Source organism: Puntigrus tetrazona, unplaced genomic scaffold, assembly GCF_018831695.1.
Source record: "Puntigrus tetrazona isolate hp1 unplaced genomic scaffold, ASM1883169v1 S000000655, whole genome shotgun sequence".
Taxonomy (NCBI): Eukaryota; Metazoa; Chordata; class Actinopteri; order Cypriniformes; family Cyprinidae; genus Puntigrus; species Puntigrus tetrazona.
The window spans coordinates 35,070-107,158 of record NW_025048276.1 but is presented as its reverse complement, the minus strand read 5'-3'; the positions used below and the strand labels follow the sequence as shown (position 1 = coordinate 107,158).

General features: G+C 36.8%; 1 protein-coding gene across 1 annotated transcript; it reads right to left on the bottom strand.

Moving 5' to 3' along the window:
• Positions 1 to 29,514: 29,514 nt before the first annotated feature.
• On the bottom strand, positions 29,515 to 61,885 carry LOC122334856 (ALK tyrosine kinase receptor-like). Its single transcript, XM_043232740.1, has 8 exons — positions 61,407 to 61,885; positions 45,249 to 45,374; positions 42,584 to 42,591; positions 42,382 to 42,542; positions 42,046 to 42,145; positions 38,052 to 38,218; positions 37,055 to 37,149; positions 29,515 to 29,582 (listed from the first exon to the last, which is right to left on the bottom strand). The coding sequence occupies exons 1-8, from the start codon at positions 61,762 to 61,764 to the stop codon at positions 29,515 to 29,517; spliced, it is 1,083 nt and encodes a 360-aa protein (XP_043088675.1). The 5' UTR covers positions 61,765 to 61,885.
• Positions 61,886 to 72,089: the final 10,204 nt, after the last annotated feature.

Genomic DNA, 72,089 nt, shown 5'->3' with positions numbered 1-72,089 from the left:
CTGCGACACAACAAAATATTCCTTTACTTTTTGTATTTTAGTTTTATTTGTTTTACACTGGCAAATTTTGCTCAGCCTGTTCTTTATCTGCACCGGACAGAGAAACTGTTCTGCATTGGTTCAGCAACTAACTAATCATGGTTTTGCTGGTTGTGAAAGTTTTGATGCAAGCTTGTCCCTCAGCCGTTGACATTTTTCTCTTTTTCATGGGTGTAGAGTCAATTTTACTAGATTGAAAATCCATAAATGTAATTAATAGCACTGACTGATTTGGTTAGACTGCAATCTATCATAACAAGTTAGAAAAACAAAATTAGACGTATGTTGACTTTTTAAAGAAGATTTATCTGACATCCAAAATAACAATGTTCCTATAGCATAGGTCTTTCTCAATGCAAAAAAATGTAATACTTGGAACCTCTTGCTTTGTATTTGCATATTACTAATACAACCTTGGAAAAAGCTGTAATAATAGACTGTAGAACTGCCGTGACATTTATTGTAGGCATATCAGACAGACTGGACATTCACAGTTCAGGTAATATGCTTTTAAAATTTCATTAATGTTCTTTTATTATACTAAAGTTAATATAACAATAAAAGGCATTGTAAGAGATGGCTTGGCTTTTTTTTTTTTTTTAAATTGAACATGAGTAGCAGAACTTGAAACATCATTTTGACAATTATAACATCATAAATTCATGGTTTGTAGAGTTGCATATTACAGTGTATAATTTTCAAAATTTCATAATTTTCAATTACACTATGTATTTAAAATATATGGAACAACAAGTGGATTTGCATCCTGGATCTATTTGTCTGATAATATTCTGTTTCTAAATTCTTTGTTTTTTAGATTATAAGATTTAAGTCTTATAATAATTTCTACATTTTGATAGGACTAGGCATGACTGGTTGAGTTAGGCATGACTGGTCAAATTAAGTGTGATCTGCTGCACTTTAATGTTCAAAAAACAAGTATGTCATGGCAGGAAAATATAAGCAGAGGGAAAGCTAATGATTTTTGTATCCACAGAAGAAATACAGTGAAAGGTTTTAGAAATCAAAACTAGAGCAGCTCAGCTATTTTTAATACAAATAATACACAAAGATTGCCATCTTTTAGAACCAAATTGTTTATTATATTTTCATATTATAGGACAACTATGAACCTATTCACAAATTCCCTAGTAGCAGCTCAAGTCAGTCTACAAAACACATCAAAAAGAGATTTCTACACATCCAGAAAGATTGGAGACACTTTCTTCAGGTAAAGAAATAATTTTTTTTTAAATATTTTGGACTTTGCAGTGTGAAAAACATTAATTAATAAAATGTTAACACATGTATAACTGCTTGCAGCTACTTTTCCAACCTATACTCTGAGAAGATAGACAAAGAAAAAATAGATTCCACAATGGAAGAATCTACAAACCTCACATCAATGCCACATTCTCTTTTGCCTGTGAGCAAAATAGACATGTTTGTGTATATCATCAATACCCTGTTCGGTTTTCCTTTGCACTCATACATTATATGGCTCATCGTCACAGGAACAGGAAGTGGAGTTGCATCAGAGTTCTTCAACATCAATCTTTCTGTTTGTGAATTATGTTTTTCATTCAATTGTTTGATAATAGTACTGTCAAATGTTGTTCACGGTCTCAATGCATTAAAGTATTTTTAATTGGTATTACTGTCACCGGTGCGTCCTCTGTTTCAGTGTCTGATCTGTGTAGAAGCGTTACCTGGCGGTGGTTCATCCTGTAACCTTTCTGAAGTACAAACCTCTCAGATACAGAGTGATCTGCTGCTCTGCGGTTTGGACAATCAGTTTGGCTCCTGCTTTGGCTGCATGTTTACTATAGCCTATAGCATTCATGCATTTTATGGTTCTTCTCACTACAGTTCCTTCTCTTTCTCCCAGTCCAGTTGTTTTTTGTCTTATGGCTGTTCTCAGAGCTCTGAAGCAATCAGGACCAGGAGAGAGAGGAGGAGAGAGAAAAGAAGAAAACCACATGAAGAGAAGGGCGTTTTATATCATTCTAATAATTACTGTATGCATGGTCATCATATTTGTGCCGATGACTTTTGCAGGATTCTTCACTATTTTCACTAATCTGGGACGCTGCTCGTTACAGGAGTTTGGGTTTTGTTTGTTTTATTTTGGGTGGCTTTGTGCATCCTCTTCTTTTTCTTCACCGGGCCGGGAAACTCTCCTGTGCCTGTTCCTCATGAAACAAAACTGTAATTAAACATTGTTACTAAACAACCTATTATTAAAGTAAACCCTGATTTTGCATATATGCCTATTATTGTATTTATTACATTTTCTTTATTCTTGGTTATAAGCAAATGCACCGAAAAAAACAATATATTTATGCATTTACATATATACATATTCTGTAGTGTGACAATATGGCTTTATTATGAAGATTTAGAGCTGCACCAATCAATTTTTACATGTTCCTTACCACCGTGTCTGACCATGTCCCAAAACACACTTGTAGCCAATCAGCCATGAGGGCGTGTCTTGTTGAATATAGAGAGAAGAGGCGCTCAATTTCAGTACATAATTGATTAAAGAAAAAGAGGAAAATATCGGGGAACAAAACATTTAAAAGAAGGTTATGATCAGAGCAGTTTTCCAGTGGTAAAGACAACTCAAGCACCAGGAATTCAGAACTTGAGTCGGATGGTTGTATTTGTTTCTTTTTGATAGGTGAGTAACATTGATATGGCTTTGTTTCGCACAACTTATCAGTGTTGGCTTTTGTCTGAATATGCTTGTGTGTCATCTTTGTTTGTTTCCGCAATAAATCGTTGCCATGGTTGTGTAGGCCTTTTTAGAGCTGGTATTGGTGTTGTTGGGGTATGGGTTTGTATTGTATTTTAAATATAAGCATTGTCATATTGCCCAAGCGACAATCTGTCTTTTAAACCACATGTTAAATATTTGCATATTCTGTGTTTTAAAAGAAAAACAATCTATGAAGCCACATGTACATAAAGTCACGCCACAAAACACGGAGGAACGAAGGAACAGTACTTTTATTCTTCAAGTGGCAAAAGGTTTTTAGTCATTTTAGACATTTCTGTTTAAAGGGGTGATTAGAAGTTAGAGTATAAATGGAGGATAAATCTATGCTGGCTTTGAAAAAGATCAGATTAGTTTTTACCGCATTGTAAAATGCACGGCAATTAATATAAAAACATTTATACTCCTCCATTCTTATGGGTTGCAATTGTAACTTTTTTTTTAGGTTGTTTTGGCATGCTGGAAATAGAGATGGAAGAAATGAACTCCACTACATCCGAAGCATCCGCAAACTCCACAGCCCTTGAACATCACTTTTGGCTAACGATTGATGCAGACATTTGGCAGTATAGCATACATTTTGTGTGTGCTTTTCCTACACAAGTCTATATTATATGGCTCATCATCACAGGGACAGGAAGCGGAGTTGCATTGGAGTTCTTCAATATCAATCTCTCTTTGAATTATGCTTTGCTTTTAATAGTTTGATGTCCGTGCACTGTCAAAATTTATTCAGTTGAAAAGGTTGATTGCTTTACCAGCGTTCTTTTTGGAGTAACCATCACCGGTCGTCCTCTGTTTTATTGTGTGATCTGTGTAGAGCGTTACCTGGCGGTGGTTCATCCTGTAACCTTTCTGAAGTACAAACCTCTCAGATACAGAGTGATCTGCTCCACACTGGTCTGGATAATCACTCTTGTCTCCTGTTTAGGATGTATGTTTTCTTCAGTCTTCTATAACTTTAACGGATATATGTGGATCTTCTCCATTGAATTCTTGCTCTTCCTCTCCATCCAGATGTTCTGCTGTTTGGCTGTTCTCAGAGCTCTGAAGCAGTCAGGACCAGAGAGAGAGGAAGAGAGAGAGAAGAAGAAAACCATATGAAGAGAAAAGCATTTCATGTCATTCTAATATACACTGTAAGCATGGGTATCATATTTGTGCCAAACATTTTTTTGCAGGTTTCTTCTGCAATTTTGAGAAAACTTCGTACTGATCCTGTCATAAGTTTTGCATTTGCTTGTTTTATTCTCAGTGGTTTTGTGCATCCTGTTCTTTTCTGCAAAGAACTGGGAAACTCCCTTAATGTCTGTACCTCTTAAAAGCTGAAACTGAAACCAAATGTGGTTACTCAACCATATATAAATGTATCTCTTATTATATTATAAACACTCTGGGTTACTTGTGCAATCTGACCTTAGTAAATATTGTTAGTGAATTATAGATCATGTGTAGTCTTTGTGCTTGATCTGTTAAAGATGGGATTAGTGGTAAGTGCACATGTTATGGTTTTGTTTTGTTTGGCAAAATAAAAATTATTGATTACCTGTTTTCATGTAATGTGTTTAATATCAAACAAATATTTCAGGACAAAAGCTTATGAAATCAGTTTAAACCGTATTCCTGAACCACAAAACTTATTTTAAAGGAACTGAAAAGTCTGTAAAATATAAAACATTTGCTAACACAGTATGTGACAGCAGGGATGTCTATCTTTTTGAACTGTATTTTTAACATTTGCATGTTTGGTGTTTTAAATCACATACAAACCAAGAACTTTCATGCATTGATTTCAGTCACAGCGTTTAGCTATAAGCTACACATTCAGAAGCTTTGGAGATCCTCTTCAGGTGAAAATCTTTTTAGTCATTTCTTATATATATATATACACTGAATACAGTACAGTATATATATACTATATATATATATATATATATATATATATATATATATACACAGTATATACACACACTGAATATATAATGTACTGAATATATATGTACTGAATTCATATATATATAGAGAAAGAGAGAGAGAAATTTAGAATTATAGAAATGGAATTATCAGGAATAGGCCTATTAACTTCATATTTTATTTAAGATGTTTTTGACTGCAGTCTGAATTGCATGTCACACTAACACATAGATCACAAATGCAAAGAAAGGAGAGAAAATTAAATAGTATTATGCATTACTACGACTGAACATATGTGTGAATTAAAAAAACATGTTCAAGTTGCTAAATATTAATGTGTTGTACATTTAGTGATGGAAACTTAGAGCTGTACAGTGCAGAATAACAGATCATCACAATCTAAAATGCATTTTAATTAATAGCCTATGTATTCTTATATTGCATTTGTATCTTTTGCCGCTATTTTAGAAACAGAAGAAATGAACAGACTCCACTGAAGCATCCGCAAACTCAACAAACTTGGATCATTTGCTTTGGCCAATGAGCATTATAAACATGTTCATTGTGCAGCATTAATTTCTTCTTTGGGTTTCCTTTGCACTCATACATTTATATGGCTCATCGTCACAGGAACAAAAAGTGATGTAGCATCAGAGTCCTTCAACATCAGTCTCTCTGTTTGTGATTTATGGATTTCTCTCAGTTGTTTGTTAACTGTACTGTCAATTTCCATTCTGAAGATTTGAAATGGTCATCATTTTTATATGGAGTAATCGCGTGAGTCGTCCTCTGTTTCAGTGTCTGATCTGTGTGGAGCGTTACCTGGCGGTGGTTCATCCTGTAACCTTTCTGAAGTACAAACCTCTCAGTTACAGAGTGATCTGCTGCTCTGTTACGTGGATAATCACTCTTGCCACTTGTTTGTGCTGCATATTTATTTCGGATCTAAATAAATATATGTAGTTCCTGTGGTTGTTCCCGATTCAGTTCCTTCTCTTCTCCTCTCCATCCAGTTGTTTTGTCTCGTGACTGTTCTCAGAGCTCTGAAGCAGTCAGGACCAGGAGAGAAGAGAGAGAGAGGAGAAGTGAAGAAAATCACTTGAAGAAAAGAGCATTTTATCTTATTCTAATAATTACTGTATGCATGTTTATTTCATTTGTCCCATACATTCTGGCAAGCGTCTTCGTCATTTTCTCACAACAGAATGCTCAAATGTTCGACACTTCTGCATTGTTGTGTTTTATTTTGGGTGGTCTTGTGCAACCTTTTCTTTTTCTTCACCGAACGGAAACTTCCCTGTGTCTGTTCCTCATAAAACCTGCAACTTTGCTCAAATGCTTATCTAAGTGTGCCTTTTATTGTCATATAAACATTCTATGTAAACTGAATTTGGTGAATAACTTTGTATATAATTTTATTCCTTGTAAAGATAGTAGATCATGCTTGTGCAGTTTACACATCTGTTAAAGACAAGGATTGGTGCGGAGTGCATATGGTATAGTTTTATGTTAGAAAAATTGTTTAGACAAAAAGTGTATATAAAATAATTTCATGAATGTGTGTATATAAAGAAATCTGTGTATAAAAACTGAAAACTTGTGGTATAGATATGAAAAAATGGACTTTTGGCATGTTTATACTCGGCTTGGTTGTCTTTAAGTGAATAAATAAAAATAAGCAATCCTTAATCCCTGAAATAACTTATATTAAAGACATTATGTGAAAAATCTTTCATAAAGAGGCTATATTTAGCAATTTAGAGCAATAAAAGGGAGGGGGCTGTTGCTTTTAAATTTTCCGAATTGCATTATTTTTGCAAATGATACAAAATAGGACTATCTGTCTTTTTCAGCATAATTTTAAATATTTTGCATATTTGTTGTTTTAAATAACAAACAACATAAAAAGCTTTCCATATAGTGCACTTGATGCCATTCAGAGCACAGAGATTATTACACAGCCAGAGGCTCTGGACATCCACTCTTCAGGTGATACTCTTTAGTGTCATATGCAATACTAGTCAAAAAAGGAGTTTTTGAGCGTTTTCACATTTTTAATGTTTTTTAAAGAATTTCTCTTCTGCTTACCAAGCCTGCATTTAATTCCAATACAGCAAATGCATTTTATATTGTCAGAAATATGTATACTATTCAAAATAACTGTGTTGTATGTTGAATATATTCAACTATTCTTTAAATTATATATCTTTCAGACTTTGTGACACTTATAAATAAGTAAGCATGCATTACCTGTATATAATTTTAAAACCTGCACAAAAAGTCTCAGATATGGCGCTAACGGCGTTTGGATGAAATAATAGACCTAAAGTCGAAGAATGCAGAGGAAACATTTAGAGGCCTATCACCTGAACAAAAAGCTTTGCAAGTCATTTGCAAGTGTTATAATATTACAAAATGTAATAAAATGTAGAACTTTACAGAAGTCGAAAAATGCATTTATGCTTTTTGTAGGCTATATTATTCAGCCCAGTGTCAAAAGCATGTTGATTTGTATTAACACTTTATACTAGACTGAAATGTTACCGCTTTCAGCTTTAAGATGTTTACACAGAGGTAATGAACTCCACTGAAGAATCCGCAGAGACCCATGTGCAGGTGCACCACTGGCCCAGTGACCATTGTGAGACATAATGTGTGTCGCCATACATCAATTCCTGTTTGCTTTTCCTGTACACTCCTATCTTATAGTATGGCTCATCCTCACAGAGGCAGAGAGTGGAGAGTTATATCAGAGTTCTTTAATATCAATCTCTCTATTTGTGAATTGTGCTTTTCTGTCAATTGTTTGTTTAATTCTACTGTCAAATTGTGTGATGTCATTTGCACTATCAGCATTTTTGACTGGAGTAATTATCACCCCGGTAAATCCTCTGTTTCCAGTGTCTGATCTGTGTAGGGCGTTACCTGGCGGTGGTTCATCCTGTAACCTTTCTGATCTGTTACCTCTCAGATGCAGAGTGATCTGCTGCTCTGGGAGTCTGGATAATCACTGTCGGCTCTTGTTTGTGCAGCATGCTTACTGTAATTTTACATAACGTCATTTTTGGTTTATGTGGTTCTTCCGATTCAGTTCTTTCTCTTCCTCATTGTTTCAGTTTTCTCTGTCTCGTGTGGCTGTTCTCAGAGGCTCTGGAAACCCAGTCAGGACCAGGAGAGAGAGAGAGAGAGAAAGGAAAAACCACATGAAAGAGAAAAACATTTATCTTAATATAATAATTACGTAAGCACGTTTATCATATTTGCCACATTGCATTTCTCGCTGGCTTTTCAGCATTTTTCCACAACATAATGGCCAAGTATATTTATAAAACATTTAGTTTAGTTTGCTTTGTTTTGGGTGGATTTTGTGCAACCTGTTCTTTTTACCGGACTGAAACTAACCTGTAACTGTAACAAAGCATTGTTATTATAAAGGTTTGTTACAAAACTACACTTTATTCTGCATAATGGGCATTCAGCATCTTGTATGTAAATTTCTTTGCCTTGCTGAATTTTCTGGGAAAAATATAGCATGTTTAGAAGGCATCCATCCATCACAGATGAGATAGATGGTAAGCACATGATGTAGTGTTGTATTATGTAAATGTGTGTGTTTCAAATAAAAGCAATGAATCTCTGACAAAGGGTCACCTGTTTTCCATGTCAAATTGTTACAAATAATACTTTCAACAAGTGCATTTAACTTCAGGTAAACCAAACATTCAAAAGGATTTCACACCAAAGAGGCAAAAGAGAGCGCAAATGCATCAAAACTATACATAAAGCTGGTGCTGAGAAATATCACCACATCTAAACTAAGTGATAGTAACTATATAATGATTATAATGATCTCTAGAAAAGTTTCTAGTGCCATTAAATGATTCATTTGCATCCAAAACATGCACATATGTATATATATATATATATATATATATATATATATATATGCTGTAATGTGTGTGTGTGTGTGTGTGTGTGTGTGTATATATACACATAATAACTATACACAATACACACACATGTGTGTGTGTGTGTGTGTGTGTGTGTGTGTGTGTGTGTGTGTGTGTGTGTAATTTGCCTTTTTTAGATTCAGAGCTCAGAATAAATGAATAGTTCTGCAATGAACTCCATCACCCCTGAAGGACCCACAAACTCAACAGAACTTTTCTTCTGGCACGGCTGGACATCGTAGGAAAGAGTCGTTCATCCTCAATGTCCTGCTTGGTTTTCCTGCCCCTCTCCCTACGATGTTATGGCTCATTGTCTGAGGAAACAGAAGTGGAGCTGCATCAGAAGTTCTTCAACCTCAATCTCTCCATTTGTGAAATATTTTATTGTTTGAACTGTATGTTAACTCTACTGTCATTTCTCTTTCAGAGTCTGATAAGTATAACACAGTTTTTAGTTGGATTAGGAATCACCGGTCGTCCTCTGTTTCAGTGTCACGATCTGTGTAGAAGCGTTACCTGGCGGTGGTTCATCCTGTGTAACTTTACCTTCTGAAGTACAAACCGCTCAGATGCAGAGTGATCTGTTGCACTTTGGCCTGGATAATCATTAATGGTTTCTGTTCGTTCTGTATGTTTACTTTAGGTTCAGACAGATATTTAGCATTTACCTGGTTCTTCTCGAGAATTGCAGTTCCTGAGTGTTCCTCTCCATCCAGTTGTTTTGTCTATTATGGCTGTTCTCTCAGAGCTCTGAAGCAGTCAGGACCAGGAGAGAAACTGAGAAAATGAGAGAGAAAAACCACATGAGAAAAGAGCATTTTTATCTTATTCTAATAAATACTGTGAGCATGACAATCATGTTTTTCCATTAATCCTATCTGGTTTCTTAAGTGTTTCTACCCTTCATAATATTGAAATACACAGCAACATTGGTGTAAGTAGTTTTATTCTGGCTGGTTTTGTTCAGCCCTGTTCTTTATCTGCACCGGGCTGGAAAATTCACCTGCCTCTGTTTTATATATAGATATGCTGTTGTGAGATTTTACTGTAGACTATTTGAAAAAAAAATTTTTACAATTATCTAATATTTCAGTAATTGTAATTGGACATTTATACATTATTTTAGAATTTTAAAATTAATTGTTAAACTATAGCTTTGTTTATTTGTTGTTGTTTTGTTTTGTGGCATGTTACTTACAAGAAAATGCAGTGGAGAGTGCAAAGTGAAATCACTAGTCTAGATACATTACTAAATAACTCTAAACCACATTTCCAAGCCCAGAACTATTTGTATACTATTTGTAAATACATTTTCAAAAATGAACCACTCATTAAAACATCCGAGATCACAAACTGAGTGTCGACCCTGATTTTATTTGTATGTATCATATCCTGTAAGATTTGCATTGATGTAAAAGCTTTCCAAATATAAATTGTCCACATTTTCTCTGTTAAAAGTTCTGATGTTACTTACGTTTTTCCACATTAAATATTTAAATGCTGGGTATTTTATGTAATGTGCGGTATTATACAAGCACATATATCCTTATGACAGTGTAGCATATCAGTCGAGAGATTTATATTTAATCCCATAAAGTATTCAGTCTTTAATGTTTTAATTCACTTCTATCTAGATTATATAATAACAACATCTTTGTAGATTTGTGTTGATGTCAGCAAGTCTGAGATACTGAAAAATAATATCTGGAAACTACAATTAAGTGGAGATATCATTGTGATGGTATGACAAAATGTTAGATTTTCATTCTGATGTTTTCAGCATGTATTTGTGTGTGTGTGTGTGTGTGTGTGTGTGTGTGTATTTTTCAGTACTCAGCATGTATTTTATTCTATTTTTATAGATAGTGGTTAATGAACTCTGATTTGTAAACTACAAAAAATCTTGCATTTTACCATAAAATTGCAATTCTACAAATGCATGAATGTATTTAATATGAGTTTTTGTGATCTTGTAGACAGATGATTAGCTCCATTGAGAACATCTCTTCTCTTGAAGTCCATCTTTCTACCAACCTCACAACTCATTGAGAGTGTCATCTCTGGGCAGTTTCAGGATTATTTATCCTATGCTTTAATCTACTGTCTGGTGTTCCTGCATGCACTCCTTTGTCATATGGCTTGTGTGTCTGGGAAAAAATGGAGTTGCGTTGGAGTTCTTCAACTTGAATCTCAATGTTTGTAGAGATCATTTTCTCTCCTATCTGCTTTGAACTTTTCTACTGTCACAGATGTTTCCAAGTCTCGTTTCAGTGCAGAAATTTTCATACTCGGCCTTGCCATCACCGTCAAGTCCTCTGTTTTCAGTGTCTGATCTGTATTTGAGCGTTACCTGGCGGTGGATTCATCCTGTAACCTTTCTGGAGAGTACAAACCTCTCAGACCTACAGAGAGTGAGTCTGGCTGTGTTTGTGTAGCCAGTGGGACTTGAGTTCCATTTTGTTTTGCATGATCAGTTTTCTAACACACAATATTTATGCATTTACATGGTTCTCCTACTGCAGTTTCTGGTCTTTCCTATCCATTCCAGTTATTCTACTGTGTAGCTGTTCTCAGAACTCTGAGGCAGTTAAGGACCTGGAAGAGAGAAGAGAGAAAGAAGAGGGGAAAATCACACTTTGCTGAAGAAGCGTTTTCTCTTATTCTCATAACTTCTGCTTAACCAGCTGGGTGTCATATCGCACCTTTGTTATCACGAGAATCCTCTGTATCTTAACACAACAAAGAAGTTTCAGTTGTGTCTATCCAGTTAGTTTTATTTGTTTTTTTATTTTGGGTGGCTTTTGTGCGACCTGCTCTCTGTATGCACAGTGCTAACAGAGCTTTCTTCCCCATTTCTATTCTGCACATGAATCTTTACTACTAATACTGACAGTTATTGCACCTCTCTTGCTTTTTTCTCTTGACATGATTGTAGTTTTATTTTTAACACTTGAAAACAATAGTTATACTGAATAATGGATAAAAAGGTTAAATTGTTGCATAAACAATTGCAGATTCATATCAGATTATTTTGCAATAGATTAGTGGTATCTATCATTAAGAGTTTTTCAGAAATTTTTATTTGTGCTTGCATTCAAATTATTATCAGGTACAATCCAGAAATGATTACTGTAACATGCATTCGGAATTGCCTATGCTTAAACCTTTTTTGAAAATATAAAAACTCTACTTCATTTTTAGCTACTACCACTGTTATTATTAATATTATTATTATTATTACACTTCATTCCACCTATCATGTAAATGATTATTAGTTCAATAATTCCACAGTTTTCCACCTCAAATATTCCTGTAAGGTTAAAAGTCATTACTGTTATTAAAATTAAATTAATACACTGACCGGAAATATACACCTTTGACATCTTTTTGGCGGGAACTGTTGCCATAAGAGAATAAGTAATTTCCAACTCTGCTGAGTCATGGTCGTGGAACTGCTTTGCTAGCTCAGCGTCAAGCCTACTCAGAATTGAACAAAAACTTTCCTCTAGAGTCAGCTCAGAGATCAAGTTTTTTGAACCTCCTTTGAAACAGGCCTGATCAATCTCTGAAAGGTTTTGGTTGGTTTAAACAGGACTGAACATGAAGAATCTGCATTATACAGAGACTGCATTCTGCTCTGTTACATTAGCTTGTTCTGTTCCACATGCGTGTCTGTATTTATTTTCCCACACAACCGCCAAACCACGCCGGCACCTGTGTTGTTGACACACACTGCTTTTATTGTGGTTGTGGGCTGGGGTTCAGACAGCCCGATGCATTTGTCAGTAGGCGGCTGGATTGCTTTGAAGTTCACGTGTCGCACCTGTCAGGTGATATTATGCATTTGCTTGCTGCTTATCTTGGTAACCAAACTTCACCAGCTGTCAGATGCTATCAGACTTATGCTTTCATGTCTCACTCACTTTGAGTACATTTGTACAGTTCTACCTTCTCATAGTAGCACTCCTCAGAATTTGATTGCCCGGTCATTAGGATATGTTATATCAGTTTATTTGCATGTCATTTTGCAATACTCAGACCTATCTGGTGAAGAAGAACAAGCTGCATCATACCCATCCAGCATGTGTCAGTTTGGAAGGCAGACAGTACAGATTTGAAAGTGACTGTAGATATATAGAACTTATATGAACTTTTGTTTGTTTTTTTGTGGACAACACAAGACCAAGGTAATATAGCTAAATATTCAAAACATAGCACAATTGTTCTGGTTTACTAACAATTCTATCTATTTCTATTCTGTTTTTGCCTGCACAGTGAAGAGATGAACATCTACAGTAGAGATCTTCACCACTGATGCATCAAACTCCTCCAGTTACTTATTTTACAATAGGACTGCAGGCAATTGGTTCTAAAACCAATCTCAGTCATGGATTTTGTCAACATTATGTGAGGTTACCTATTAACTCATTTGTAATTTGGCTTATAACATGAGGAACAGGAATGGACTTGCTGCAGAGAAATGAAGAGTCTAAAAGAAGTTGTGTATAGTTATAGTTCTACATCAAGTCTACCAAGACTATTTACTTGTTTTTCCCTTTGAAGAGTCATGTCCTTGGAACTCATGTTTCCAATTACTCGCACTATTTGAGAGCATTTGGTGTTTAGTTGACAGCAATGGATTACACTATTTTATGCAAAAAAAAAAAAAATGAAAAAAATCACAGAAAGGCAAAATGATCCAATCCCTCTGGGTTTTGACCAAAAATTGAAACTTTGAACACGAGAGAGCCCCAGATACATTTAACTCGGCTGTGTGAGGAACTTCAGTAGAAGCTGCAGATGGGTAAGTGTCTCAGCGTCCCTGTTCTATGCAAGGGTTGATGGCCGGACTGCTCATGTAGCATAAATGAGCTCCCTAGAAGTGGACTCATTTTTCATGCCATTCTGGATTAGAAGTGTCAAAGAAATAGAACTCCACCGCAGGTATGAAAGCACAACTCCTGAAGCGGAGTCAGGAGGCGTGATTTGTGCTGACTTCAGAAAAAGCAGATCATCCATCTGTTGTTAATCGATCTGTGATGTGTGAAGGTGTGTTGGAGTTTATCGGTAATTATACCTGTGGATGAACCAGTTCTCTTCTAAGTACACACTGGCATCATGAGCGATATCTCTAGCAATGTTGAGAAGATCTACCATGGATTAGACTTGAAGGATGCTCCTGGAAAGCATTACAAAAGTCAGAATGCTGAGTATTCCATGTCCAAAATAATTATTAACTTTAGCAAAATAATAGTTTTAACATATTTCAATAATATATTTGAGGAATTTACGTAAGTGCAAATATAATATATGACATCTTTAGAACCAGGACTGCATGATATTTGCATTTAAATATACATTTATTATGGTTAATAAATATTAAAATGCCATTAGTTGAACTTAAAGTCCTAGTGCTTTTGATCCATGTATTTGTACTTTCATGTAAATCTATAGTCCTTGAAATACCAATAAACATGCTATTGAATCTTCTTGTGCACTTTTTTAAGTTTGTTAAGTACCCCATTATGGATTTTTGAAAATAGCCTTTGTGTTTAACACAAATTTAAATGAGCAAAAAACATCCTGCAAAGATTTTAAATGTAAAAATGAGCAGTATATAAAGTTATTGGTAACACTTCATTTACGGTAACAACATAAGTTGCTTATTACCATGTGTATTACTAGATTATTAGCCATTTAATTAGAACATCAATAATAATCAATAGAGCATCAATAATCAATAAGAAATAATTGATGATGGGCTGTTGAATTATTGAAAAATAATGCTATCTGAGAGACTAATCTAAAGAAAAGTGTTTACAGCTAATAGTGAAACTTTAAGTTAATTGTCTTTAGTAACACAGCCATTATTACCTCTTGTAAAAAGTCAAGCTGTTTTTTTAAGTTGATGGGTGAAGTACTCAGGGTAGTGCTAACAATGTGAGTGTGTATGTTAATGTGTGTGCGTCTATAAAGGGAGAGAGTACGGCAGACATCGAATATGTATTTCCATGCATATCAGAAACAATTTATGGCAAAAACCTGGATATAAAGTCTGTCCTTTTTAGGTTTGGGTTAGAAGGCTAAATCGTTTTTATCTAGTTATTGATATTACTATTTGGAGCATTGTTATATGATATACGTTTATAGAGTTTAAATTAATTTGTGAAATCTGTGATATTCATTAATTCCTCCATTAACTAAGAAGGAGTTAAAATGGGTTATTGGTTATTAGGACTTAAATAACATTGCCCCAAAGGCAATTCCTCTTTCTCACACCTTTTGGACTCAGCTCACGATTATATTTGTTGCGGTACTGAGATATATTGGACTCTGTGCAGTTATTGAGTGAACTTCTACTCCACATGAATGGCTTTGAGACCTCACTTTGTCCACCCAACAAAGATGTCTGTGCTGTTCTCACAGCAGCAAGAACAAATTATAGTCAACCACTGGAATCCTTCTCACACAATGGACAGATGAACCCGAACTGTGTATTTGTTGGACATTCTCTCGAGAAGAACTCTCAACTTCTTGTATACATGGATCTAATAAAAATTGTCAATTTATGGCATTTTGTGTCATTTTTATCTTTGCAAAAACAGTTTTGTGATCTCTCTCTCTCTCTCTCTCTCTCTCTCTCTCTCTCTCTATATATATATATATATATATATATATATATATATATATATATATATATATATATATATTACTCCGAAAATTACACAAGGCAGGAGTTTGGAAGTATCACAAAGTGAACCATTGAGCAAATAAATTTACAAATAAATGCATATTATGTAAAAATGAATGTTTTTTTAAATTTACATGCATGCAGACCTGTTGTTGAGGACTCCCAAAACAAAAATGCGAAAACTTTTATAATTTGACATTATTACAGTATAAAAAATCAAGCACACTGCTTTTGGGCATTTATTTCATCGGAAACTATCTACCAAATAGTAATATACACAGACAAAACACAACCATCAAATAAATAATCTAAAGCAAATCACAAACTATTCATTCAATAAACTAATGAAAAACATAGCAATGGGGTTTGCACTTATTACAAGACACTGTACACTCATAACGACATGTGTGTTCTTACTAGTCTTTAGTCTAGTTTCCCTCAGGAAGCTCTTGAGATCCCTCCGGTATCAATTCCAGCAGAGATAGGGCAGGCTGCAGACTCACCCCAATGCACGCCTGATGTTTTGGTGACTAAACTTGCTGTCAGAGGAATAGAAGAAATATGGTATTTTGCTGTGCCAACCATAAATTAGCCCATTGGATGATGGATCTTGCATTTTCATTTGTTTACCTGATTATGAGAACTTCCCATGAAGTCTAGCTCATCCTGTCAGAGCACACCTCAGGAAGGGTCTAATAAAGAAGAGATTTAATAATGCGCATGTGCTAAATTCATATATAGCAGTAATATTAGTAGAGCATAGAAACACACAGAGACACAAATCAATGTATTCATGGTTACAATCATATATATATATATATATATATATATATATATATATATATATATATATATATATATATATATATATATACAGATCTTACCTTTACAGCCACCTGCATTGGACTAGGCTCTAATCCCAATGGCTAGTCCTTCATAGACCACTCTCCAAATGCGCCATGACCTAAGCATCTACAAACAAAACATTAAGAGTATGCTTACTAATAATTTGGTCAACAATATCCTCCCATTCACATACTGCATTTAGGAGTTTCAGACTTCACTTATTAGGAGATTAATGGACCATGTGGTCAAACAGCATGCTAGCACAGTAGAAACTATGCAGCCTAACTGAACTATAAGGGGTGTGATGCTCCCCAACCTGGTGAGAGGGGATGTTACGCCGTGGCACCTCCTTTAGATCGTTGATGGGCGGTCTTTCCACAAAGCAGTAGTTGGGGATTGTAGTGATCATTATGGTGAAACTCTCAGTTTACTCAGCTTACAATCCGGACTCTGTAGCTCAAGTTGAATAGACTGGGCTCGGGGGTGTGACTACGTCTGTACACTTTGGACAACAATCAGCACAAGCGTGATATATTTTTCAGTTTGCTACATAACTAATAGCATAATGGGATTGTTGCCATTGTCAAATACATTCAGATTGTATTCATCTGAAATAAACCATCCAACTACGCAATAACTAGTGTTATAATGTTTGAGCACCTTTGGAAGCTAAATTGGACTTGAATCACGGGTTTAACATAAAATCGGTTTTAGCTTCTTTGTCTATCATTTTAATCATTTTAGTTAACTACAACAACCTTAGTAGTGACATTTTCTTGCAAATTTGGATGCCATGAAAACACTGGACACTTCAAAACAGTTTTTCCACGAACAGGCATATTAGTCCAAGTTTGGTGGGCTTGGCCCACACAGTAAACACATCGGTGCAGCATGTAGAGTGGTTATTCATAAGTGGTATTGTCAGGCAAGCGCATCGAGCTCAGTTAACAGCCCATTTATCACACATCTACTCTATTTATCACTCAGAGACTGCTACTACAGTGTAGGTGGACAGATGATGTGTTGATGCCATGACTCTGTGTGTATTATTAGCCAGCCAATGTCTCAGAGGCAGCAAAGGCATAGATCCTCATTTTGAATTCTGAAAGCTTGTGTGGCATGTGCAGCTGGACAGATTATACTGTTTCTTTAAAGTGCATTCAAATGCAGGTTTTTTCTTCAAAAAGCAAAATAACAAAAACAAAACATATAAATATACCAAGCGTATATATAATTTTAATAAATTTGACATTTTGCTACAGTGGCATCGAGATGAAGCTACAGTACACTTATAGAGTGTCCATGTACTGCCTAAGACCATAGTCATGTGGCCAGTAAAAGTGCAGGTTTATCCGCTCTGTTTCTAATACTAAAAAATGTAAAACATTCCCCAAATGACTTGCTCCAAGTATTGTGTTTGTTTAATCTCTGAGACTCCATGAAACTACACGCTTATAAAAGGATTTGACAAGGTCTGCCACTGATCACTTAACGCAGAGCGACCAGCATGGTAGCGATGAGTGCAAGTCCCCACTGACAGACCCACTGGCAGATGAGGCGGCTGAATTGGGCAACACTGCTACACAAACACACAGCAACAAATATACAAAAACAAATTGAAACAGAAATTAATGTCAATTATTCAGAAGTAGAGCTTTCATTTAAAATAGAATTAAAATCTGCATTATATTATTAATAATTGTTAAGCACCAAAAAATAAAAACAAAGTGTGTTCATGTCAGGCATCAAATCTACCAAACCAAAGTTTCATTAAAGGTTTGGATAAAATTTTGTCTTAAAACATATTCACAGATGAAACCAGTTTGCTTTTATTATGGAATACTTGGGAAAAATTTAGGAGTTCTAAATGTGTGCCAAACTAAGCCCATTATTTATAAGATTTTCTACTAAATAGAGACTCTAACCTACCCCAGGCAGAAAGTTGAAAAGTTTTTATCTGATACAATTAATTCTTCTTTTCTCCTTTATTTCTTAAAAACCTGTCAAGTGTTTACACTTTGGGCTTTTAGAGCTTCGAAGTGTTGATATTAGCATATAATTAGCATGAACCCATGGGCACCAGCTCACTTATTAACTAAACACTTGTGAAGTTGAAAACAGTGCTGGAAAGTACAGGAATTTCTTGTCGATTTGCATATGTGAGCAGATGTGTAAAACATTCTGAATTAATGGAGCAAAAAGAGGTGTGTAACAGTGGAGATGTTTTATCTCTTTCTTTGCAGCAAGCAGACTACAATGACAGTTATGACCTCTGCCAGAGAGACTGCTCGTGTGAAATTGAACTTGGCTTTCGCAGTGGGTACCACTCTTGAGAAGAACTGTCGTGTAGAGAACCTCTTGAACATTCATTTTACCATTTTATGGGATGGCATCATCTAATGGTGGTGAAGTGTGTTATGGATAAGACTAACCAGTTGAGTTGATGCAGGACCTCCATCTGAGACCAGCGAGGCACTTCATCACAGTAGCACACACACGTGCCTCAGAGGTCTCGTGGCAATCTCCTAAACTCCTGATGACTGCCCAGTTCTGCACTGGGTTGAAATATACTTCACCGTCGCCTTCCATCCCTGGAAATGACATTACCATACTTATGGGATGGTGAAGCACAGTAGGAAAGCTTGAGGCATATAATCAGAGGATTGTTAAACGATCACAACAGGGAGTAAGTTTTGGCCAGCAAGCAGACACCATAATCCCAGGTGGTTCAGGGGATTGACCACTATAATATGGATCCTGCACTTTTCTGTTTTAGAACTCACATTGATCTAAGGTTTTGGCTTCATTTAATCAACTCAAAATCTGAGGGGATAAGCAGATCAGTGAGGCTTACGATCAACTAGCATCCAAAATGGGAAATACAAAACACCTAATTGAAGAAAACAAGGATTCAATCAATGTTGGAAACACTGTATTAAGAGTCATTTTTGCGCCAGTCTTAGAAACAACACAAGTGTTAAAAAAAAAAAGCCTCACGTAAAGCAAAGTCAGTAAGTTTAATTACCAACGCAATGACATTAACAACATTTCCTGTGAAAAAGAATTCTGCCCAGGTGAAATGAACGAAAACAACACTTGGGGTTAAGGTTGTCATATCAATAGAAGTCTCAGTCTCACTGTAGACAGGTTTTTGTTGCTGGGGTCTACAGCTTCTGAATCATGCCATTAATATGTAGAATTTCTTATTTGTTCACCAGTGATGCTTTGGGAAGTAGTTTTATAGTTCTGCGACTTTTACATCATAATTTCATAGTACACAGTATACTTTCGCATTACATCAAACTGTTTTATCTTCCTTATAATTTGGTTACCTCAAGAAGGAGAAAAATTGCCTATTATTTACAGAACTCCAAGCTAAAGATAAAACTTCTTGGTAGTCAATCCTATTTCCAAAGTAGAAGTTCTTTCATCACTCCCAGTCCTGGAAGCATGGCACCTTCTCTAAGGCAAATTGCTGCCTGAGAGGAACTGTGAAACGATGTTTGTGTCACGCAGTAACTTTAGGTACAAACTTTGACTAACTAACAGTATACCACCAATAGCCCTCTATCATCAGACATCTGTTTTCCAAGATGCTTGCTATTGGCACTTTAATATTTCACTGCAAATTAAATTAAATGTCCTAATAAAACTTTCCACAAAAATGTGAAATTGATTCTTGCAGAATTAATTTAAGACCTTAATTGACTGCTAAAGAGTGTTTGGCCCCTGTTGTCTTGACTGCATCCCCTAGGTGCGTGTGCTTCTGCTATGTTCTAAAAGTACTTTATCTACCTCATTAGTGCAGAAAAAAAGAACATGTCACTGAGTACACTGGTAGACAGTATGCGTATTTAAATGTCACCACATATAAGTATGAATGCTAGCAGCAAATTCAATGTGTACCTTTAATTCAATAATAGTTAACCGTTCATATTTTTAAAAACTAAAGTTGGCTCAATGTTTTTTGTTATTCTTTTCAATAGAAAATAACCTCTTCTTTGCAGGGATTAGGGAGATTGTGTGCAATGCCAGCACAAAAACGCCACAAGCGTGCTGAAAATGAAATACAAACAGTAACCTATGCCATCTGGCCCTTTTGTTATCATTATTAATGTACTATGAGTTAAAACGCACTTCATGATCTTAATCTTGATTGATCTTAGTTACAATCCATATATGTCTATGAGACTTTGCAGGATTTATGTCAGCTTTATTCTACTAACCTAAACCTACACCAACAGTCTAATTTGAGAAACAGTAGACATGTAGCTGCAAATTGTTGAGAAGTTGACATGTAGTTACAGTTACTTACAGTTAGTAGAATGTATAAAGTGTAACGAAATGTAATCCACCAAACTTTTGCAAGTGAGATGGAAATATAAAATTCATGAAATACATAATATAGGACATGAAGTATAAATGCATAGTGTATAGTGCATCATTTGAAGGACACAACTAAAGAATGTTGTAATTACCTTTAGGTGGCTCCAGGTACATTTCCCCATCACAAGACTTATGAGCGATGTTCCATCATCTCCATCCTTTCTTGGATCATTATAAATTGCCAGATACCCCTATAGTCATGGGGTTGGCTGATAATAAATGAAACAAAACTAAAAAAGTGAAAGAAGATATATAAAATAAACAAGGTTAAACCTAACCTCTGTATCCTCAGCTCCTCCACCAGCTATGCAGGCCCCTCCACCACCTCCAAACCTCCTCGGGTTTCCAACCCATGGCGACCAGGGATCTCACTGACCTCCTGAATGAGTGGTCTCCGCGCCCGAGAACAGGGCAGTGTCATTTCAGCCTCCACCACCATACACAAATCCACAGAGCCAGACAGATCATAGAAAATGACACTAAAGACACTGATGCTCCATTTCAGTTTCTCTCTGTGGCTAACTGGTTTCACAGTGACAATATAACTTTTATATATATATATATATATATATATATATATATATATATATATATAACCATGCTCAAACAGATCTATGAATGAGTGATTTCAACAATTTCTCCAGAGAAAAATAGACTCTATGAACATCCCTGTTCTATTCCTAAAAGCAGGTCAGTGCTGTTGTAGCATGAAAATGTTAAAAATAAAATGTGGCAAATTATTTCAGGCGTCAAGCTGTCTGCATTTTCATCTCTAAACAGTTTCTGCATTTATAGCATGTGGAAGGGCGTAGCTGATTGACAATGAAAGTTTGAGATGGCGGGATGGATATGTTGCCGTGATCATTGCTAATAGCTGCTAAGGTGTTCTGAGTGTTTTAAGTTGATACTAAGTCTTGCATTGACTTTATGCCAATACATTTCTGTACATTTCCTAATGGGAATGATTAAAAAACATGAAAAGCATTGAAATTCTAGGAATTAAGAAAGGTTTGTAGTATATAGAGCAAAATAGAGCTGGCCTTTAAAAGAGTGCGATAGAAGCCACATAATGAATGATTGTCGAAACAACCAGAACACCCAGAGAATTGATGCATGGGCAGATGTGGCTAATTTACTTAGACTTATGAGCACACACTATTATTACTGTTATTTACCACCTTCCTATATGTGTATCAAAGAATATCAAAATCAATATTCTAATATAATTTTCTGCCTCAGTCTTATTCAGGCACTACTATAAGAAATTTGAAGAGCACCTCAAAAAAAAAAAAAATCTTAATCAATCTCAGACTAGATAAGAGACTATTTTGAAGCCTAGCAGAAAAAGAAAATTATCATGGCCACCACCGCATCACATTAGGATAAAAGCCTGGGGAACAGCATTTTCCTTGTCAATCAAACTTTCCTATTCTGGTAAACAAGCATGGTTCCAACATCTACACCCAAGTAAAAAAATAAATAAAATAAGAATCTCTATATGCTTTTACTGTTCTATGAGCTCCTGTTTGCCAGAAGCAGTAATACACACTAGTTCAGTATTGTAAAAGTTTCTAATTAGTTTACAATACAGGGAAATCTACTGGGGTTACCTGCAGCACAGATTTCCATTGCGACCAGGAATGCTGGGATCCCTGTCAACCATACTTCCTCTGGGTTTCCCGATTGGCTGCTGTAGCCGTCCACCTCCAGCAGCAATGAGTAGTGGAATGTAAACTCCATTTACCTTTTAATCCCAACAGAAACAGGAAGTGTGAGACTATGTTTGTATAAGGAAAACTTGAAAATGTTTCCAGAGTGTTGCTATGCTAGATTTTAGAATGGTTTTGCTCTGCTCAGTGATTTGCTGGTCATCCCAATCTGTATATATGAGAAAGCATACTTTACTATTTTTGTAGGAACACCATGCATAAAAAAATGTATGCCATAAAATGACATGACATACATATTGTAGTAAATTTACCATTATATTAGACAATATATATATATATATATATATATATATATATATATATATATATATATATATATATATATATATATATATTATTTATTCATTGTTATTTATTTATTTATTTTTATAGTGTCTGCTTGAAAACATAAGTACCCACCTCCTCCTCCACCACCTCTCCTTGAGTTGGGTCCTGTTGATGGATGGTCCTTGCTGTTTCACTTTGCAGATCCGGGCCATTGTGAAAGCTCCATCTAATAGCTAATAATAATAATAATAATAATAATAATAATAATAATAATAATAATAATAATAATAACCGTAATAAATAATTAAAGATTATAAAATATATAATCATATGCAATACTTTCATTTTAGAAAGCAAATAACATAGGATGTTTTGGTAGAAGAACACTCACATTTGGGCAACGTCCTCTCCTTTCTGTCCCACCAGAATATCTAAAGCAGCTCATCCTTCTGTAACAGGAAGTCTCCAGTCATGTACACCCCATGACTTGTGAACAGCCTGGACACTCACGTCCTCAGCTGCTCCATACGCCGTGATCCTAAGCCCAAGACAAGTAAATGAGCAGTCATTTAGCTGCTTTTCATCAAAGTGACTTATGGTGCACTTATTGCAGGACAATTCTCCATTGAGTGACCAGGGGTTAAGTGCTTTGCTCAAGTTCACAATGGCGATAGTTTCTTCACACACACTTCACAGGGGATCAAACCGACAATCTTTAATTACAATCCTGACACCCAGAAACTGCACCACCATTGGCACCAGGGATGGCATGAATGCTCTGTTCCTAAACCTAGCAGGCTACCTGCATTATACTGTCTACAGCTGCCTCTAACTGAGATGGAGACATCATAAGTGGATGAAACACAACTTTTAGTAATGATCTCACTACTGCAGTTCCAGCTGATTTTGACCTATTAACATGTTGCTAAGCAATCAATGCTTTACTGTATTTATTCCTTTAAAATTACACAGCACGTTAATATTATGAAAACAGTCATTTTAGTACTTCTTTTCAGAAAATAAGTCAGACAACTGTAATTTTGCTAAATTTGTGAAAAACACAGATAAATTGCACTGTCAGAAAAAGAGAAAAAAAACTTTCCTATAGGCTGTCATTCTAAACAACAAGTGTTTCTCACGATTACTGCATCAACCATATTGGATGGATTATTTGAAGCTGAACTGGTTGTTATTTATTTACTCCCACAGGAGCTACTTACAATGCCATCTCGGTATCACGGCCGATGAGATATTCAGCAGACAGCATAATATTACCTTCTGAGGAAACAGCATTTGCATCAGGGCATGTCTTAGAATATAGTCTAGATAGGCAGCTCACTTTGAACAGAGCTGGAAAAAAACACCAGAGCTGTTTTCTTTACAGACTTTGCTAAGTGAATGTCATTATCAGTCTGGATGCTACTGAAGCAGTGCAGCCCGATGAAATGTGTTTCCCATTCCTCCTGCTCCACAGGACAATTACCTGAATGGCCTGACGGGCTTGATAGCTTAGGCAGCAATTGTGCCGAAGAGAATGTTTCATTTCATGGTTGAAAAACTAACTACTAAATTCCTAGAGAGCTCCAACGGTATGACATTTTGGCTTGGTGGTCAGGACATAGTAATATTAATGTATGTACTGTACCTGTATTTCACTTGTCTCTGGAACCCTCCATCTGGATGCCCTTGAATGGTCCCCCTTAGTGCCTACAGTAGCAGTGACATTGGTGTTTCGGTGTGAGTTACTGCACTGGGTGGCGTAGAGACGTCTTGTCCTGTTGCTCACAGGTATGGAACATCCGCCAGCTGAAAACACACACAAATGTCCACAGCAAATGTATTAGCTTTGTAAATAAAAATACTTCTTGTTGGAGAAGAAAAAAAAAAATCAACACTATGGCAAGACAAAACAAATTAGTAGCGAAAATAGAAAAGAGATGCTATGTGATGTGTTTGGCAGACCTCAGGCTGTTCAAAAAAGCCACAGACAATTTATAGTTTCCTCTCTTCTTAGCTGGAAACCTGTAGAATGCTTTCACAGACACAAAACAGCACTGCATAGAAAAGTTCATTCATTTGCTAAATGTCAAATGCCCTTATTCATGAGAGAATGAGGATTCTGATTAGGGTTCACTTCGCTAATACTGACAACATTCTGATAAGATATATAGTAGGCTCACATCCAATAGATTCAAAGGTTAAGTGTATTGCAGGTATGTTGCACCACATATCATTTTTTTTCTTTTCTGAGATCTTTATCAGCTCAGTAGCTATACAGACTGAGGCTGACTTACGTCATCTTCATGTGCCATTTATTATCTTTATTTGGCAATTGTCCTATAACAGTGCTTAGATTAACACAAATATGGCATTTGGATCTTTTAAATTTAGGTTACTTGGGTTCCAGTGAGGACAGGTTTCATTAAAAGATATTGTAATTGGTGTTTTGAAATTGAATCTTTTCGGGTTTAAATTAAGGTAGCAAATCACGGTTGAATTTTTCATCTATTCATTATCAACGTTAAGTGCAAACTTTTACTTGTATTTATATTTAGTTTCTTTTTGTCAATTTGTCAGCGTTAACACACATCAGAGACATGTTAATTGCAGTTAAAATTGATGGGTAGGAAAGTTTATTATTGATCTACTGGGCAATGTGTAAATTAAATAATATAGATGCAGCTGCTCATTTATTTAATGATCATGCAATTTACTAGAACAGTGCAAATTAGCGCTGGGCTGCAAACAGAAAGCAGAGACAATGATAATCAGGTGCGGGTAATCTACTAACAACACAGAGTGTATAATAGGTTAAGACCTGTAAATCACCTTGCATGATGCATTTCAATACTCTCCTCTTTGAAAATCTTCAGGTCTGAAACGGAAACTCCAACAAATATATGTGCAATAAGTCACAAAATAAGGATTTTTCATTGAAATAAATTGTGTACTTTTTTTGTACTGAATTGCAGACTGTTCTAAATTTTATATCAATAACAAAATTACAAACAAGTAATTTTTATATGTTAGTCAAACACATCAAAATGAGGGGTATTTTAACACTGTATTTTAAGGTGTACTGAATGTACTTACTATTATAATTGCAATAAATTAAAGCATAATTACATGCAAGCTAAAACCAAACTTTAACCATAACCATATAGTAAGTAATATCATGAGTAAATTTAATATTACTCAGTATTTAAATGTATAATTACACTGTAACAATGGTAACATTAAAATAAAGTGATATGTGATAACAATTGATTTAAATAACTTTTATTCAATTAATGTATGTCTTTCAAGATATATATATATATATATATATATATATATATGATTGAAGATTTGAAGTATAGACTTGAAGTGCACATTCAATAAGCTTTTTTTCACCTATCTGTCACAAAGGGCGGTAGATTGGGGCTGGAACTAATCGAATAGCAATCCAATCCAGTTTTGAAATGAATCACCAGAGCTGACTGGGAGACCAAGGTGAGAAATACAAAGTCTCTAAGTTATAAAACATCCCCTGAAAAAAAATAGACTTTTCATGCAGTGATGTTGTTCTAGTCTGCAAATCAAAGTATCCAAATAAAAGTTTATTTGCTTTGCCAGTGAACCTACAGAGATCTGTAATTAGATCTGAAGATAAAGGAAGGTTTATGCTTTAAAGAGAGGTTTGTGGTAGACAAATATCACCAATTATGGTCTTATACAGCTTCCTTTTATTAGAGTTCTTGAAGGTTTGATTGGGTAGAAGTGAACGAGTCATCGAAGCCAGAGCGTTAAGTGCGCCAGTGCATCAAGTGAGGTTAGCGGCCCGCTCTCTTTCTCATCTGAAGAAGCAATCACGCAGACAAAGCCAGAGGAAGTAATCAATGAGACAAAAGGCCGAGTGAGCTGATCTGACAGAAGAACATGCTGCCCCTCTCCTCAGCACTTCAAGATTTGAGTCAGCGTTAAGGCATACTCCCACATCCAACTGGGCTTACTCGCCCAGTGAGATGCCTTGGGTGGCAAAGGAGAAATTACTAGTGGAAGACGGAGAGGAGGGCAAGGAACAGAGAAGAGAAGGTAAAATTAGAGATAGAAAAGAGGGTGAGTGGAGGCAGGGGCACAAAATATCAATAGTTGCACAATTTATCAAACGCGTCAAAACATTTTTAAAGTTTTATCAATTATACATGACTGAATCAAGCGGAGAGACTGGTGTGCAGCTTCTGATTTCTTTGAGTTTCAAAAGAAAACAACTGCTGAAATAGAGAACTTCAAAGCTTTTACCACTGAGTGTGCCTGGAAAGAAAGTGTCTGTGTTTAATTTATTAATTGTCTTGAGCAGTTGTGGTTTTGAACAGCCTCAGAAATTATAGGTTAAAACTAGGAGGTATGACCAAAATACTTTTTAATAAAGCACATTAATTTAAACTAGGGATGACTTCATATTGGTTCTATTACTAATTATACATACAAATTAACAATGTCTCTTTTAGGTTCTTTTTCTCTCTCTCTCTCTCTATATTTTTACTACAGCGTAAAAACATTGCAAAATTTTCATCTGTTTATACGTTGAGACTCAAACACTTCAGAGATTAAATTATTATATACCTTATATAAAAGAAAACAGTCTTTTGTGCAATGCAAATTTGATTCAAATTGCATGCAGATTCTAAATCCAAAAAATTTCAAGTAATAAATAGATAAATTGCAAAAAGTAAAATTAAATTAAATTAACATCAATGGGCATGACATCTATCCTAAGTTGTAATGACTCATATACTCACTATCACATGCAATGGTTTACAGGGCTGAAAATTGTAAAGTGCGCAAAAAAGGAGGTGTATAGAAAGAAGTGAAACAATTAATTTCATAGAACATTCAGTACCAGATAGTTATCCTTTTGACTTTTCAGACACTGCAGAGACGGTGGAAGGTGTTTTTTTGACCATTCACAGCTGAACTACACCACAGAATGGCCTGTGTGAGGAGTCTTGATAATGAGTCTTAATGAATAGCAGATTAGCTGCTCATTCAGATTTATTAAGGCTGAAATGGCGTGGGAGGCATTTCACAAACACTCAAGCTCACCATATTGATAAATGGCTATGCTACAATGAGCATGAACATAAAAGGAACACCTGTATATGCTATGAGCAAGCAGATCAGTCTTCCCACTGTTGATGGCATTTGCAGGACATTTTCAAAGGTCATGCGCTAGATGGCTGATTTTATAAACGATTTATGCATGTTCACTAGAAATCATTCTAATATGAAGCAATGTTATACAATACAGGCTTCATGAGCAATTCTAACAATTGAAAGCATTAATGTGAAATACTCTATAGTATTTTGACAAAAATATGTTTTAGGCCAGTTTACAGAATGGATCTTGTATTTGTCACAATTAAGAGTCTGGAGGAATGAGAGCTGTTTTGAGAGAAGCAGATATGAGACATTTATTTTTCTATAATATATGTGAACAGGACCAGGCAAAGATGCAAATCCTTTATCATCAATATCACTTCACCTCCACAATTTAGTACAGATTATGACATTACTTATGTTCTGGGGCGATTAGTATGTTTCCCTGGTTTTAATAGCCACATACTGGCTCAGATGTGCACTAAAATCTTTAGTGTGAAAGCACACTTAGATATTATTCACCTTTCAACAGTGTCTGAATGGAAGACAATGGTGCAGCAATAGTCCAGTAGATGGCACACTTTCTTTTTTTCTGCAGTGCGCTTCCATGACAGAGAGAGAGGAAGAGAGACAGTATCTGAGCCCCTGTTCATAAGCATTCATCTTTTATATCCATTAGAAGTCCAACATATTTGGTGTACTCAAGCATTTCAACAATTTCAATGTGCTCAGAAGGAATTACGTGGTCTGGACTTTGAATTAGGTGCTCTGATGTTTGCAGCGCATAACTCATAACTTTCTGTGAAAACAAAGATCTTTACAGAGTCTTTATAAAGCATGGTGCTAATATTGTTGGAGCTGGGAGAGTTGATTAGATATGGCATCTGTTTTATCAAAATATGCATTGGCTATCATGTGAGAAACAATTTGTGTGTTTCAATTAGCATTACCCCCCTCCAAAAAAACACTTGGTTGACACTTGGTTTTTATATTTTGGATGTGTTTTCTATTTTTATTTTGCTTTGTATGTTGACATAACTGCTGCTTAACAGTACACAGTAGTGTGATCATATCACGGTAGTGTGATCATATCTGCTGCACACAGTAGTGTGATCATATCATTAGAGAAATTATCTAGTTAGTCATGGTTTTCCCAAAACCGTAGTAGCATGGTTGTGTTTAAACCACACAGGACCCTCGTTAATGACATTGCATGCAGGTGGAGGAGCATTAACTTCTGCTGTTTAATCAATTTGATAATTCAATTTAAATGTCCAATTATTGCAGTGCATTTGCACAAACAACAAAACAGCATTTATTTTTTTTATTATAATCACATTAAAATGCAGTATGTAATTGATGTACACTTCATTCTCCTATAGGGTTGCTATGAGGTGCTGTTGTAACAAACATGGACTACTTCATTATTTTTATTCCACAGTTGTTTTGCTTTATTTGATGTATTATATTTCAATCAGACAGATGCTTCTTGCCTTCAATATACCAGCATAATGACTAACCATTAAACAATGACCGTGTTTGTTTTAGTGCTCATGCACTCTACAGTTTCAGTACAACAACACGAATAACTGTGTTCTGCACCAAACTTCAGACTTGTAATCACATTGGGGCAAATTTCAGACAGAACAAGCCAGATAAAAGTTAGAAACAACTCAAAAAAGACAAACAGCTCAAGCACATGAAAGTAGCTAAAACTCACATTCTGTAGACGCTCCAGGCCCTCCATAGAGTGCTGTAGTGGTCTTGATGTTCTCATTGCTCGGTGTGAACAGCACTTGTGTGTAGGGCTTGTGGGAGCCACCGAGGAAATTCTCCATTGGCTGAAGATGAGAGAAAAGACACAATACATTGTTGTGGTCCAATACTCCTGCAGCAAGAGAAAACGTTGCAGGCATTGTTAAAGCGCAGTTTCTGTAAGCCTATAGATAATAGCTGTATTTTGGCTCAATAAACATACTTTTAGATAATACATATCACGACAATACCCATTCTCGGAAGCTGGTAATGATATCCACATTCTTGTCTTGAACTGTTTGAATATACGAGACATGCAGTGAATAAATGGCTCAACTGTTTGCATATCTTTCAAATGTTAATGATATGCTAATAAGGTTGCTTGCTGATGATGTAGGAGTCTTAAATGGGTGAACACTTGACCTCAAAATCTTGATATGCATTACTCGACAGGAACATTCCATGTCACTTAGTGACTACTTAAAAATGCAGATCACAAATGGGCTATTATTTTATACACAAATAAAACATAACCTTTAGTGATAATTGCTAATACATCAAGCATTTATGGCTATCTGTCATTTTTACTTTCGTTGGTAAAAGCTGTTACTGGGGTCATGTAATATCTAAGCTAGATGCCTTTGCATTTCATGAGATTTTTTTTAAGATTTTTTCTCTCTTTGACTGGAATTGACATTTCCATCACCTCCCCTCATGCGATTTTCATGGGGTAATATTTTATGGACCACTCAATGCTAAAACATAGAACAGTGAGCACTGGGGATCTGTATAATTTTACACCAATTGCGTTGTCCATTTCTTGATTCTGATTTGCTGATATGTTGATTGCACGACTACGAGGTAGCACTTGTTGGCAGCCTAACATTGGCAAGTCAAGTTTCTGTTTTTGGCCATTTCTAGGAAGATATTTTATGTGTGAAGGTCAGAATATGTGAAGAAAGAAAAAAAAGGAATAACTATGATTCCTTTATTGTCATGGGTAAGGGTAATGGGTAATTTTCAAAGAATTCTTCAAAACCTTAGTGGGGTAAAATATCTGACAGAAACAAATATTTAAGCATTTGTCTTCAAAGAGTTTCTAGACAGTTCTAGTTTAATTATAAAGTATGTAACACTTGTACTCCTTGGACATAAACAAAACTAGACAACCACCACCAATGGTGTCAAGAGTTTAGTTCATATTTCTTAATTATTATGACAACAAGCCACATTGTTCCAATTGACAATTCCCTGTGAAGACAAATCATCCTAATCCCCCAAACGTAGCTGTTCAGACAATACTGGGACTCGGTGAAAAATGCTACCTCTCATCTCCATCCCTTAATCATCTCTTTAAAAATGCTCATCTACTCCCACGAAACTCCTGCACCACTCTGACTGGAGTTGGTATCATTCATCTCAATCTGGACTTCCTGTTGCAAGTGCTTTCCCATGAAGCACCATTTCATGAGGCTTATTATCTGTCGTCCCATTTCAGGAATCAAGAAGGAAGTTTATCTGATAAATTCCTATCTCTGAGACACCCTGCCTTGAGTCTCGTCACATCTGCTTTGTGTTTCGTCTTCGCGATGAACAGACTAAATCAAAGAAATGAGTAGATAGCAGTTACTAAAGAAAATTACTAAAGACAATATGTTTAAAAAGACACACAAAAAAGCATTACTTTAAAAAAGTACCTTACTAGTACTGGGTTGGAACCCACTTTGCCCTCATAAATGCCTTAATTGATCATAGCATAGATTCAACAAGGTCCTGGAAATATTCCTCATGGACTTTAGTCTATATTGACATGACAAGCATCATGTAGTTTCTGTTGACCTCACATCTATTATTCTCACATCTATTATTCCACATCTCAAAGACGCTCTTTTGGATTGAGCTCTAGTGAATATGGAGGCCATTTCAATGCAGTGTACTCAATGTCATGTTCAAGAAACCGGTTTTAGATAATTTGAGCTTTGTGACATGGTTCATTATCCTGCTGGAAGTAGCCATTATAAGATCGGCACACTGTGGTGATAAAGGGATGGACACGCACGGTCAGTAATAATACTCAGGTAGGCCGTGACATTTAGACAATGCTCAAGTAGTCCAAAGTGTAAAAAAAAAAATGTAAAATACTTCCCACACCATTACACCACCACCGAATGGTTGATACAGGGCAACATGGATCTATGCTTTTATGTTAGTTCTGACCTTACTATCTGAATGTTGCAGCAGAATTCAAGACTTATCAGACCAGGCAGTCTTTTCCAGTTTTCCATTGTCCAATTTTGGTGAACTGTAGCCTCAGTTTCCTGTTCTTAGCTGACAGGAGTGCTATCTGGTGTAGTGTTCTGCTGCTGTAGTCCATCTACTTCATGCTTCAAGCTTCAACATATTGTGCATTCAGAGATGCTCTTCTGCAGATCTCAGTTTGTAACAAGTTTGAGTTGCTGTCTTTCTATCAGCTCAAAGCAGTCTGGCCAGTCTCCTCTGACCTCTGGCATCAACAAAGCATTTTCGCCCACAGAACTGCCACTCACTGCATATTTTCTCTTTTTTGTACCATTCTCTGTTAACTCCAGAGATAGTTGCACGTGTAAATCCCAGCAGATAAGCAGTTTCTGAAATACTCAGACCAGTACCAACACGTAAGATTGTCTTGACTACATGCCTAAATGCATCAAGTTGTTACCATGTGATTGGCTGATTAGAAGTTACATCATGTTACATTATTACTTTGTATGAAATAAACTCTTCCAGATAGCAGTGCTATACTTGGCAGACGGTCACCCTATATAGAAACTGAAACACTTGCAATGCAGTTCATTGATTTTTGTTGATCATAACATCATTCTTTTGTTTTGCACTGCTCATTTGCAGTCTAGACACGGTGTCATATGCAATGTGCCTATCTTAGGGAAGGGCAGGGTTTTTCAATTGGATTTGTCAATGCATAAATGAGATAAATAGAATAATGCATGCTTCTTATCTGATTTCAACTGAAGCATGTAAATGTAAATTTAAAAAGTGACATTCTATATTCTACTTCCAAAAAATGACACAATAGGCTACTTGTAATGCATTACCTATAATATAGTAACCACTAGGCCATGGCTCTGACTATTCATGTAGTTTTAATTTCACTATGTATGACAAGTTATGTATAGATTGACTGCAGCAGCACACACTGCAGCAGACAACTTTGGCTGGTGGTCAAAGACAAGATTTCTTGAACTATGGAAGAATGTAATCCTTTGCTCCAGGGAGAACTGTCACTCAGCAGTTTTTTTTTTTTAAATCTGCCAGGACAATCAGAAAACAGCTTAGTCATCACTCTTCAAATACTTCAATATGTCTCCATATCCAACTGGCTAGTTGTGATAGTAACATGGTAGGTCAATGATAATCCAAATCCTAAAGCCTAGAATGACCTCAAGACCTTACAATAATAATAAAAAGTGTTCCCTGATCATTTAAGTCACTTAATTGTTCAAAAGTAATGTTTACGGAATTGTCCAAAAATGTCTCCATGTTTGCTGCTGTCTTTTAATTTTACTCACATAAATTGACAACACACACAATGCTGTGCCAATTTGAAATACTGCGTTGATCAGATTGATGCCACTTTTACTGATAATGACAAATATGGTTAATGCGATTTGGAAATGATGCAAGTCAGGCTCAAACTTGTGTTTCTCAAATCAGAACCAAGGCTCAATGTGCTGAGAGGCTGTGTTAGGGCATGGCTCGATTTTGTGTTAGTATTCTAATCTCACATATACCCTGAAGGTCTGAATGAATTCAGATGAAGCTGGAAGTCAGAGCGGTTTCCTGCCCACTGTCAGTTTCTCTTAAGGGGGATGTCAGATGAGGACTTTTATATGCATGCTTTGTAGTCTAGATAGCAGTACTTATTGGAGAGCTGCAGGGAGAACGATAAATCAAACATGTGCAAACTTGTAAAATTCTCTTGACACAATAGTAGAAAAGAATGGGAATTGCACCTACATATCTTTAAGCTTTAAAACTTAAGCCACACTTTAAAATATATGGATTAAATTGCATCACAACAAAGCATATTGAACAACAAAGCATCACCTGTAAATATTAATGTCTATCTATCTATCTATCTATCTATCTATCTATCTATCTATCTATCTATCTATCTATCTATCTATCTATCTATCTATCTAAGCATGTATTTATTTATTTCTATTTAATGGCAAAAATATATAGTCCAAACTATTATTGTTTTAAAGGGTATGTGTGTAGCTGTCAGTCATACACGAATGTTTACTATAGTCTTTAATTTAATTTTAATTTAGTTTCATAAACAGATAATCCTTTCTGGATTACAATCCAGAATAAAAAAGTTAATTTCAAAGACTGGTTGGTTATGTACTTAATCAAACATTGATTTTCAAACATTTTGAATTTTTTCCCAAAAAGTTACAGACTGCAGCTTTAACTTTGGACAGTCTTTATCTCCCTTTGTCAACAATTCAGTATTCCAATGTCTCCATCCAAACAGCATCCCTGGCCCACATAATCCCTGTGAGATACATTGGAGAGCTCCACTCATGCTGCTGAGAAAGCAAAGCATTCCATGTCACTCGTTAGGGAAACACCAAACCATCGCTGAGCAGCTGGCATTGTCATAAAAGCAGCACTGGATGATTTTACGAGGTTTTGGGCACCACAGGTATTGCCACACAATGAGTGTCTGGGCATAAAATCCTAAAAAAACCTAGTATGACTTTCCTGACAGCTTTTTTTTTTTTTTTTTTTTTTTTTACTGTTCCATCACAGGCTGCTGCTCTGGTTAGGCTATGCTAATTTTCTTATTGATATGACTCCCTGTTCCAAAGAGGAAACTAATAAAAACAGGATAAGAGAGACTGCCGCCATGCCAAAGCCAGGAAATAGAGGTAAACACCCACACAGTGAATCCAATGCCATCTGTTTCAATCGGAGAACAGTGAGATTTGTTGTGGCCCTTACAGGAAACACACACAACAACAGAATTGATGAATGCATTTATCACCATTTGACAGAGGCCACGCCCAGAGCAAAAATTTTTCATGCATTTTTTCACTATTGAATGTTACCACAACCTCATCACAGGGGTAGACCTACTAGAGCCATCTGCGGTTAAGAGCTTTGCACCATGAAACAATTTCGATACATCATGCATCATAACGTGATTTGTGAGAATAAAAGCAGCCTTCTGGTTACCAGCTCTGAGTTTAACCTCTAAACCATGGCTTTTAAGCTCCAGGCTTCAAGGCCACTGTCCTCCAGATTTAACTTTTAAAATTCAAACATGTTGAGAATTTTTGCATCAGTTACTGAATTTTAATAAATTATCATGATGTTTTAGATATTTTAATGCAGTAGTTGCATTTTATTACTTATGTTAAAGTCTTACCAAAACCACTTTTATTCTCCAGTTTGATATCTTTTCCATTTTGAGCACAGTTTGTGACACTGAGATTAGATTTCTCCTGGAAAGGAACCTGATGTCAGATAACTACAGCATTTTTTTCCTCTGGAGAAGACTCTAGATTCATCCATTCTATCTCTTTGCTGTCTAGAGGAAACAACTGATCTTGTGTGATTTTTCTATCCTAAGGGCCCTGTCCCCGTATTATGTAGCTGGTACCAAATTTTAAACAATTACATTTTAAACAAATCAGTCATGTCAATGATACACAACACTCAACCTTGAAACAATGCTAGATGCTTAGACAGCAAACCCTAGTGTGATGATGTATAACTATAATATTTCATTTAGGCGGGGAATGAGGGCATAATGTATAACTCTACACATTCCAAAGTGTCATCGGAAAGGGAAATGGCAGAGAGGATGGAATAAATGGCAGCCGCAGTGCTGCCGTGGCGAATCGATGTGTGTCAGAAAATGGCGTCAAATATAAATTGCTGGGCAAATATTTCATGGAGCAAGTGAGCCATTCAACATCAGTGGCACTCTCTCTCTCATGCCAACCGAGAGAGATTAGGATGCTTTGTGAAGCGCTCAGATCTTATAAAGATATATATCTCATCGTGTCTAATGATGCTTTAAAATCATCACACTGTGAGGATCAAAGTGCCAGCCATCAAGACGGAATATTCCCTGCACATATTATTTATGTATGTTCAGGTTAAGCTGTCTGCTTTGCTGTGTATTAGTTGTCTTTAATGCAAGGATACATTATTGAAAGCTAAAACAAACTGGAATTATAAATTAATGTGTTTTAAACAGCACAGCAAACAACTGTAAAGCCCAATACACTCCTTCTGGGAAGTAAACCACTTTTTTCCTCTCACTGTTGCCAGGGTCTAGAAGGGCAAATGTATGATGGAGTCAGTGCCAAGTTGATTCTATCTGCCAAAAGCTGAAGTGCATTGGTTCTTTCAGAGAGAGAGGAAAAAGCTAGATACCATAAGGCACACAAATAAATGATCTTATCCTGTTTAATCCTAGAGGTTTGCATTAATGATTCCCATTCCTGTTCTTTTCCCAGCTGTGCAATATCCTGTGCTGATCTCCTTCAAATCCCTCTAAAGAGCCCCCTCAGACAGCTCACAATTCCATTCACAATCAAAATGTGGAACTCAAGAGGATGCTTTACTTGTCAATGTCCTCTTAGCACTGGCTAAAAGGTCTTGTCATTCTTGTGTCATCACTGACCTGGCATTTCATTGAATGTGTCACTGTTTGAAGAGTTGATTACAGCCTCAGCAGAGAGCGATTTGTATGAAATATTCAGAAAGACCTGAATCTACATTGTGATCTGTTTTTGCAGCTTCATATTTGGATTCATACATTCCAAAAATATTTAATAAATAAAAAAGTGTACTCTACTCACTATGAACTATAAGGCAAAAATGTTAAGTCATATTTTTTGAATATCAGTTAATTTGGTAACACTAGAATCAATAACACTTGTTAACTATTAACTACGACGTTTTGCATGCTAATAAAATGTTACATATATTTTTATATATATATATATATATATATATATATATATATATATATATATATATATATATATATATATGTGTGTGTTTGTGTGTGTGTAAATACATCTGCAAATGTTTTCATTTTGTAATGGTAAGCATAAAAACTACTTTCTTGATTTCAAGTTAAAACAGCTATTTGCTCACAGCAAATAAATCCTGTCAATTCGCCAGCTCTAGAACCCTCATTATGAACAAAAAAAGTTGATGTCAACCAGTGAAAGTCAGCCAGTCAATAAATACTTATGATACGCCCACAGAGGATCAATTTCAGGTACCCTAGCGCTATAATCATAAAAAGAAAAAAAAAGACTACTGCTAATTAAGGGTAGTTTCATAGCGTTCTTTTTAGGCAAAGTCAGTTCTCTAAAAATTATATTTCAGCTTGAATAGAGTGGTGGTATCAGCCACTAAAAAAGCAATTAGTGGGTGGAAAATGCTAACGCGAATAATTTTTTATTAAAATAGCTACTTCTCTCATCTCAAAAATGGCAGAGAATGAAAACAGTTAAGCTGCGATACTTACTTTCAAGGAAGCACTCCATGCTCAGAGTGAAGTTATCCACAGCAAATGCAATTCCTGCACTCGAGGAAATATCAGCACTGAACTGCAGGTAGAATCTGAAAGTGAGACACAGAAAAACAGAGTAATATTAAAAGAGAGACAAAAAAACACAAGGTGGTAATGCAGTTTATAAAGGCTTACGTAATATGTATATAGTGTTAACTAATGTAGTACAGCAGACGTATAATGTATACAGTAAAACCCATCATATTCCTCATGCTACATTGTTTTGAATAAATCCCTGGGATTTAAAACCCCTTACCCTCTATAAATTAATATGTCTTATACCAATAAATGGGTCAGAATTGGTTCTTTGGGTCACAGAGCATAAGGCTTTGCAGAAGTGTTGAATAAATCAAAAAAAATTGGACTACAACAAGAAAAGGAAGGAGGCCAGAAATGAAATTTTAATCGTTCTCTGTGGACTGGAATTAGCGAGGCTCCGGATAACAAGAGCAGAGGTTGGGGTTTGGGGAATTGTGGGGGTTTTGGGAGGGTTAGATGAGATTCCAATCAAACATGTAGAGATGTAACAGTCTTCTATTTTCCTCTGCCCTCCTTACTCTTACAAGTCAAGAGCAGCTGCTAATTGGAGTGAAAGTGTGGATGAATGGTGAGTCTCTTCATTGATTTTTTTTTTTTTTTTTTTACTTCTGGGTAGAGTGATATGTTGAGCATGGGATGTGCAGGGCTGTGCTGGGACCACAGGGATTCATTAGGATTTTAGAGTAAATGTGTGGGTTTTGTGCAAACCAAAGGTGTTCAGTCTTCAGAAGGCTGTAGACTTCTCACTACAATGTGCACAATGGTGGGTGAACCTATTGCTTTGGACCTAAAACTTGACTTTGCATTAAATCATTCTTGCAATTGTTTAAAGCAAGAATGATTATTCTTGATTGTGCCATCGTAGGGTTTTAAATCAAGTGCATACTCATACACAGGTTGTGACTAGACTTACAGATCCACCAAACCGAAAAGTGGTAGGGTAATGAGTTTCCACCCTTTCCCCATATTAGCTTCACTTGTTGAGTTCCAGAGACTCCTCTGACCCTCAGGACCCGTGCTGTTCTCTACAATCCAGAGCGATAGCATTCCATTCGAAGATCCACACACCCAGAACTTCACCTATAGAAGAAATCACAAAATCAGATTTAAACATTAAATAAACTATTCCTTTCCAAAGTTGGCAGACATTTCGCGAATGAATATGCATAATCGATTCTCAGCCCACAGTTCTTTTCGCTGATCGTTTGATGCATATTGCACAAAAAGCCAAACATTGGCTGAAAACCAGCAGTAACAATATGCCATGTAAATTTAGTTTATTACAGAAAGTGCCTTATTCACAGAGGTTTTCGCCAGGAGCCTTGCCAGCCACCTTTTGAGTGCCACTATTAACGTTTGTATACATTTGCTACTAAGCATTTTTGCAGTAATTCATCAAATGATTGAGACAGGCACATATTCAGATGCGCAGTGCAGTCAAGCACACTTAAGGCCTTTTAAAAAGAGCAGTCAGGTGCTTGGTTTGCAGTGGTGAAGTGATATTGCATAGTCCCAGCAAGTATACCAGACAGTGATAGTCTGCTGGATTCTTCACAATGTAGCACTCGTATTTGCATAATACATTTAAGGTAACAGGTGCAAAAACAATGCAGACAGTTCATGCAAATTAATATACCAGGAGGTGACATTTTAACAACTGGGCATTATATATCCATAAGCAGAACAGGTTTTTTTGAAGTCATATATTTTAAAGGAATATTCAGAACTCAACAAAAGTTGAAGACAGTGGTCTAAGATTACCATAAAAGTGTTTTTTTTTTTATTGTGTATGTGGGTTAAATTAAAGTACTTACAAAGGAAGAGGGCCAATCGATAAATATAAAAAAAGTAAAAAAAAATCTATCTCTCTCATTTTTAACCAAATGCTTAAATTTGCTCCTAAATCCTTCAGAAATTCTCTCAGCTGAACTTTGCATACTTGATTAGTTAGTTTCAGAAGAACATAAACTATGATGATAAAGTTTACATGCAATTCCACAAACATATTTGTCATTTACAAACCAGGACTGCCGCACCATTATTTTTTTTTTTTTTTTTACATTACGCAATCATAGAGTTCATATTCAACCACTATACAACAAAATGTGGTCAGTCACTTTTCCATGTTAATTAGAGGTCCTTGGTCAAATAAAGCTTTGCAGCTTGGACAAGGCTTTATATCAATGTCAAAAGTCTGGCTCTGTAAAACAACGCATGATCTAGTGCAGGTTGTAATGCTTATATCACATCTGCTCTGAGGTTCATCTATTTAAAAGGACCTTTATGTCGGGCGTCTTGCAGCGGGTTGTGAAAACGGCAGCTGTTGAAAGGAGCAAGGCTTCTCCTATTACAGAAGTCACGCTGAGAACAGTGGCTGGGGAGAGATCACAGTCGTAATCTACAGTCTTGGTTCGTGTCTGGATCTAGTCCAATATGCTGTCATGGCCTGCTGTGCCTCCACACCACTCTGGGCACCATTCATACAAGAGTAAGCCTTCACCTCACATCTATCCAAAACTGTCAGTCAAGACTTCTCATAAAGCCCAAACCAACATTCACTTCTCCACCTGTGTTTCTATTTATCTACACTCCATAATCACCTTGACATTTTCTCTGTCTTTTTTTTTTTTACTTTCATTTCTTTATCCCACTGTTTCTCTCTCTTCTCCATCTCTGTCAGTCTGCGTACCCTCCGTTCCCTCTGAAACTGGCTGTTTGAGTGTTTTTCTTCTTCAGGAAGTCTTTTGCCGTTGTGTAATTCACCCTTCCCAGCAGGCTTGTGTGTGTGTGAGCCACAGACTGATGGGGTCAAGGTCTATGAATTCTGAATTTAAAACGGAGACAGTGTTTCAAAAGCTTTCCATCTAGGCGAGAGCCAGACATTTTTCCATTCTTCAAAACGGACATTAACATTTCACATTTGGTTGCCAAATTTCCATGTAATTACATTCAAATGACATTGAAATGTGGGTACAACAATAACCTTCTGACACTGGGCTACATTCTGTCGGTAGCTATTACAGAAGCAACTCATTAAAGCTATTGTGCATCCTAAAAATGTCACATATAGCCTTAAACACTGGAAAAGTACTAGGTCAAACTAAACCAACATTTTGAAATGTTTCATCATGGCTCTGCAAGCTAACAATGCAACCATTTGAAAAATGACTAAAATGTAAGAGCTATTATAATCACACATGACATTTTAGCAAAATATAACTCCACCCCACAAAAAACTGAATTTACATGCAAAACTGCACACGTTATACAAAGATAACCAATGTATATAGCAGCACTGTAGTCACAATTCAGATGGGTTTCTTGAAAAATAAAAATGTAAACATATGTAATTGTGTAAATGTAAATATGTATTATTATTCTAAATATGAATTAGTCAAAAAAAATTGTTTGATAAACTATTGCAATCAGTGTTAAATATATTCAATGATTTAATTTACTGAGATGCTATTTATATATTTTTACACTGTTTTCTGCTGCTTGATAATGTTTTTTTAGACCAATGTCAAATTGTTAAGTTTAGGTATTGGGTAGGATTAGGGCAACCTGTTCTCCTACCAATATGCCCAAATAGGTTGTTTGTCCAAATCCCTGAAATACCACCCATCAGAGTGTATGCTACAATTGCGCCCCAATCAGCAACAGAACATTTTTATATTAGTTTTGGATTAATGGCTCTCATAACATTTCAGGCACATACTATAGCAGTGTCAGTGCAAGAATATTTCATGGATTATTGCATTCTTTTGTGTGGTCGAAGTGTGGTAAGTTATTTACTTTGACAGTCTTGCAGTATTTAAAGGAAATGTAGTGTAATTGTCATTTTTGTCTGTTAAATTAGTCCTAAAAAGGTCATGTCTTATTCTGAAGGTGTAGGTCTGCTAACAATACCAATGCCAATAACAACTGGGTACCTGTTACATCATAAGAAGTAAGGCATTTATATTGATATTAGTTTAATTCTTATTCTGAAGTCACAGTAGCCACCCGGATTCAGTCTGTATGTAGATCAGATGATTGAGACAACTCTACATTACTAAATGTCAGTAGAGACCATGTCAATTAGATGAGGCCTTCACGGAGGCCTTCACCTTTGGGACTCATCATCTTAAATTATGAAATTATTCAGTTCCTTTATTTAATAATTTCAAGGCAATGGCTTTCCTCAATTTTGAAGTCAACTGATCACTTTTTACAGTGTAAATGTAATAACTACCTTACTAACTATTAATTTACTGAGGAAAAAAGTATTAGTTAACTAGTATACTAACATATTCTAAAGTGTTCTTTAGAATAGTATTCTTTTTTTTTTCTAGTTATTACCATATATGTGGCTACTGGATCATTGCATATATAAAATAGCTTACTTTTGTGCAAGATAAGGTGGATGCATGATAATGAATAGCTGATCATTAGAATTTTAAAGAACTGGGTCCCCTACAAGGATATCATAATTTTCCAGAGTCTTTGGTGGTTTGAAAATACCTGTTATAAAAATATATCACAGAGTGAGCTAACACACAACAGAGCTACCACCAATCTCCTCTAAACAGAGAAAGGAACAAAATCTTAATGTCCCACTTAACCTGTATTCAGTCTACAATGCAAACTGCATGTGGAGATACATCAATCATAAGTACAATGTTATTTTTTGGAACATAGTCTCTCCTTCTGCTTATCTGTGGCCATTACCTCCTGCTACATTATCCTAACAGCCATATAACTCGTATCAGTATTCAGAGCATTTCTAAAGGTGTAGCATCGATCGCTGCATGCATAGCGTAGAATACATTTGCAAATAAGGCTTGATGGAAACTTCATTTCCTCAGAGATCCAAAGACAGCATGCATTACGGTCACTTGCGGAATGCAGAAACGTCGTCTTCTTACCATGCAAGGGGCGTTCCAGTAGGGGTAGAAGAAAAGCGGGCTTCGCACCTGGGCTGATCCTCGCTGACCTTTGGGCTGACTATCAATGGCCAACAAGGCCCTGAAAAACATGAAACAAACATGACACAACATATCGTCTCCCGGATGAAAAGATGAAAGATAAAATACAGACTAAAGCCAGTCAGAAGCGTATTGTCAATCTTTAATAAAGATTATTTATTAACCATGTCTGCTTAAATTATTTCACTTTCTTTTTAATTTATGAAGGTAAGAACTCAACTTGAGTCCAAACAACAAAAAGCTCTGTTTTATTTAGATAAATAGTTAATCAAGCACAAGGTTAAGAAGTTTAGGTGGAGGACCTGGGGATGGACAGCTGCTTCTGAGGCTTTGAGGAATGGATGGATGGGCCCTCCATTGTGGTCCTCTTCCTGGAACCAGCTGCCAGCCATAATCCTCTCTTCCAAACGAGCAATAGCTGCCATTGAGGAACTGACCTGGTTGAGTAAAAGAAGACAATGAGACATTTTGAGAGTACTGTGAGACCTGAGAAAAAAGAATTGAGAGGGATGAAAATAAAAAGAAAAATATGGGCTAGCAATTGTATCCTTTAGCTAAAGAGCTTAGAAGCTTTGATAAGCAATAGTCTCTCACTGCTTTTAAAATGTCTGAAGAGGCATAAGAGAACAGATGAGTGTTGATGAGTGCAAGTCAGGATATGGTTTTGAGGTAAAGGAACAGAAAGGCAGGAAAGAATGTGTGTAGGAAGGCCATATTAGAAGTGGCCTCAAAGCCCTTCCATCAACAGACAATTCATTCAACCCCGTGCTGCAGGGATGGCTCTGACCTTCATTAAGAAACATGGGGGGAAGAAACATGGTTGCCCTCCAGCGATCCACTGCATTACAGAGGATAAATTGCCTGCTGGCGTGCAACTTACAAGCTTTGCTTGAGGTCTGTACAATCCAGAATTATGCATAGAAAAGACATGCTTCTGAGCAGTGGCTACATTCAATGGGAACAAAGTGATTACGGTAAATGGCTCATTGATAAATAAAGAAGAATTAGAGAAAATATATACAGTTTTCTTTCTTTCATTCTTACAACCTTGCCCAAAACCTTTCTCTCAAACAAATAAAAATAACTGTAAAAAAAGACCATACATGTCTATATCATGCCTGTTTTATCTTAATAAGTGCCATATAGGCCTTGGCAGGATTCTAATAATAATAAGAATAAAAAAATGGGGTTTCACAGTATCATTATGGTCTGGTTAAAAATCATAATGACACTTGTATTTTCCATTAATTCAAAATGTTAATAAAAATAAATGAATAAAACAAAATAATAAAATAAAATAAAGGGGTGAGAATAGAATGTAGGTGTATAGAATTGGTGACATAGTTTGGTTGTTGCATTATTTTCTGAGTTTTCCTTCAAATGATACATAGGCATTTGCACAAAATCGCAACTGCAGTGACCTGTGCATTATTTCTTCACGTGGTCTTCACAAGTCAATTGTCAACAAGCTTATTAAAGAGACAATCAAATCTTGTTGTGCAAAATAAATGAGCTGAATGGGTTTGAAAGAGACTGATTAATGGGTTGCTAATCAATATTAATATCTGCGGTGGCATATCGAACATGAACAGTGACATTTAGCATTGTTCTAACAATAAACAAAGCCTGGAATCCTGTTAAATCTCAAAATGTTGCCTTTCTCTTTGCACTGCAGGTGGACCCACTGAAATTTGATTACAGCTGCTGCACTGTATTGATCTGAGAGGTGTGAGGCAGGATCAGCTAATCATCCGCTGAGGGGAGATGCTACAGCTCTGGACTCACTGCTATTAACCAGGAGAGAGTAAACACATCGACCAGCATGACCACACTCGTGAGGATTAGCATGAAGAGCAATAACAGGGAATGAGAGAGAAAGATTACAAAGAAAAAAAGAAATGCTCTGCGCGATTTGAATGACACAGGATGAGATTGCAGCTTTCCATTTTGCACCAAAATGCTGCTGGCAGTATCTGTGCTGTGCTTGCGAACCTGAAGGAATGGATCACTAATGAATCCTCTATGATGGAATGAAATTGCATCGTACAGGATAGATTATGGCAGGTATGAAATAAAGGATCAGTACAGTGTGAGCATCTGATCTTTAAGGTAAGGGAGTTTAGCAAAGAAATGAAGAAGAATGGAATGATGGGAAAAGGTAGGGCCTTCAGACAAAATTACAGGAAAATAGGCTAAATGTGGGAGATATGTCATCAGAACTGAAATTGTTTGGTGGGAAAAAGTTTAAAAGTGCAATGCGGCATTGAAAGCGTCTGAAATATACTCTCAGAAATTCAGTGAAAACAATAGACGTTTCAACTAAAGTGACTAAATGGCGTATGGATTTACCTGATCCTGCTAATTTGTATATCTAGAATCAGTTCACTCTGCTACTGTTATTGGGACTCAAAGCTAACTCAAATTTTATATGATGTTATCTTTCAAAAGGTCCTATACTATTGCTTTATTTTAAAACACGTCTTATGTGTTTTATTAGGCATAAATGAATGAATGAATGAATTGATATAATTATTCAGAAAGCATGCATTCAATTAGTAGACATTTAAATAGCAAACAAACAAACAAACATGAGTAAATAAATAATTACATAAAGTTTCTTTTGATTTGTTTAGGAATTAAAGATTCCTTAGGAAGTCAGTATATCACAGTTTATACAAATATACTGAATAGCAAAAAGCTAATTATAATAATAAGAACCATTATTAATAAATTACTCTATTTTCAACAAATATGATCAAATATACTGTATATTATCCAACCCCCACCACACACAGACACACACACACACACCAATTTATTTGTCTTACAGCAAATTACTTTTATAAAAATGAACTTTTACAGCAATTTATTAAAAGTTATTTACAGTATCTTTTATTTCACTTTAAGAATCTGTGTTTGGTGTGTGTGTGTGTTTGTGTTATCCTTTTTTTTTCATTTCGAGAGAAACAGTATGTCTGGGATGACAGTGACTACTGAACCACAACAACTCCCGAAATGTCCAATAAACACAACCTCTGTTATATAATGGGCAAATACACAATGGCTTCATTAAAGAGCTGCTGTTGCCCTCCTGAGCCCCCGTCTGCTGTCTCGTCCTCCAAACGAACGGCACTAATACTTACGGCAATGTTCCCCCTCATCGTCCCCCTTGTGGACAGTCAGGTTGAAGTCACACAGCTGGCTCACATTGATCTCCCGGCCCCCTCTGCAGTGATAGCGGCCCCGAAGAGTGACGTTTTGAGAGGTTCCTGGGCAGAGAAAGACAAGAGGGAATCAGAGACACTAATTACAGAGACAGTCCCCCTGAAGGAGCCAAGGTTTTAATCCCTCAAGGGCATAACGGTGATAAAGCAGAATTTCAATCCCAGCAACTCTCTGATTCCAGGGTCACCCTTGCTTAAGAAGTAACATTTGAGCATGCGGCCCTGATCATTAACCATTAGCCCACCTTTACCTCATTTTTCTCGTACATAATCTTTTACAACCACACATTAGGTGTAACAGGTATTCGAAGAGGTTTACTTCATGTCTTTCCGATAGACTTCATGCCAAGAAAGTAAATCAAGGGGTTACATTAAAAGCTTCTGTGCAAACAAACACAAAGACATCAAGTAAATTCAGCACTTTGTGAAGCTAAATGAGGCAGAAAGAAGACATAAAAGAGACAAAACTTCTCAGTAGTCACTTGTTTTTATGGCTTCAGTGACAGGAAAGGATACTGACAAAGGCTATCAACAAATGAAAGCACAAAGAGCCGTTTCCTGTCCAATAAAGATACAACAGGCACTCCAAAATTGTGTTAATGTAATGAGAACTCAAGTACAGCTCTAAAGAGATGAACAAAAACATATGCAACTTCTGCCCTTTTGTGGGACAAGACACAGATCATTTTACTATGGCGCAATATATAGTTTTTCTTTTTGCATATGGAGCGCTAGCTTAATGCACTTTAGAATATGTAGGACAGAACAATGGTTCAGATAAGTAGTGTGTCATCTGGATTTATGATAGTTAAGTCTGATAGCATCAGAGTGAACACACCGAGATGTAACAACGGTTTGCATATCTATGCAAATGGAAGACAGTCGCAGAGCTGTACAAATGGACCGGCTCACCAGGGGTTCATCATACTGCTGACAATGATAAAGAGAATGATTGTACAGAAAGAAATATGGGGGGGAAAACAAGCCCACTGATGTGTTTAACTTCCTTCTTTAAAAAAAAAAAAAAAAAAAAAGTTAGATTTTATCACCGGCGGCTACAGGGGCATAATGCACCCTTGATCTGGGTGATGGCAGATTTTGTTGTGAAGACACATGACGAGAGATGTTCATCTGAGATAATACTGCTTCAACCACTAGATAGAAATCAAGTCAAGAAGATAACCAAATGTACAATATTGGGCTAGGATTTCCAAAATCTTAGCAGGAATTGATTTTATATTTTTGAGATGTGTTGGCTAATGCTAGTTCCAGTATTATAGACTTTAAAAGAGCAACATTGTGGTCTCTAGTACGTCAGTGTATGATAACAGAGATAAGGGAGATGCATGAATGCTGGTTTGGTTTCTACTTCTTTTACTTTATGTAGATATATTGACCCTGTCCTGGTAATATTTATATATTTGAGTTGATTCCATCGATTGCTACCCAAAAAAAAAAAAAATTCTAACCTATCATTAAAGTAAAACAAACTTCTGATTCTGAAATAAATGCTTTCTCTAGCTCATGTTGGCCATGATTATGGACTCACAATTATTGCAACATCCCAGCATAACAGCTATGAGTTTTCTAATACAATATTTGAAGAACACCTGATAAGAGATCAGAGATCATTCCTTCACACAGTATCTCTCTAGATCTCTCAATTTTACTATTAATGTTGGCGAGTCTTCTCTTCAGTTCACCACACTCATTAACTATAAGGTTTAGTACAGAGAACTGGGACGGCCATGACAAAAGCTCAATTTTGTGTTCAGTGACCCATTTTTGCGTTGATTTTGATGTTTGTTTTGGATTACTGTGCTGATTGAAGATTCAACCACAACCTATTATCATGATAACTGTGTCAAATGAACACACACGAGAACGAAGGGTAATGGTCTGTAATAAATCTACATCAGGTAAGCCGAAGGCTGCAAACACATGTATACATCCATAGGACCCGACAAACGAAAACTTAAACCAGCAGGAACTTAAATACACATGCATATTAGGAGAATTAAAAAGACACAGGTGTAATCAAAGAGAGACAGAAAAGAAATAAATAAATACAAAAAAACCTTAAACTTTAAAGATCCAGCAATATATTTAATCGTAGACACGGGGTACTTTTTATACCTGTTTGTACTAAACCCATCTGCTGTGTTTGCTGCCAAAGAGCTCTATTTTTTGGTAGTTTCATCTGACCATAGAAGCCAGTGCCATTTGAAGTTTGTTTTTGGATTTTAGAAAGAGTTTTTCTTAAAACCCCAGTGATGTAGGGGCTGCTTGATATTTTTAGGCTTTCTGACCCCAAAACTCAACAAATCTCTGCAATTCACCAGCTGTGATTCTTTTTGGGTTCTTGGCCATTCAAAGCTACATAATTTAGCTTCAACGAAAGGTTAGAATTTTTGTACATTTTTTGAACGACAGTTAAAAATATCAACAATGCAGACTCATTTTCACAGCCACCTTCGTTCATATTTACCAAGGTTGCCATTATTAATGTACGGCACTAAGCAATGTGCAGACTAAATGTCTGAATTTTTGTTCTTACCACTTGTGAAATATTTACACTTAAAATAAAAATCTGTTATAGTTATATAAACTGATATTGAATGCAATTTGTGAAACTTAAGACAGTACTATTTGAAAGTATTTTTATGGTCTTGTAATTCATTGATATTATATTATGTACTTTTTAATGTACTATTAAGTACTTTTTTAATATAATTTGAAGTACACTAAAAGTGCATATGGGTAGTTGGCCATGTGCAATAAATAAATAAATAACATGAGAAAAAATGTATCTTCATTCTTACAAATAGTCACAAATAGCATGAAATAGATTTATCTTTACTGAGGTTATTATTTATTCTTTTTTATTTGTATTTATTTATTTATTTGCTCTCACACCATTGGGCAGACTAATACACCAATACAATTAAACGCACATCTTTTTCACAATGAAACAAGGTCTTTACTCTACAAACACAATATTTTTACACAAATTAGGCTTTGTTTTATTTATTTTTTTCCCCTTCAAAATACATTATTTATCACTACACTAGATTAATTTATATTAACACCTATAATAAGTCTGGGTAAAACACTGTCTGGGTAAAATTCAGGGAACTCAGTGTATGGGTGAATGGATGTATCAATCTCGGTATCTGTGGCAGTGGATCACAATTCCTAAAAGAGATGCTGAGTGAACAGACAGGATGAGAATTAGCTTTGTAATACAGGATGTGTTTTTTAAGGACTACTCTCTTTCAGTCTTGCATGATGACACATCAGCTAGAGATGGATTATTTTCTATAACCAATCTGACTCCCTTTCATTCGTCTCTTAGTACTACATCAAATTGTAACTTTCAACTGCACGCACATTTACATGCATTGAGTGAGAACCATCAGTTCATGAAAATGGCATAGTAATTAATAGCCCTGTTTCACATCCCAGCATGGCAGCATTGCTAAAGAAAAAAATACTAATAGTCTTTTAATCAAACGCTCTGTGTATATTGCAAGTATAGAAAAAAAAAGCGGAGAAACAAAAGTCGAAGGGGTGTTAATACACCAATCTGCTCTGATGCAGCTAGGCTTTGTGATGAAAGAACAAAGATGTGATGGATATGTCGGACTAGCGTCGGTGTGTGAGTACTAAAATGATTTAATTATTGTTCGGCAGACATTTGACAGCCAGCCGTAACAGTGAGTCATACGACTAGCGGGCAAACATTCATATCAGCGAGCTGAAAGCTAAGCTAAGATAAAAGACACTCAATCTGTCACTGCACATGGGGAAAAAAAAAGCTTAATGACCATTATGAAGGTTCGCAGGCTCTGCGGCGCAAATGCTAACCCTTGTAAACACTGAATGGAGGATGTGCTGAAACATGAGTCACCGAGACTCAGGCTTTGAAATATTGCTTCCAGCAAGATCCTTCAGCGTTCAGTCACACATTTCATGCACACCACATGATCGATTCAATGTTTGCTTTTGTAATCATTAATAAAAATGTGATATCTTGTTGCAAACTGAGTCCTGGGAACATTGTATTATAAGGCTCCAGTCCAGGTTAAATGGGTTACATTTCTGGAAGCAGTCTGGAGAGGCTTTTTAACTTTCATTTAACTTTTAATTAAAATGTAAATGTAGGAGAATAATGCTTTTTAATTATTTATGCACTATTGCTCTGTTATTACTGGCCACTTACTATTATTAAATGAAGGTGACCGAATATAATATTTCTTGTGTTCAGTTTACTATCTTTAAGAAAAAAAAATAAAATAAAATCTCTCTCTCTCTCTCTCTCTCTCTCTCTCTCTCTCTCTCTCTCTCTCTCTCTATATATATATATATATATATATATATATATATATATATATATATATATATATATATATATATATATATAGAGAGAGAGAGAGAGAGAGAGAGAGAAATTTTTATTTATATATTTATATATATATATATATATATAGGTCTTTGTGGTCAGGGTCACATTTATGTATGTATGTATGTATTTATTTCACTGAATATTTGGTCTCACTCTGAAATATCTCACATGATGGGAATAATCTGCATTCCACAATAAATCTAAAAATACTTTATATATTATTAGGTCGTGTGTGTGTTCATAAACACAATTAATATGTACTTTATTTATTCTTTATATATTAAGGAAAGCTCAGCTCCAGTTGTATCAACAGGAAATATTTGAACTCCTTTTATGCTCTCTTTCAAACAATAAGAATGATTACCAACAGAATGAGAATTTAATGACTCCTTCAGAAGCACATTGCCTATGAAGGTCACAGCAAGGCAGTTGGAAACTCGGTTTCAGACTCCATTTCCTCCATCTTTGTTGTGTAACAAGAAGTAGGCCACACAGCATGCTAAGTTCATGCATTTTTTAAAATGGCTCACATTTCTCAACATAAAATGTGAAAATGCAAAACAAGCAACAAGAGGCTTGCTGTGATCTATATCACAACAGATAGATTTTTTTAAAGGGTTAGTAGATAGTTAGCCAATGATGTAACAGTTTATATTGTGCATCCAAGCAGGTAATTCAGGCACCAGCCACTGAAATTAATTATTAAAAATATTTCTTTGAGTCACTCTGGCCTTGGTTAAATTTGAAAGTTTGTCATTCAACAAACACAGAAGACATTCAAATTAAGGTGAATGGGGTGATAGGCTAAACATATTGAATGGGAAGGGTACACAGTGTGGAGATCCGAGTGATTATGAGGTCTCTGTGTATGTTCATTATATCTCGACATCACAGCCATTGCGCACACTAGACAGATACAACTAAGCCGATTTGAAATGTGTTCTCTCAAAACAAGAAGGCAGTGAGTACTCTGACTCATAGAGGACGCACTGTGCTTTTCTCAATAGCATTAAGCACAATATTCAAAAAGAGCAGAGACTTTCTTCACCCTGATTCTGAGAATCTGCCTAATGGAACCAGACAAAAGAAGCAAATTAAGACTCTCTGTGATTACGTTACACGTTTCTGATGTCCCAAATTGCTTAAAGATTTTGATAATATAGCACTGCAAAATGTTATATGTTTGGTGGTTAGAGTTTGATGTTATAAAAGTAAAAATCTGATATTGGACTAGACTGATAATGGTAATACAGACCAGGCTTACAAGTCATTGATCTGTTTGTCTTCCTGATAATCTCATCGTGATTACTTTTTCGCATATCTGCATTTGCCTATCCTTTCCATCACAGATCAGTTCTCTCCTTCCTTCCTCTGACCTTTTACTTTTATCCATACCTTTTTTTAACATCAACTTCCCCTTCCTTGTTTTGAGTCTTATTGGATCGTTCCTGTTACAGTGATTCCTTTTCTTAACCAGTCAACAGAACTAAAAACTCTCAAACTAATCTGTCCCGGACAATTCATTCAAGCCTATTTAATCAGTCTGATATAGATCTGATTAGGCAAACTGCAAGTCACTACTTTATGTTGTATCAAAAGTACAAAAATTTGGGGAAAACCATGCTCTTCTTATCCTGCCAGTCACAGTAGAAGGGTTTATTGCCTGCACATTTATTTCTCTTCAATTCTGTTATGTATTAAATATCATATAATTCAGTAGCCCAAGGGGAATTTATATCTTAAGTTTCATGCCTGAGCCCTTGATCATGCACAGAAAGTCAATCTGTTTACCCTCATCTAACTGAATTATATGAAACGATTATATGAAAATGTGAACTTCACTTTCAGTGTTCCTATCAAAGCATCAGTCATCAGCCCTGAACATGAGATTTTCACAAAGGCCTCCAGGAATGAATTGAGAAAGTTAGGTTAGCGCATCTCATGTTAGTTTGGGGAGTCAAAGCCAATGTGTTTTGATCTACAGGGAAAGAGTAAACGTAATGCCCTTGAATTACACCCGACTCTCCCTTAGGACAACAGACGAAATGGGGGGCATCTATTTAGGAGCTCAATGAACTGTTCAGACCCACACATGATTGGCTGAGGTAAGGCCTTGGCATCATTTGTCTTTGTCAGATTATTCCACATGCCTGAGGGGCTAAAGCATGCAATGAAATAACTGGTTCATTTTCTTTGACTATTTTTTGGGGACGTTTTGGGGCTGCTGCGTTAGAGGAGGAGACAAATCAAAGAGGACAAGCCAGTGAGGAAGACAAAGTGAGCTGATACACCAAAGCTCTTATTGCTAAAAGAAGGTATGTGTTCCTGTAAGACAAAGTAAAAGCCAGAGCACATATGTTAGAATCGCCACCCCTTGCTCACAGTGTATCTGCTTGGCTACTGATCTCTATGTTTGCAACGGAGTAGTTCTTAAAGCCATAAACAGACTCTATGCCAATGTTTTCTAACGCTGTTCCCGGAGGGATCCCAGGGCTACATATTTTCCAACTTTTGTTAATCAAACACATCCAAAAAAAACCACTCATCAGCTCACTAGTAGAGACTACATGACCTGAAATTAATGGGTCAGATAAGTGAGACATTCAAAACGTGTACCGTTGGGCTGCCTCCAAAAACAGGCCTGGGACACGCTGCTTTGTGCAAGTACATAAATTCAGACACAGATGCTTGGCCGATATATGCAAGTTTGAGATTACATTGTACATTCTTGTTGCAATTCCTGTTGCAATTTCAAACTTTAGTTGTCCAATTATCCAGATTATTTAAACTATTAAGCTGACATTATAGCTTTAATTAACTTTGCATCAAACTTTAGTTCAGCGGTCAGAGTAATTTACCTTAAAAAAGAATATATATATAATAATAAATATATATATATATATATATATATATATATATATATATATATATATATATATATATATATATATATATAATTCAGACTAGTGTTGAATTAACTGATCAATTTAAACAATCAACAATCAATTTTTTTCACTAGTGGATACTGTCTCTAAAGAAACCATAGCGTCAAGATATTCACAATTTCTTTTGTAATTACTTTAATCTCACAAATTTCCCACAAAATTTCACAATAGAACTTTGTTTCTAGTAGTTTCTAGTAATCCCGAAGACCTTGATTAGTTGGTGAAGTGTGGTTAATTAGGATTGGAACGAAACTCTGCAGGATAGTGGCCCTCCAGGCACAGAACTCCACATCAAAAGACATCCAAAATGTCTAAAGCAAACAACATTAGTGACTATGCAACTTGTGAGTCTTCAAACAACTTTTACTTCTGAATAAAATTTTGCTTCATGAGGTTAGCTAGGAAGCTAAAACCTTTTTTTATTGTCAAATCTCTAAAGCTTAACATGGCTTGGCAGATATTGAATGTTTCATGGCTACTTTTTGTATGTGAAGTTCCTCTAATTGTATTATTATTATTTTTTTAATTACCCTCTCTTTTCAAGAATGTTTTTATAACTTCTTTGCAGACATCTTTTTTTCTTTGCCATAGCTATTGTAGCCCTGGCCATCTGAAAACTGTCTTTAAATAGTGTTTTTTCTTTTCTTTTCTTTTCTTTTCTTTTCTTTTCTTTTCTTTTCTTTTCTTTTCTTTTCTTTTCTTTTCTTTTGTGAAGACATGGCTGACACAAACATTATCAAACCCTGAGGCTAAACTATCACAGGATATAGAAAGTCTCACATGGCAGTCCCATGTTTGCGACCAGGTCAAGAAAGGCCACGCAGAAGGTATCACAAAGGCCAGTGTCTTTATATCAAAGGAGGCCTGAGAGAGACAGGAGGCAAGTCCGGCTGCATTACATCTTAGAGGCATAAAGCCCCTTTGATTCCATGGTGGCCTCATTCCTTGATGCTACCCCTAGTGCTTGGCGAAGCAGGACAGTCACATTGCAGCTGAAACTGCTGCCTTTCAAAGATGATTGAGAAAGAGACTCCAGAGATTAAAGCAAACAGGCTTGGAGACTTCAGAGATGGCTGGGAGAGCAGATTTATGACACTGTATGGAGGAAGTGTGGGGTTACTGTTTCTCTGAAGCTACTGATGGGAAGAATATTTTGTCTACTCCTCAAACGAATAAGGTTACCTGTTAACCTTATTTGCTTGAAAAGAGTAAACAGAATATTCTTTAAATACAAACTAAAGAAAATCAGATAGAAAACCATACAGTGAAATTATGTTATAGTTTATTATGTTAAATTTAGGTGTGCTTATAACAGAACATGTGCTTATAAAATAAAGTGTTACTTTAGTTATTTTAGACACATTCCCTAACTTTTCCTTTTCATTTCAAGTTATTTCACAAGATAAAACAAGTCCGTAAAGCGTCGAATGTGGTAACTTTAATCATTTTATGATGTACTATCTTTCTATCAAAGGAAATATATGTAAGTGCCACCTTCACAGCCTGACCTTTCTCTTGGAAAACATTAAACATGAGTCCTCTGGAAATCTCTAATGCATGTTAGCACAGCAACAATCTGCTCTGTCAATGGCAGACTTTCTAAATGTCTTTATGAAGAACCTGGGGCAAAAGAGGTTAATAAATGCAGACTCTTACAAATAATTTGTACTTTTTGAGATACGAAAAAAGAGAGAATTTCAGATGTGAATGCCTACAGGGCGGAAACAGTGGGAGAGGATGAGTGGTGCTGGAGATGGGACAAGAACAAAAGAATAAAGTGAGAGGAATGAAAGACCTGGATATCTTCATTGACTGCAAATCTGAACTGATAATTTTAAATTGTATATATATATATATATATATATATATATATATATATATATATATATATATATATATATATATATATATATACTGTATATATATTAATAGACAGCTATATTTCTGTATACTAACAAAATTGAATTTACACTGACACAGAATTGATAATAGTGAAGGACACATGGCTGATATGTTAATCTGAGCCATTTCAACTTAACCGCAGCATTATATAATGATCTCATATGAGCTTCATTCTTTGTACTCCCATTGGTAGTTGCCACATTTCATCGCTTCTCATTTGCATGAAGTTAACCTCTACTCAACTCTTTTGCATTAAAAACTCGCTGATGGGCCTCTTATTGCCAACTCTCATTGAAAATGAATGATTTCCACGCACTTTGTCACTGCAAATTGTTGTCACTGTGAACGACCCTGCGAGTCATGACTTGAATTACCAATTTAGCGACAATCCATGGCCTGTAGTTTGCTTGTAAATTTGCACATCATTTTTTTTTCTCCCCTCCCCCAGATTTTACTATTTATGCTCGATACCTAAAGCAAAGCTCAGTCCAAGATCATCTGCTACAACTGATTTATACAAACAGTTGGGCCAGGCCAGTGGGCTAAACATTTATTACTGTGACATTTTAATGGCTGGTAAATGAAAGGAAAATATTACAAATACTTTCCTGGCTTTTTAAATTTGATTTGTGCGCAACAATTGATCTTACATTGGTCTTTGAGGCAAAACAGCAGCCTGCCTGAAAATAAAATCATGTTTGCAAGACACCAGGCTGCTGCAGTGATGCTTGGCAGCAAGAACATTGTGCAATTGTGTAGTAATGTTCTGCAGCCAAAGTGTATGTTCCACTTTGTTGAGTTTTGATGGCTGTGAAGTTTTCACTTCTCATTGGATGGACAGAAAAAAGGGGAAAAGGTGAGAAAAGATGCTTCTGACAGAATCAGAAGAGGTTAACTGTGTGTTTGTGTGAACACATGTTTATGCCAGAACGCTTCCAGCATTATAAGATGACGCTACCATCCAGCTAACAACCAGCTAACAGCAAGACAAGTTTTCATATTTGATTTCATATTTTCACAGTTTTTGTGAAATTTAAGGTTACAATCAGTGCATGGTGATTGTACATCAGTGTCATGCATCTATCATTTCCTTGAAATGTTGTTCCTGGGTCAACAAAATATGTTTAATTTATTCAATAATTTGCCGCTATCTCATTTTTTTTTAGCAACTCTCCAAAACCACATTTTTAGTCATACTTGTTACTTGGCAAGTGTTCATTTTGGATTCAGGGCATAATGCTTGTGCGTGCAGAAAAAAAGTTGTTGAAGAGAATGGAAGACATAGTAATCACACTGATTCTAATTAATCATTCAGTCAATCACACGACAAAACGGCTGCAGCTCTTAAGCCATTAGAGAGACGATGGGCCAGGATTAATTAATTCTTTATATATATATATATATATATATATATATATATATATATATATATATATATATATATATATATATATATATATATATATATACTATATATATATATATATATATATACATACATGTGAGAGGAAAGGTAATCATTTCTAAAGTGCACTAAAATGGATAGTTTATCCAAAAATGAAGCTTTGCTGTTAATTTACTCAGTAACACTTTAGAATAGGTAACAAATGTTACTTTAGAACACCTTAATTAATAAGAGTTTTCCCTCAGTTAACTGCTTCTTAGTATTTAATAAGATAGTTGTTAAGTTCATCTTCTTGGACAGATTAAGACTAAAATATGGTTGTGAGGATAAGGCATTAATAAGTGCTTTATAAGTACTAATAAACAGCTAATGTTATAGTACTTTGGACGCTAATAAACAACTATGTAATAGTGAAAATATGTCCTTAAAAATAAACTGTTACCATTTACTTATCCTCAGGTCACCCAACATTTAGGTGACTTATAATCTTCGTTAGTAAAGATAATTTTAGGTAAAACCATTGTCCTTTGTCATTCTCACACTGCAGGTTTGTGATTGCTGGTTTTCAGTCTGGGCGCAAACGTCCTCCATTAAATAATGACCTTTTTACGGGCACATTCTCTCACATGATGATGCTGTGTGTTTACAGCAGAGAGTGAGGATTCGTGTGCAGAAACTCACCAGCCTTACCAACATCTAAAGCTCACAAAATAATAGTTTTAGCGACTGAGAACGGAGAATCAAAAACTGAGAGAGAAGGAGGAAGCAGAAGCAGCAGCATCCAGCATCCAGGATGAGAACAGGTAAGTGCAATTTTGACAAACAATAAAACACACACATGCTCACTCTGTTGTAAACCAACAGCAGCAGCTCAAGTGTGTTCTCCATCATCTCTCTCAGTTCTTGGTCGGAGTATTCTGGTTTGAACAAATTGTCTATAAAATTTCTCTTTTACATTAGTCATTATAAAATTATTAGACATTGGTACGGCTGGCGAGAAGGTCTGCGTCATGAGTCTTTACTCTCCTTTGTAAACATGTAGCATAAATTTAAACGTCTCATTTCGAGAACCGTTTTCTGTGAATTAAAGTAGTAAAGTTGTAAATAAAGTACAGTTTTTGCACAGACCAGTTGCTGCTCTTCATAAGACCTCAGTGTATCATCAGGAGCCACAGGTATTCATTTGGTCCTGATGGATTTTTATTGTATTTATTTTTGACTCTCAAAAGCAGGCTGCCAGATATGCGGTGTATTAATTAGCCAAAACAATAGTTTGATTTATAATCTTCTTTTTGTTTTACTGAATACAAAATTAAACTTGGAGAGGTGAGGAGTAAATTAAGAGCAATTGTAATACGGTATTTTATAACGCCAAATATACTGACATTTTAATTTCTGGCAGACTAAAATACATTTTTAAGTTGCATTATATATTATATGTATGTATATTATCTGCTTTGGTATGTGAATTGAACACATCAAAGTAATTGTATTTATTTAAAGCATGGCAAAAGATAAAGAAAACTTTAAAGTAAAGCTCTTAATTCGCTATCGCTATTAAGTGCACTTTTTGAAAGTCTACTTAAGGTTGAACTTACATTCAATACAATTAAGTGCACTTGATTTTCAGAAAGGGAAAATCTAATTCAGTCTGCTCTGGCATCTTGATCATCATCACTAAAGATTGCCATCATCATTATCTTCAGGACATCGCTAAACGTACTGATTTGATGGATGTATATTTTCTTAATCAAATCAATGAATCAATATGATTCTCTTTAAACATGTCTCGACAAGCTGTCCCCAGAGAAAGACTCCAGATTTCTCCTTTGAGCCCATGAGCACACATCCCTCAGCACACCGCAGTCTGACTAGAGAAGCACTAAGCGTCATCCCCACTGGACTTTTCCTGGGATTCACATTCTCGCCTCTCGCCCGCTCACGGCACAGCTCATTTCACTCACTCAGTCTCGCGGGCCTGAATGATTGATGGTTGGGGGAAAGACTTGGCACACCTCCACGGTCCATCCCAGGCTGTAAAGCAGCGAGCATCACCATGTTAGACCCTGACAGCTGCACAGCTTAATGGGGGAGGATATAGACTGGGGAACATGAGGCTGCTGGACCAAGCCCCTATGGGTCCCAGTTGCTATAATAAATGAACGAATGGATGCTGCCTGCTTTCTTGAATGGCTGATGACAAAATAAGCACGCGTTGAGGGAAATTGAGTTGTTTGTGCACATGTGCTCCCAGTATATTCGGAAATCAATATTCATGTTGTCATCTTTTAGAATTTCACTTGCGTGATTAAAAGAGGGACCACATGTTGGCGAGGCAGTAATAATTGATCAACTGAGATGTTTTGCAGCCGATTAATGATTAATTCACTAAGATGAAATAAACTACGGTAATAACACAGATGTTTTAGGCATATAGAACTAGATGGACATACAAACAAACACACAAACAAAAACAGCATCAACGTAACGTTGTTCAAAAGTCATCCCCTTTTCAGACTCTGCAAAACGTAAATTATTTTACCAAAATAAAAGGGATCACACAAAATGGATATTATTGATTATTTAGTACTGACCTGAATATTTCACATATAATATGTTTACATATAGTCCACAAGACACAATAATAGTTGTATAAAAATAGAATTTACATTCCTTGACTCTTAATACTGTTTGTTGTTAACTGAATGATCCGCAGCTGTTTTTTTTTTTTTTTTGCGATAGTCGTTCATGAGTCCTTTGTTTGTCCTGAACAGAAAAACTGAACTGTCTTATACAGAAAAATCCTTCAGGTTCCACAAATACTCTTTTTTCCAGCATTTTGTGTATCTGAACTGAGGGACTCATATGTAGCTCATAATAGAGAAGAAGATTCAAACACTCACTGATGCTCCAGAAGAAAAAAAAAAAAAACATGCATTAAAGGGTAAATATATTCTATTTTTAAATAATATAATAATTAACATTTCATTAACGTTTCAGTAAATGTTGTGGTGTATCTGTCAAGTAAAAAAAGAGAAAAAAAGAGTTAAAAAAAAAGAAAATGATACATTACCAGTAATCTTTCTAACCTTTAAACTAAATTTGCTATTAACTGGCTTACTTCTCAGTGCATTCAAACAAGTTAATTAGGGAAGCATCTTATATAAGTGACCCTTAAACGAATCGACGCAGGGACACTTTCTCTGAAGTCGTCTGACTCACAGTGGGAGATGGTGGGGAACTGAACACCTTCACTTTGCACTCAGTAAGGCACCGCAGTGGCTGTTCACTACGTTCTTTCGCAAAAAAAAAAAAGGAGAGGATAACTCAAGGAATATAAATGGACCTCATCAAACCTCTGCAGAACTCGGTTCAGCCTGCTAGACACATTTTTATGATAGTGGTGTAATCAAAATCAGGTTTGCTGGAGGGAGCAAAAGCAGATGACTCAGACAGCAACAAACAGGGAGTGAGTTAACGTTTTATGATTGGATGATCTACACCTCCGCATTGTCTCGAGTCTGAGGTGATGGCAGAGCTCATTGTAGCTCTGCTGGGATAAAGTGACAGCGCTTCAGAACGCAAATAGTCTGTTGCCGAATGCTTGCACCATGAGAGGTGTACATGCAACATAGCCAAAAATATCTGTTTCCAAATCTTGTAATTACTATTACTTTTACAAGCTCGTACTATGGGAACTACTCGGGTGTTTTGTTTTATTTCCGTTTTTTTAGGTTTTAATACAAAATATATTTGAAAGCAAATAAATCAGTCAATACGTATAATTGCAATACATTACCAAACGCTAACAACCGCTCAAAACACTTTAGCGACAAAATTGAATTTGCGACCACCAAAAGCGTATAAATACATAAAAACGTATTTTGGTCTTATATTGTCTTACATTACTTCCAGATCATTTGGCTGATATGCCAAAAACAAAGTAAAAGGGTCAGGTTTAGAGCTCTTTTGATTACAGCAATTACTTCATTTCATTAAAGGGAAATTTCAAGCCTTATCAAGCACATCTCTCTTGCACACGCACACACACACACACACACACACACAATCCTTAGCTTTGCAAATCAGTACGTCAAGTGAGCGCATTTAGGGGTGGCAGGTAATTCGAGCTCTAGTGGCAGGTGCTTCAGGAAGGCAAGCCACGCTGTAAAGCATGTCAATCTGCTAATATCTATTATGGCAAGCGGGGGTGGATTAGAGCTAGAGAGAACAGGGCATTTAGCAGCAAGAACAGAGGAACACGGCGTGCCTCAGGACGAGAACAGCCTGTCTAACGGAGTGACCCCCGGAGGGATTTGTTTGGGCAGACGCAAAAAACTGGGCTACTGAACTACACAACCCTGAAACAATTAGAGATCTGTCTGCCTCTGAATTTGCATGACAAGCAGCGTTCTGTTCCCTGCGGTCAGACATGGGCAATTTCCCTGCCAGTTATTGAATCAGGAAGCACGGAGAAGAAAAAAAAAGAGAAAATTAAAAAAAGGAGCAAGAGGGGGAAAAAAAAATCAAGTTGCTGCTGTTGATCTAAAAAAGCACGAATGCTCTGTAGTAAATGTAGTTCAAATGAGGAAGTGGCACGAAGCAGTTGATGTCTTTACATACCATACACATTCAGTATGCTCATATACAAAGGTTTGCGTTGAGGCAAATGAATTGCGGCAAATTCACATTATTTTGTTTCTACTATTGATTGAAAAGAGTAAAAAACAATAAAACAAATGCAATAATTACTTGGTCAAGGACTACTTATATACTATGCTTATATACTATAAATTTAAAAGAACTGTCTTCTATATATATATATATATATATAATTTATATTCCTGTGATTTCAAAGATGAATTATGAATTTGCAGGATCTTTTCTTCTGTCTTTAGAGTCCATCATCCTTTAGAAATCGTTCTAATATGCTGTAAGCATTAAGAACATTTTCTTGAAATTAGCTTATTAGAATGGTTTCTTAAGGATTATTCATGTGAAGTTGAATCCAAAAGCAATAGCTTTTGTAGAAAATAATAGAAATGTAATAGTAATAGAAAATGTAGCTGTGCCGCTGCATAAATAAACTACATTTAAAATGCATTTTAATAATATTCCACAACATTACGGGCTTTCTCCTTTTTTAATCAAATGAATGCAGCTTTGGTGAGCATGTGAAAAAAAAAATTGTACAAGGCAGCAGAAAGCACTAAAGTAAAAACTGCAGAAAGGTTTTAGCTAAAAAAAAACAAACATATGCAACAAAAATATAGCCTGAATCAAAAATTGATTTTGGCATACAAATCGAAACCTTCACAGTCACATTCAAATCACAAAAACTTTGGTTTCCACTAGAATGAAAATAACAAAGCAAATCATTTACTTTGAGAAACTGAAAAGTGCAAATTATGAAAACTCACGTATGGTGCAGTTGGTGGTGAAGCGGGGGTCATAGGTCGCTGTCTCCATGTCACCGGGCTGGCTGTAGCTAGAAGAAATCCTGAAGGGTTTGCTCCGAGCTCCCAAGCTGAGGTGCACCACCGCCCAGCTGAAAAGGAGAGAGAGAACCAGCAGGATGAGCACCAGAACTAAGCACCAGGGCCGATGCAGCGCCCGCAGTGGGCTGTAGGAGGTCAGGGTTGCCCCTGGGAGACCGTCCCCAGTTTGGGTCAGCTCAGCAGTCTCTGGAGATCTGACGGAGGGAGACGTCTGGCCATCTGACACCAAACCAGCCCCCTCTGCCACTTTAGGGTCATCCTCTGGAGCCGTATCGCACATGCCCTACACTTCCAGAAATCCACTCCGCTTACGGAAGCTCCGAAAACGTACGCGTATATGTGTTATGTGTGCGGAAAGGATGCTGTCTCCAGCGGATGGTACCTGTGGAAGAATGCACAGATGTGCGGTTGCTCTGTGGGTTTGAGCGCTTTTAACCAAACTACCTCTCATAAGGAAGTCAATGACCTAGCTAATTTTATTAAGCAAATTACTTAAATTTCAATTTGCTAGTGGCTAGTGACCAACGACTTCAGTCTCCTCCCCTCTCTCTCCTCCCTCTCCTGTGCCTTTCTTTCTCTCAGACCTGTAACCTGCCTGTTGTGTTGTTGTTTCATATCTCACTGCGGGATTTGCATCGACGTCTGATTTAAGCTTCAACAACAGAAGTCAAGATCCATGACTAAGTGGGTGGTGATCCTCTAAACAAACACACAGACAGCTAGCAATCATAGGGAAATGAAGACAGGCAGCTCTCTGACACAAATAAAGCACCGGATACACTTGAGTAAAGATTATTGTTCCATGCGTTTCAGTTTGCAACGATTCTGTGTTTGTAGGACAGATTTCAGATCATTAAAGTCGATGTGAATTGCTGATGGAAACCTATTTTCCTATCACATTGTGATATTTTAACGTGAAACAGGATATTTAACAAGAAAAATAAGTGAGTTTCAGTGACCATGAGTTTGAATATTCGCCCAATAGTATAGATTTAATTTAGAGTGAGAAGAAAAATTACGTAAACCCATCTGATCTTTATTAAAATCACTGATTCGGATGCATGTAGAAATATGTTGCTGATTGAAGTAAATATTTATTTGTCACAGTACACTACTGATGCACATTTTTAATAACACAACCTAATTTTATTTAATTAATTATTTATTTACAGGAATAATGGTCAAATTCAAAACATATATATATAAAAAATAAATAAATGAAAAATAAATTAAAAAAAAAAATATATATATATATATATATATATATATATATATATATATATATATATATATTTGATTTTATTGCAGAATATATATATATATATATATATATATACAGTATATATATATATATATATATATATATATATATATATATATATATATATATATATATATATATATTCTGCAATAAAATCAAATATATATATATATATATTTTTAATTTATTTATTTATTTATTTTTTTATTTATTTATATATTTATAATATATATATATATATTCTGCAATAAAATCAAACCTACTACGCCCATGTGTAAATGTGAAAAACTGTGAGCAGAATTGAACCTGTCATCAAAAGCTCTGGTTTTCATCATCGCTAATGTTGTTTTGTAGATCGAGAATAATGCATATTAATGTGCACAAATGTGTAATATCTTATCATTAGGTTCGCATTTGGAAAATGATTTCAGTGCTTTCAGCAGTCAACCTTAACTTACTTACGAAAACTGAAAAACACACGCTTGCATAAACACAGCTGACTTACTCTAATATAAAGTTTGTTCTGTTAGATATGTGCTTTTTATCTAATAAACTAATCTTGAACTGCAAGGAATAATGAGTTGCACACGTCATTTGCATAATTTCAAATTCAGCACTATTTTAGGCTAAATTGCCTTCTTCTGCATGGGCAGAGGGCATACAGTCATATCTACATATTAATTCCATTGGACACTGCTGTCATTAGATGTATGGTAATAAAGGCATACATGCTCATGGCATTTTGAATATGATTTTGGTGCCTTCATTGCCGTTTTAAAGCGACCCTTCACTGATATACTACAGTAGTCTCCTGGTGCACTATTATAGTCAATGCTGCATAGAAAATAACATTTTCTAGCTGAGTAAATTCTGAAACAGTGTAGAGTTAAACACACTTAATGCATGTTAGAATCAAACATGATGTAACTTTATTTTAGACGCAAGTTTACAGTCAAATAGTGATACTATCAACCTAGGCTCACTGCAAATACATTTCTTCAAAACTGAAAAAAAAACACAACCAAAAAACCCAACGTATAAAAAAATACAAATAGCTGTTTCTAGTTGAAATGAACACTAGAGGCAAGAAAACTCAGACAACTTTCATTCCTTTTTACACAAAACCGTGATTTACAGGTACATTTTTGAAAGGCCCATTTTACACAATTCAGAATGTTATGACTTCAAAACTATTTTTTAATTCTGTATGTTTACTCGGTATCTCACGTGATACTGTGTTGCACTTAGAAAACCCTGAAAACTACAGTTCAGCAAAACAGCATAAGGGAATTAAAATTGATGCATGTTGCAGTCATTTTTTTTTTTTTGTTTTTTTTTGTTCTGTGTTCAAGCTGCCAAAGCACGTTTGAAATGTATAATGCTAAATTAAGCAATAATGAGCTGTAAGAAAATTAATTAAACTTGTAAAGATAAACAGTGTGCACTGTGGTATCGATATTTCATATCAACATTAAGCATATCGTAATTATGTAAACACATCCAGAAAGAGAAAAATTCGAAAATGCTGCCAAACACAGAAATTAAACTTCCTTTTGACGAGAAGCTGAAGTTTATGCAGTGTTCAGCTGTATTATTTTAAAGATGTTTTTCTTTACCCAGCCATTTTCATGTAACGCCACACCAGCAGAGGGAGCCTTCCCCAGAGTTCTGACTGTCAGCTCTTCCTCTGCTTTCTCCACGCCCACTTCCCTTTTGGCGGCCATTTTAACCAGGCCCAAACAACAGCCTGGTGCGAAGTATTGCCAGCTCATCACTGCATACCAAGCGTTTCTTTATCTGTCTGTTTCTATCGTGTTTTTGACCTATTGCCTGTTTTTTCCTGACTATCGTTTTTTGGATTACCCCTTGCCTTGACGACTCGGATTGGACTGATTATTGTGTTTGAACCTTTGCCTGATTATTTGACGTTGAGTTTGGATTACGTTTGGATTTGTTTGCTGTCTCCATTAAAACTCCGCATATGGAATCTACTCCGGCTTCCGCCTCTGTATCGTTACAGAATACTTCGCCTTCACCGAATCCAGCGGAGGTTTCACAACTACAGGCCGCGTTCACTTACCAGAGTGAACTTATGAAGAATTATCAGGAACAGCTGGCTCAAGTGCAAGCAGCAAACACTCATCTGCTTCATTATATCCGTTCGCTTCCACCCACGCAACTTTCTACGGTAAGACTGGCACTGCCAGAAAAATTTGATGGTTCTGCTGAGCAATGCAAAGGGTTTATTCGCCAAACTCGCACCTACCTGGAAAGTATGACTAATCATTCCGAAGCAGATAAGTGTTCACTGATCATGTCACTATTGTCCGGCAGAGCAATTGATTGGGCTGCGGCCGTTTGGGAGACAGACGTGAATCTGCGTACTTCTGCTGAATATTTTATGAACCAAATTCGTGAAGTGTTTGAATATCCTGCAGGGGGCCAGGATGTATCAACGCGGATTCTGCATTTAACTCAGGAAATCGCACAGCAGCAGACTATGCCATTGAGTTTCGCACCTTAGCAGCACAAAGTGGGTGGAATGATGTCTCACTCAAAGCCGTTTTTAAACAAAGTCTCAATCCGGAATTGCAAACTGAGATGGCCTGCAGAGGAGAGGATTTGTCTTTCACGGAGTATGTCAATACCGCCATTAAGTTGGATAACTTGCAACGGAGTGCACCAAGACGGAGAACCACACGCCTTTCATTACCCCATTTTGCACCTGTGTCCAGCCGTACACCTGAACAGTCTGGCTCTGAACCTATGCAAATTGGAGCTACCAGCCTATCTGAGACTGAGAGAAATCGGCGCCGAGAACTGAATCTCTGTTTCTACTGTGGAGAACAAGGCCATCGCAATCACCAGTGTCCACACAAGGCCCGGAAGAAGGCAGCTGATTCAACCCGGGTGAGTTGTAATGGTTTCTCCTTACAAATATTCAAGGCTGTTACTGTACCAGTCCAGATAACTACTGACAATGGTCCTATTCTGCTAACAGCACTAATTGACTCTGGAGCAGCACTTAATCTCATTAACCAGGATCTCATTCATCAACACCATATCTCCACCATACCATGTTTGCCAGCCATTGGAATTACCACTGTGGAAAATAAACCCATAAAGGGGGTATCACCAGACAGACATCGCCCATCCGTCTACAAACTGGATTGTTTCATCAAGAACTCATTTCCCTGTATGTAATTGACTCACCCAAGTATGAAATCATCCTCGGCTACCCATGGCTTTCCACTCATGACCCAAGTTTTTCTTGGTTCAATGGGGAACTCACACACTGGTCTCAGTTCTGCCGAAATCACTGTCTTCACAACTGCCCATCATTGCCATGTCTCGCTACTAGTGTGGAAAGTCCCCTCAGCTCACAGACTCCCCACGATTCCACAATGCTATAATGACCTGCGGGAAGTTTTTAGTAAAACTAAGGCCACTCAATTGCCACCACATCGGCCTGGGATTGTGCCATTGATCTCCTGCCCAACGCTATGCCACCCAAAAGTAAGATTTATTCCTGTCTCGTCAGGAGTCCCAAGCTATGGAAGAATATATCAACGAGGCTTTGAACTCTGGATTTATTCGTCCATCCACTTCTCCCGCTGCAGCTGGGTTTTTTTTTGTTGAGAAAAAGATGGAGGATTACGACCATGTATCGACTACCGAGGTCTCAACCATGTCACTGTTAAATTCCGTTATCCATTACCACTGGTCCCAGCTGCATTGGAACAACTTTCATGAAGCCAAGATTTACACCAAACTCGATCTCAGAAGTGCCTACAACCTCATCAGAATCAAGGAAGGAGATGAATGGAAAACTGCATTTCTCACCACTCAGGGGCACTATGAGTACCAGGTGATGCCGTATGGACTTGCCAACGCTCCAGCAGTATTTCAGTCCTTCATCAACGAGATCTTCAGGGATATTCTTCACAAGTTTGTAATCGCTTACATTGATGATATTCTGATCTACTCCAGATCTGAGGATGAACATGTGGATCATGTGAGGATTGTCCTTTCCCGTCTTCTAGAACATAACTTGTACATCAAGGCAGAGAAATGTGAGTTTCATGTATTCCAGACATCCTTTCTAGGATACAATATAAGTCATCACGGCGTGGAAATGGACAATGCAAAAATCACTGCTGTCACTGAATGGCCCAGGCCCTCCACAGTCAAAGAACTACAACGGTTCCTAGGATTTGCTAATTTCTACCGCCGGTTCATCAGAAATTACAGTTTGATAGCCGCCCCTCTGACCTCCCTACTCAAAGGTAAACCCTCAAGGTTACATTGGACCGAACAAGCAGACACCGCCTTCAATAACCTGAAAACCACTTTTACTACAGCCCCAATCCTGAGACATCCAAATCCCGACCTTCCATTCATCCTGGAAGTGGACGCCTCTGATTGTGGCATTGGTGCGGTGCTCTCACAGCGTCATGGTCAACCTGCAAAATTGTATCCCTGTGCTTTCTTTTCTAGAAAGCTTTCCACAGCAGAAAGAAACTACGATGTCGGCAATAAGGAACTTCTCTCTATGAAAGCAGCCATTGAAGAGTGGAGGCATTGGCTAGAAGGGGCACTACATCCCTTTCAAGTAATCACTGACCATAAAAACCTTGAATATGTCAAAGCTGCTAAGAGACTCAACCCACGTCAAGCACGATGGTCACTTTTCTTTTCAAGATTTCAGTTCACTGTCACTTACCGTCCAGGAAGCAAGAACAGCAAAGCAGACGCGTTGTCACGGAGACATGATCCCCCTCATCAGACACATACCTCAGAACCCATCCTGAACCCAGCCATAATCATCGCACCCATCAACTGGGATATAATGGATGAAATCCAACAAGCTACCCAACACGAACCGTCGCCAACTAATTGTCCTCCCAACAAACAATATGTTCCACAAACACTAAGAAGGAGAGTGATGCAGTGGGTTCACACATCTTTGAGCTCAGGCCATCCAGGAATATCTCGATCCATCAAGCTAACACAGAACTCATTCTGGTGGCCCTTTATGACGCGAGACATCACAAATTATGTAAAAGCTTGTCCAGTGTGTGCTCAAGCCAAGACCCCAGAGACCTTCCAGCTGGCCTACTGAAACCTCTCCCCATTCCACAAAGACCATGGTCTCACCTGTCCGTAGACTTTGTTACCAACCTCCCACCATCTGATGGATTCACCACCATCCTGGTGATTATTGACCGATTCTCCAAAGCATGCCGTCTAGTTCCACTCAAGGGTCTACCCACAGCCATGGAAACAGCCCAAGCCATGTTTCATCATGTGTTTAGAAACTATGGAATACCCGAGGACATCGTCTCAGACCGAGGAACCCAATTCACGTCTCAGGTTTGGAGAGCCTTTTGTAAATTACTAGACATAAATGTCAGTTTAACATCTGGTTTTCACCCACAGTCTAACGGGCAGGTAGAGAGACTAAATCAAGAGATTGGGAGATATCTGAGAACATACTGCAGTCGAGAGCAACACCGTTGGACAGAAATTCCTTCCCTGGACTGAATATGCTCAAAATTCATTGACTCACTCATCCACAGGACTAACCCCGTTTCAGTGTGTGCTTGGCTACCAACCCCCCTTGTTCCCGTGGTCCGGAGAACCATCTTCTGTACCCGCCGTTAATGACTGGATTCAGCGCAGTGAGAGGGTGTGGGACAATGCTCATGTCCGCCTGCAACGTGCAATTGGCACTCAAGAGTTGCAAGCAAATCGACGACGTCGCCCACATCCTCCCCTATCTACCAGGACAAAAGGTCTGGCTCTCCACGAGGACCTCAAGTTACATCTGCCGAGCAGGAAGCTCAGCCCAAGGTATGTTGGTCCTTTCAAGATCATTCGACAAATCAATGAGGTCACATACCAGTTAGAGCTCCCTGCCAACTACCGTATCTCTCCTTCCTTTCACGTGTCGCTCCTCAAACCTGTCCACTCGGATGCTGACCCCAATGCTGAGCCGGAGGAACCACCACCACCGCTGGATGTAGATGGATCACCGGCGTACATTGTCAATGTGCTCCTGGACTCCAGAAGACGAGGGGTCAGCTCCAATATTTGGTGGACTGGGAGGGCTACGGACCTGAGGAGAGATCATGGATACCTGCTTCGGACATTCTGGACCCCTCCTTAATCGAGGAATTTCATAGAGCCAGACCTGACCGTCCTGCACCCACGACCACGGGGGCGACCACGTAGAGCACCAGGAGGTGCTCCTAGAGGGGTGCTGTAACGCCACACCAGCAGAGGAGCCTTCCCCAGAGTTCTGACTGTCAGCTCTTCCTCTGCTTTCTCCACGCCCACTTCCCTTTTGGCGGCCATTTTAACCAGGCCCAAACAACAGCCTGGTGCGGCATTGCCAGCTCATCACTGCATACCAAGCGTTTCTTTATCTGTCTGTTTCTATAGTGTTTTGACCTATTGCCTGTTTTTTCCTGACTATCGTTTTTGGATTACCCCTTGCCTTGACGCACTCGGATTGGACTGATTATTGTGTTTGAACCTTTGCCTGATTATTTGACGTTGAGTTTGGATTACGTTTGGATTTGTTTGCTGTCTCCATTAAAACTCCGCATATGGAATCTACTCGGCTTCGCCTCTGTATCGTTACATTTCATCATATATGCAATAGATTTATACGGCCAAAATGCAATAAATTCAATTATAAACCATCCCCTCTTCCTGACAAACTATGAAAGAAAATACAGAGCCCTGTTTGAGTTGATAGTAGACTTATAAGTTGTGATAGCTGAAGTGAAAGGTAGGGGGCAAAGGTATTTATCATTGGCATTTCCAACGCATTTTCAAACATCAAAACAAATCAAGCACACACTTTTTTGTCAGGGTCTCCAGGTTTGGTCCTGGAGGGCCGGTGTCCTACAGAGTTTAGCTCCAGCCTCAATCAAACACACCTGAAGCAGCTAATTAAGGTCTAAGGTACTTGAAACTTCCAAGCAGTTTTTGAGGCAAGTTGGAGCTAAACTCTGCAGGACGCCGGCCCTCCAGGAACAAGTCTGATGACCCCTGGTTTTTGCTGTAAAAAGGTCAAATATTGCATCAGAATAATTTTCGAAAAACATTTTTGCTTTTCTTTTCTTTAGTCTTTTATCGCTGTTGCATTTAACTAGTTCAATGGGGTTTGTAATGTTCTCTGTAAAACCCTCTATCCCAAAAGCTAACCCTGTTACACTGTCAACATAATATAATATAACTCTTTCTCATAGAACTTAAGAACTTTGGTTTCAGTGAAATGTGAAAGCTAATGAACAAATTTAGCATGAACTTACTACTTACTATCATTCACTCACACACAGTAAATGGGTTGTTATATCTAAATTATAACACTGCCTTTATATTTGCATGAATCAGAAATGAATGTCCATTTTTCAAATTTATTAGAAATGTAAAACACCTGAGACGTGCCACTATTGCAAAATAAACAGCGACAGGCTAACCGGATATCCCTGATTGCCTCATGTTATAACATGATTTCAAATAACCACTTTAAGCGCATTTATTTATTTGGTAAGTAGCAGTGTAATAAACAGGATAATGTAAAGTCAGCCGATCATTAATAAGCGTCTACTCTTTCGTGTCAGGGTCCTGATCACAATTATGCACTGCATTCACATAATGCTGGCCCTCACAATCTACTCAGGAAGTATATTGGGTTATCACCTCCCACAAAATTAGCGAGCACTCCAATTATTGCATTCATTTCCTGTGCTAATGAATTCCAAAGATTATTATTATGGAAAACAGGGTGAGATAAAGCCGTAAAACACCTTCTTGATCTCTTCTCCTCCAATGCTGTGATAAGCATCTGGGTCTCGCTGTAGCACCTCAATTAAACATTTTGATCTAATTAATCAAGTGTCCAGTGGGACATCCCCTAACTCCAAATAAAAATCTCTCATGCAAGAGTTATTAACATGACTAATAAGCAGCGCCGCTGATAACATTTTTCATTATTATTAGCATTATAACTCATAAAGCATCATCAAGCTTCGGAATGCTGGCTCTGACCTTTGAGCGTCTTTTCATGTGGACACGCGGCCATTGCGAAATCAACTTTAATATATGGGCGGCGAGCAACTCTTGCAGGTCAATTCATCATGTGTGTCTCATTAACGATTTTTAATTAGATTTTTCTGTTTTGGCCCAATGCTTTGTTACGATTAAACTTCGGTGGCTTTTGAGGTCACGAAACCACCTATGAAATGTTTTGCTTGCTGTGGGTGTTTGTTTGCGTCGGTGCAGCTGTTGTTATTGGAAATACAATGTATTAACCTGTTGAGAGCTGCAGCAGCTTTTCAGCTGTAGAACAACATGGTGGGTTGAAGTGGAACGCAAATGCAAATGCATGTTATAATTTATTTCGATATTTATTTCTCAAGTGACAGAACATGAAATGCTGTAAAATTAAGAGAACAAACACATTTCAGGTATTTAAAAAATACTGCAACATAAACATGATCATATATATATATATATATATATATATATATATATATATATATATAAATATATATATATATATATATATATATAAGGTGTCTGGGAAAAGGCGTCATGTTAACATTAGTACATTAACATGAACAAACAATGAACAATGCATGTATTCATCTTTGTTATAGTTAACGAAAATGTAGCTGTTCATTGTTTTGTTTCATTGTCACAGTTCACAGTGTTTAACTCATGTTCCCTTTCAAAAGCTACTTCTCGATGCTGCGCTGAATGCGCTAATGAGAGAACGTCTTTTGTTCGACCGGTTGTTGAAGCATCGTGTGTCAAACACGCCAAAGTTTGGCTTATATAACCTCGGTCAGGTGACGTCCTACCTGATCACGAACACCTGGAGGTTATAAATAGATGTGACGCGGAAACATCCTCAGGTCTTTTGTCTTCAAGGACCGCATTGTGTGTGAGTGTGTGTGTGTGTGAAAAAATATATATAAAATATATATAAGAGAAAAAAAAAAAGATAATATGACGCATCAAGAAAGGAGATGCTTGCCTCCGTGCCAGAGGCAGCTCTCCGATGACGATCACCATAATTTTTGTTTCGAGTGCTTGGGGAAGAGCACGCGATCCTCGGGGCTCGAGGGCGAGTGCGAGCACTGTGATTTGTTTTCAATCAAGGTGCTTCGCGCTCGCCTCGCCTTTTTTAAAGGAGGACCGAGTGGATCGCGTGCCGATCCGGCTGAGCCGCGTGAGACGGACCAGCCCCTTTCTCTCGCGCTCTCGCCGGATCGCGAAGCCCTCGCGTCCGTTTCTCTATCGCGCCCCAGCGCTTCTTCTGAACGGAC

What these genes read in the sequence shown, in the direction of transcription:
- LOC122334856 (XM_043232740.1), bottom strand. Translation starts at nt 61,764, where the DNA reads ATGTGCGATACGGCTCCAGAGGATGACCCTAAAGTGGCAGAGGGGGCT. An exon ending in CACCACCAACTGCACCATAC is followed by an intron (nt 45,375 to 61,406) that starts GTGAGTTTTCAT and finishes TTCTCTGCCCAG; the next exon opens with GAACCTCTCAAAACGTCACT. An exon ending in CACCTAAACTTCTTAACCTT is followed by an intron (nt 42,146 to 42,381) that starts GTGCTTGATTAA and finishes CATGTTTTTCAG; the next exon opens with GGCCTTGTTGGCCATTGATA.